The sequence below is a fragment of the Homo sapiens genome, chromosome 5 (assembly GCF_000001405.40).
Source record: "Homo sapiens chromosome 5, GRCh38.p14 Primary Assembly".
In the NCBI taxonomy this organism is placed as follows: Eukaryota; Metazoa; Chordata; class Mammalia; order Primates; family Hominidae; genus Homo; species Homo sapiens.
The window spans coordinates 104,930,613-105,002,701 of record NC_000005.10 but is presented as its reverse complement, the minus strand read 5'-3'; the positions used below and the strand labels follow the sequence as shown (position 1 = coordinate 105,002,701).

Here is a 72,089-nt window from a genome sequence, read left to right as displayed (position 1 = left end):
AATGCACAGCCAATATCATACTGAATGGGCAAAAACTGGAAGCATTCCCTTTTAAAACTGGCACAGTACAGGGATGCCCTCTCTCACCACTCCTATTCAACATAGTGTTGGAAGTTCTGGCTAGGGCAGTCAGGCAGGAGAAAGAAATAAAGGGTATTCAATTAGGAAAAGAAGAAGTCAAATTGTCCCTTTTTGCAGATGACATGATTGCATATCTAGAAAACCCCATCATCTCAGCCCAAAATCTCCTTAAGCTGATAAGCAACTTCACCAAAGCCTCAGGATACAAAATAAATGTGCAAAAATCACAAGCATTCTTATACACCAATAACAGACAAACAGAGAGCCAAATCATGAGGGAACTCCCATTCACAATTGCTTCAAAGAGAATAAAATACCTAGGAATCCAACTTACAAGGGATGTGAAGGACCTCTTCAAGGAGAACTACAAACCACTGCTCAATGAAATAAAAGAGGATACAAACAAATGGAAGAACATTCCATGCTCATGGATAAGAAGAATGAATATCATGAAAATGGCCATACTGCCCAAGGTAATTTATAGATTCAATGCCATTCCTATCAAGCTACCAACGACTTTCTTCACAGAATTGGAAAAAACTACTTTAAAGTTCGTATGGAACCAAAAAGGAGCCTGCATTGCCAAGTCAATCCTAAGCCAAAAGAACAAAGCTGGAGGCATCATGCTACCTGACTTCAAACTATACTACAAGGCTACAGTAACCAAAACAGCATGGTACTGGTACCAAAACAGAGATATAGACCAATGGAACAGAACAGAGGCGTCATAAATAATACCACATATCTACAACTATCTGATCTTTGACAAACCTGACAAAAACAAGAAATGGGGAAAGGATTCCCAATTCAACAAATGGTGCTGGGAAAACTGGCTAGCCATATGTAGAAAGCTGAAACTGGATCCCTTCCGTACACCTTATACAAAAATTAATTCAAGATAGATTAAAGACTTAAATGTTAGACCTAAAGCCATAAAAACCCTAGAAGAAAACCTAGGCAATACCATTCAGGACATAGGCATGGGCAAAGACTTAATGTGTAAAACACCAAAAGCAATGGCAACCAAAGCCAAAATTGGCAAATGGGATCTAATTAAACTAAAGAGCTTCTGCACAGCAAAAGAAACTACCATCAGAGTGAACAGGCAACCTACAGAATGGGAGGAAATTTTTGCAATCTACTCATCTGACCAAGGGCTAATATCCAGAATCTGCAAAGAGCTCAAACAAATTTCCAAGAAAAAAACAAACAACCCCATCAACAAGTGGGCGAAGGATATGAACAGACACTTCTCAAAAGAAGACATTTATGCAGCCAATGGACACATGAAAAAATGCTCATCATCACTGGCCATCAGAGAAATGCAAATCAAAACCATAATGAGATATCATCTCACACCAGTTAGAATGGTGATCATTAAAAAGTCAGGAAACAACAGGTGCTGGAGAGGATGTGGAGAAATAGGAACACTTTTACACTGTTGGTGGGACTGTAAACTAGTTCAACCATTGTGGAAGTCAGTGTGGCGATTCCTCAGGGATCTAGAACTAGAAATACCATTTGACCCAGCCATCCCATTACTGGGTATATACCCAAAGGATTATAAGTCATGCTGCTATAAAGACACATGCACACATATGTTTATTGCAGCACTATTCACAATAGCAAAGACTTGGAACCAACCCAAATGTCCAACAACGATAGACTGGATTAAGAAAATGTGGCACATATACACCATGGAATACTATGCCGCCATAAAAAATGATGAGTTCATGTCCTTTGTAGGGACATGGATGGAGCTGGAAACCATCATTCTCAGCAAACTATCGCAAGGACAAAAAACCAAACACTGCATGTTCTCACTCATAGGTGCTAATTGAACAATGAGAACACTTGGACCCAGGGTTGGGAACATCACACACTGGGGCCTGTTGTGGGGTGGGGGGAGGGGGGAGGGATAGCATTAGGAGATATACCTAATGTAAATGACAAGTTAATGGGTGCAGCGCACCAACATGACACATGTATACATATGTAACAAACCTGCACGTTGTGCACATATACCCTAGAACTTAAAGTATAATAAAAATATATATATAAAAAGATTAGATAAAATATTATTTTAAAATATTTCCCTCAATGTTATTCAATGCCATCAATCAGTTTTTAAAATACTTTCTCTCATAAAAATCCTAATAGTAAGTATTTTTGTACAATTTTCCAGTCTATCTTGATGATTTATGAAATCAGGACCATAAATATATCTAAAATTATTTTTTGGCAAAAATAACAAAAAGTAAAAGAAACAAACCTCAATCACCCATTACACTATTATGCAATTAAACTTTTCCTACATGTGAAACACGCACACGTACACACACACACACACACACACACACACACACACACACACACAGAGTGAATTTGTGCATTTTTTATTATGTAAAATTTAAGATATACTTGTTTATATGGGAGCTGTTTTTTTAAATAGACTTTTGAGACGATTAATTATAAAATAGAGTGTTTCTTCATGAAATCATATTAGAAAAGAATATAATTATAAATAGTATTTATCAACATGTGTGCTTATTAATCTTAATTACAAATATTTAACTGCATTTCATGACATTTGATAAAAAATAAGTTATAAAACTGAAAACCAAACTTCAGTATAATTTAAGAATTTGTTTATAAAAAAGGTATATTGTGATTGAAAAAAGCTTACCTTCTTTCTGAACTGAAGCAAGTTTAACTAAATTTAGCAGTATAATATGATGTTCTTTTTAACTTTTGTTATCTGGTGAGCATTTCCAATAAACCGTATGGCTATGAAATATTTGTTTCTTAGTCATCACTCATCATGCAAAACTGCTTTATCCTTTAAACTGAATTTATTCCCCATCTCAATCAAATAGTGTGTCAATTCACTAAATGGATAAATCAAACCATTACTGATTTAAAAGAGTATTGGCAAGGAACAGAAAATCACTACACAGTCCTTCAAGGAGAGACTACATTTAGGGACCTGTAGCATGTGAATGCCAACTGTTTGACTGAATTAACTGAAGAATTAAGTAAAAATTATTGAACTATATGTTCATCTAAAGTTAGTGTTGAAATTCTGCTTAGAATGGTCCGATTGAAATTTTGGATTTAATTTTGTCAATAAATTTTTATGTAATAAGATAGATTTATTAGCTTTATAACATTTGACTCATTATATTCCAGGAGTTCAAATAGAGAAATAAATGTGTTTATGATTTAGATTATAAAATTCTGGAAAAAATTTATCTCCTAAGTACTATATTTCATTCAAAACAATATGTGCTTAATATCTATTATACCATTACATATTTACAATGTAAACCTGTTCTCTGGTATTTGGAAGATTAGTAAAAACTTAAATTTTTTTCAACCAGTTTGAACTCACTTTTCTATTTCTAGAGAAAATAATCACATTCCTTTCCTTAGAGCTTTCATTTTACCTACGTTATTGCCTTTGTCTCTTTTTTCTCTCTTTTTTTAGTTCTTCTTAAAACTGGTTACAGCCAAATAAAGATTTGATTGTTTCCATTATAATTAAAATTAAACCTAATATCATAGAGAGATTAATGAATAATAGGACCATAAATATTTAGGAATTTTCCCATCACTCATTTCTTCTGTTCTTCACTTCCTTAAATAAATATCTTCTAGTGGCTCAAAACCCCTGATACACACACAATAATGTAACATTGAATAAGCATCAGTTGATGACCTCACTTGACTACACAGTTGGACTGATATAAAAAAAGTGTACCTGCAGCCACAGAGTTGAGTTATTATCTTGCTCAACTGTTTTGTCTACCAGGAGGCAGCTGTCCTGATGACTGATAATGAGACAGTTCCTAGTACATAAAAACTATGTATTCCTGCTGACACTTCACTTCTTCGGTAAAGACCAGATAGCCAAGAGAACTATGAATGTATAAACAAGAAGTTAGAGAAGAAAGTCAATCTATAAATGGAATAGCTTAGGTGTTAGAGGAGTCAATTTAACTCTTTGGCATAAATATGTATTATTTTCCTGTTATATATGCTTTTTTTAATTTGAAGAATGGTCTTACTGTTTTCAAAGCCATGATATTACAAATACAGTCATATGTCACTTAACAATAAAGATATGTTCTAAGAAATGTGTTGTCAGGTGATTTCATCTTTGTGTAAACATCATAGAGTGCTTGCACACAAACCTAGATGTCACAGCCTACTATCCTCCTAGGCTATATGGTATAGCCCATTGTTCCTAGTCTACAAACTTGTACAGCATGTTATTGTATTGAATACTGTAGGAGACTGTAACATGATAGTAAGGGTGTGTATATCTAAACACTTGTAAACATAGAAAACGTACAGTGAAATGTGTCATTCTAATCTTAGGAAATCACCATTGTTAATGTGGTCTGGAGCATTATGCAGGGCATAGCTGCACTGAAATTGGGAGATAGAAAATTGGGACAGATGACTACTCAATCTGTATGCAAAATTAGAAAAATTTAATGTAATAAGAGGAAGAGTCGCTGCCAATAACTCATACTCTAGCTTTCCTTAAGTTGACCGAATACGAAGAGTAATAAAAATAATAATTGCACTATAATACTGATCATAGTAATTAAAACAAAACAGCAATAGCAGCAACAACAAAAACAAAACATGCCCTGAATCTAATATTAAGAATGCTGATAAATGTGATTTAACATAGATTGTAAACTTGAAGTTATTTGGAGAGATGATGTGTGAAATGAGGGCTTAGGGGCAATGCTATTCTTACTCCTTTTTAAAAACCTGAATGATTTCATATCTTCAGGGCTGGACTAACTCCATAATTCAGGCCAAGTGGATTTCTCTAACAGCAGGTCAGTAAACAATGTTTCCAAGGGCAAGGCACCACTACCTCTATCCAAAGGGCATAAAATATGGATTAACCTATAATGTTACCAAATAATATCAGATGATCCTCCTGAGTGGAATATTGAAACATTTTCCAAATGTACAAATTATTCTCTTCATGAATTACATTTTTAAAAATTTATATTATTTCTTTATTCCTCCTGAGGTAACGCCAACATAAAAGCAGAATTAAGCTTCAAAAACAATGCAATACGCCAAAAGAGTTACAAATAGCATTCAAAGGAATCTTCTAACCACAAATATAAAACCAATGAACAGAACTAATTAAAGATAAGTACCCAGAATGGACCTCAAAACATGTTAATGATAATCACTTTATTAAGAAGCTACTAGTAAGTATATTTATGACTTTCCCTTATTTTTAACTCTAACAAAGCACTGATAATTTTAAAATAGAATAGCTTATAAGTTAATTAAATAAGAAAATACAAGTAAAAGAGAAGGACAAGAAGAAAAATTGTCTTAATACGCTGTGAGATTGACTACGGTTTTACCCTTGTGTTAGTGGAAAAAGTTATATATTTGCAAATTTTACAGCAAATTAAGTAAACCCTAGTCTATCTAAGGGTCTTTTAAATAATAATTGTATACGTAGCTGTAACAATAATTATCATAATGTGATTATTTCAATATTTACTATTCTATCTCAGTAAAATAATATATGGTCTAATACTTGTAAATGCCTTAGAAGGAATTGCAGAGGACATAGATAACCCACTTTTTAAACATACTTGGAGCAAGCTCTGTTCCTCAACTTGCAATGATGAGAGCCTAAAGAAGTTCTTCTTGCCTAAGTCTTCTGTTGCTTGACAGCAGTAGCATTCTAAGTGACTTTCAATGTTTATGAATAGAATCCTTTTTGTACTTTTGATAACTAACTAATAATGCATAATATACTATCTTACAATTACTTTAATAGTAGAGCTAATTTGTATAAAATAACCTGCTTGTTCGTTAAAAGACTTGTCAGAAAGTTGTAGTTGGAATTACTGCTATCATACTAAATGGACGCTAAAAGAGATGATTTGATGTACATGTGGAAGCGGGGTTACAAGAACAGATATGTGGGTGTTGAAAGTATTAAAAGTCAATTCATTGAACTGTTAAATATTAAAACTAATGTTAATTAAAAAACATTGGTGAGGAGAGGTAGGCCATATCCATTATTTTTTTTTTAATAGTAACCTCACAAATTGCCATCAGCCCAAACTTTTCGAACCTTTATGTATCTATCCATCAGTACACTTTTTGGGTAAATGGTGAGTCAACAGAATCACTCAGGACAATTATAAATGCAATAACACAATTCCCAAATCTCAGAGGCCTAAACAACAAGGATTAACATCTAGTTAATGCTACATGTCCATCATGAGTGGCTCTCACTTGAATATCATCTTGTTTTAGAGAACAGGCTGGCTGAGCAGCCTATCAGGGAAATCGCAGTATAGTAGTAGAAGTAAAAGGGACCTGGCAAGCCAAGAGTAACTATTAAAGGTTGTTTTAAGAATTGGCAGGCATCACTTCTGCTCACATTTCATTTACCAAAGAATGCATGTGATCACTTCTGAGATAAGCAAGGTGGGAATGTCACATCTTCCTACAAAGATGTGTGTGTGTGTGTGTGTGTGTGTGTGTGTGTGTGTGTCTCCAGGGTAATCGTGAGATATAAGTCATATGGTGAAGCCTAACATCAAAGGATCACAGATGTATATCCTCCTGCAAGAAGGAGAAATGAATGAATAGGATCATTTACAGTCTACCACAACCACACCCTTCTTACCCTGCTTCTAACACTCAGCCTTGCCACCTCTATTATCCCTAAGCAAAGGGGAAAGTACTCCCTAGTCATTAAATGATGCTGGAATAGCTAGCTAGCCATATGCAGAAGATTGAAATTGGACCCATAACTTTCACCATATACAAAAATTAACTCAAGGTGGATTAAAGATTTAAGTATAAGACAACAAACTATAAGAATCCCAGAAGAAAACCTAGGAAATACCATTCTGGACATTGGCCTTGGCAAAGAAGTTATGACCAGGTTCTTAAAAACAATTGCAACAAAAACAAAAATTAACAAGTAGGACATAGTTAAACTAAAGAGCTTCAGCACAGCAATAAATAAATTAATTAAAAAAGATCAAAAAAGTAAACAGCCTCCAGAATGGATAAAATATTCACAAGCTATGTATCCAATAAATGTCTAATATCCAGAATCTATAAGGAATTTAAACAATGCAACAAGAAAAAAGGCAAGTAACTCCATTAAAAAGTGGGCAAAAAACATGAACAGTTATTTCTCAAAAGAAGACATGCATGCAGCCCACAAGCATATGAAAAAATTCTCAACATCACTAATCATTAGAGAAATGCAAATGAAAACCACAATGAGATACCATCTCACACCAGCCAGATGGATATTATCAAAAATTCAAAAACTGACAGAGGCTGGTGAGGCTACAGAGGTGGGAATATAAATTAGTTCAGCCACTGTGGAAAGCGGTTTGGAGATTTCACCAAACTTAAAACAGAACTACCATTTGACCCAGCAATCCCATTACTGGGTATATATCCAAGAGAAAATAAATCATTCCACCAAAAAGATGCATAAACTTGTATCATCACAGCTATATTCACAGTGGCATAGACATGTACATAAATGCCCATCAATGGTGGATTGAATGAAAAAATTGTACATATACATGATGGAATACTATGCAGCCATAAAAAGAATGAAATTGTATCCTTTGCAGCAGCCTGGGTGCAGCTGGAGGCCATCATCCTAAGTGAATTGACACAGGAACAGAAAACCAAATACCACATGTTCTCACTTATAAGTAGGAGTTAAACATTGGGTACTCATGGACATAAAGTTGGGAACAATAGACACTGGGGACTACAAGAGGGGGAAGGAGGAAAGGAGGGAGATAAGCATCAAAAAACTAACTGTTGGGTACTGTGTGACTACTTAGGTGAAGGGATCATCTGTAGCCTAAACCTGAACATCACACACAATATACCCATGTAACAAACCTGCATATATACCCTTTGAATCTAAAATAGAAGTTGAAATTATTTTTATAAAAATCTAATACTTCATTTTTCTATTCACCTACGAATCTACTTCTTTTCTTCATGGTTCCAGTACCATTCACCAAAATTGTGCATATCAAGTACATCATTTCCTCTACAGTAATAAATCTAATGGTTAATTTCCACTCCTCATTTTCTTGAAACAATAATAACATTTGACAAAGCCAATAATTCTTTTGTCCTTTCCTTACTTTCCAGAATACAATATAACTTTTGTTTTTGTTCTACTTTTCTGGACACTTATTTTCAATCTGTTCTACTAGGTCCTCCTCATCTCATCCAGCCATTAATTTTGAAATTTCCCAGGGCTTAATACTCGGGATGCCTTTTTATGTATATGCCACCTCTGGATCAGTCTTGATTTTGGCAGGCATGCTCAAGTGTTCATTGAAGAGGACTATTTAGAGGCAGGGCTAAGGGGATTACCAATAGATAATGAAGCATGCAGATACCAGCACTAGCAGAAAAGCCTTCCTGGCCTGAAGGCAGGATATTGTGTGAATAGATTCCACAGAGTGCTGGAGCCATGGAAATGGTCAGTGGTGTGCTTAAGGTAGCTCATGCTGGTTAACAAAAGCTGACTGTTAAAATTTCAGGAATTTTGCAAGCTGGTAGATAAATCTAGCTATTATCAAAAATTGCAAAGGAATTATATTAAAAACAAAGGAACAAATATTAGTACTTTATAATTATTTTGCCACAACTTACTACTATCTATGCTATTATGATAATTTATGTCTGCATGGGTGAAATAATACTGTATAGAGAAATACAGCCACAACCAGAGCCATGGTGAGGTAGAGACAGAGCTAAGATGGTGAGATAATTATTACCCTAAACTTTCTCTCAAGTGTCTCTGTCCTACCAATTCTTCTCCATAACCAAATTCAACTGAAAGCCTCAAATGCGGTCCATAGGCTTTCGCCTCAGGGAGCACAAAGCGTAGGAGAGAAGATTGCAATATATCTAAAGAAACAAACAGAGAAGCTTGTTGGTGAGATCATCCTCTCTAGCCTCAAATATACTCTTCTTTAGAGACTCCCAAATTCATATTTTGGTTCTATATCATTCTCCTAAACTCCAGATACATATACCGATCTATTTGACATATACAGTTAGATGTCTAATAGAAGTCATGAAATTATTATATTCATAACTGAACTCTTGATCTTCCAGCCCCAGTCTACCTCCCATAGCCCCGTTCTCTACCCCAATCCCAGTCAATGAAATGTATCTTCCTCTTCCTTCTTTGGTCAAAACCCTTGGCGTCATTATTAACAACTGTCTTCTTTTTATACTACAGATCTATGCAAACAAATAATTTTATCCTTTATATTTTCAAAAATATATTAAGAATCTGACATTTGTGACCAAATCTATGGTTACAAACTACCATCACCCCTGTCCTAAACAATGGCAATAGCTTACTCTTCTTTCTTTTTCTTCACTAGCCCTCTTTTAGAGTAGTCTTAATTGAACAGCCAGAGTTAAAATATAAGTCAAATAATGTCACTCTATCTTTGGTAGGCAGAATTTGAAGATGGCCCCCAAGATTCCTAGCTCTTACCATATGCAGATCTTCTCCCAGTAACTCAATCAAAAACTAATCTAGGGGTTGCTTTGAAGGAGTTTGGCAGATGTGATTAAGGTCCCAAATCAGTTAAAATTAGATTATCAGGGGTGGGCCTGAATTAATTAGGTAAGCACTTAAAAGGGCCCAGGTTCTTCCTGTTAAAAGAAATTCGAAAAGTGAGAGGGATTTGATATGTGGGATATTATCCATTTTCGGCTTGGAAGATGAAGGAAGCCACATGGAAAGGAATGCAGGGAGCCTCTAACAGCTGGAAGCAGAGCCCAACTTACATCCAACAAGAGTATGGGACCTCAGTCTTACAACCACAGGGACTAAATTTGGGCAATAACCTGAAGAAGCTTATGAATGAATTCATTCCTAGAGCCTGGCCAAAGCCTTGATATTGGTCCTGTGATAACCTGAGCAGCAAACTCAGTCACACCATGCTTCAACTTCTGACCTACAGAATTGTGAAAAAATAAATGAATGATAAATAGGTGTCTCAAGCCTCTATGTGTGCAGTAATTTGTTAGGTAGCAAAAGAATACTAACATACTAACTTTTTTATTTCTTCTTACATTATTCAGAGTCAAACTCAGTCTTCCTAAAAACCTACAAGTTCCTTACTCACCTGTTCCTCCCATCCTTAAGGCTCTCATACCTAATCACCTCACCAGTCTTCCCCTTCCCCAAGTGCTTCCAACCAAAATTGACTTCTTGCCACTCTTTGATGTTCTATGAACATGCAAACTTGTTTTAAACATATACCTTTTTATTCACTTTTTATTGTCTGGAATATTCTTCCTGATACATTTGAATGCTTTATTTCTTTACTAACAGTAGGTCTTTTCTCAAGTGCAACCTCTCCAAGAGTCCTTCAGCAGCCTTTCTTGTGAAGTTATGACTCTTCCCACCTGCAACATTCCATATCCCCGTTCATTGCTCTATTTTTATAACATTGTCAACTATACAGTATTATGGTGATAATGTATTTACCGCTCATTGATTGGCTTTATGCACTAGAAAAATATTTCCCTGCTTCATCAGGGAAGGTATTAATTCCCTAAATGTAATTGTGTATTCTGAATTCCTAGGAAGTATGTGGCATATAGAAGGCTAAAGAGGTTATGGCAGTGCTAGCTGCACTGGGGATCTACCTTTTAGAATTTCAGTGCCAAATTTCCAAACGTCATCTATTGTTTGGGATCTGAGGTTCCTTAGGAAACCTTTAAAAATAAAGCTTATGAGTTATAATTATTGCTAATAAATAGAATTGATAAAAATGTAAATAAATTCAGAATTATGCAGATACAACTGTTTCTGTAGAGAATATGTCCAATTACTTAAAATATTTGAACTCTAATCAATGAACAACATCAGTTTAACAATTTCAAAGCACTAGGATTCACATATAATATGAGACTTGAAATTCATTACAACCAAAGCTAATTGTGGCATAAATTCTACCCTTTAGCACGTGCTTTACCACCTTGCTACCTCGCTTTATAGAGGTTTAAAAGCATACAGGGGATCTTTAGATGCATAAATCAATTGTTCAATTGTTTCTCACTTTTTCCAAATTCTTACACTTTTATTTATAGTAATTTTATATATGCACATATATGCATGTGTTTTTCTTAAAAATAATTTGACTTCTTTCCTTTATAATATCTTTGAGCTAAGTATATCTCATCCCTACACATAAAGTGCCCTCTTCAATTGAATTATTGAATAATTCTGTTTATACCAGCATTTCCTCAATAATACCACTTATGTAAATCTTTAAGAAAAATGCAAACTTCTAAAATATACATATGTAATTTATATATATATATGTAATTAATACTTGTAACAAAAATAAACAAACTGGCAGGGCGCGGTGGCTCAGGCCTCTAATCCCAGCACTTTGGGAGGCCAAGGTGGGTGGAACATGAGGTCAGGAGATCGATACCATCCTGGCCAAAATGATGAAACTCTGTTTCTACTAAAAATACAAAAATTAGCTGGGAGTGGTGGTCTACGCCTGTTGTCCCAGCTACTTGAGAGGCTGAGGCAGGAGAATCGCTTGAACCCGGGAGGCAGAGGTTGCAGTGAGCCAAGATCATGCCACTGCCCTCCAGCCTGGCGAGCAAGAGTCCGTCTCAAAAAAAAATAAACAAAAAATTTACTTTTATTCATGTAATAAATAAATACAGGGTAATGGGGTAATGTGATTTTTATTACTATAATCATCTAAATACTATTCACAGCTATGCAAAATATCCTTTAAAATGACCCTCTATTGATTTGGTATTTAATAACTGCTCCTACGTTAGTCTTACATGTTAAAGTGGCTAAATTGACATGTATTGCTCCTTCAACTTGTCCATGTTTTTAAAGCCCCTTGGATATGACAAATCAACATTAATCTGTACCTGCCTGATCTTTTATATAGATCTGTGATTCCATTTTTCATGCCTTGTCTCAAGTTTTTTTTATAACTTACAATACATGCTTGTGAGGAAACATTCAGAAGTGAAGATACATATTTTGATGCCTCTGTGTGGTTCAACCACATTTCTGCTAGCCCTAGCAATTTTCAACTGACTGGTAGAATGAAAATCTGATGATCACTTTATCATGCAGAATGTACTACAGGAGCCTGCCCTGGTTAGCTGAAAACACAAACTGAGAAGGTGTGCTGGCTACATTGTAATGGAGATAAGAAGGAAGATTCATTGATGCATAAAGAGCAAAGAATTGAAAATAAAAATATCCCTGATTCTATTTCTGGTTTTCCCACCAAATCCCTTATTCTCTCTATTAGCCTGCGAAAAGTGCCTAACATCTCTGTAAAATCAGGAGATTGGATTATCAGAACTTTTAAACTGACAAACTATATTTTTGTTTTGTTCAGTTGAAAACTGAGTAATTGTTTGTAAGGTAGCCTGGATTTCTAGCTTCTTTTGAAAGAAATGTCAGCAGGTGCCAAGAGTCCATGTTCCTATTCTTGCCACGTATGGCAACAGTGTTTGCTCTCAGAAAGGGCTCCTCTATCCTGTTACCACATCCTAATTCTCCTGAGTAAGAAACATAGAGCTCATTTTTGTTACTTACTTGCCTCTCTATCTGTTTGCAACACATAGTCTAAATGATATCTTTGGTCCCTTCATGTTCCAAAATGTTTTGACTTTATGATGATATATTTTTGTAATCCTACAGTGACCTCCTGTTTCAGCAAATCACACAGCTGGTATATATCACTCCCTAGGTTTAAACCTTTGTAGTAACTACTGGCAACTTCCTAAAGCAGAAGGATATACGTTATGAGAATCTGAATATATTTTATTGTGACTAGGTAAGAGGTAGTTTGGTATTGGTAATGAAGGGGGACTGACATGAGGTCCTGGATTAATAGACATAGTTGCTGATTGGTCCAGAGGATAAAGGAGAGAGTTATTACCCACAGTCTAATGCAGCCTAAACAAGATCCGAATGTAGACAGCATTCGAGAGAGGACGGGGGCATTCTATTGTGTTGGAGGCTCCAGCTCCTCAGCTGTGTGCGCCTCAAACCCACCTTGTATCTGTGAGGAATGTTAATGAGTCATGGGGTTAAACTCTTATGTGTTGCTTGATTGAAAACTTAGCATTAATGTTGGCTTTTTAAATGCTAATAAAAACTGTAATTTAGCCTCTGAGATTTATGTAAAATTACTGGCACCTTCCTTTCAGTTTTTGAAGAGAACGGAATTAAGGTTATCTAATTTAATATTTGATCTGTGTTTAGGGTCATGTAAATGAGGAAATTCCAAAGATGATAAAAATAGGAATTAAAACAGTGCTTCATAATTGAGAATATTCTTTCTCCCTTCAGTTAAAGCATATATTTGACTCAGGGGGCAGAAAAAAGTGACAGTCCCATTTCATAAGAAGAAACGAAATGTTATTTTGGTTACCAATATAAATGGTTTCCTCTAAATGCCTAAAATGATGCAACTAATGGTGTCTACCATTCATTTCCCACATAACTACCAGACTATTTGAAACATTTAATTCAGAAAATATCATTTCCTTAAATAAAATCTTATTCTCTATGTATTTAGAACAAAATCTAAAGTTCTTTATCATTAACTAAAACCCCATTGATATCTTCCAAAAGGGAAAGGGATGATGGTGGCTTTATGGTCATTTCAAGTATTAATAGAACAGCTGTGCATGGTGAAGGATGTTCCTTTGCACCATCAGAAAGTTCGCATCACTGGTTCCTGGGCATTAAATGTCAGCATATCCCCATTTCTTTCCATTCTGACAACCATACATGTCCAAGTGTCTTCTAAGTAGCATGCTACTGTACTCCCGTGTTTGTAAACAACTGGAGAGTAGGTGAGAACTGACCCCTGTCAGTCTCTCTGCTCCTATCTTCTGTATTCTCTGCCTTGTTTACTGGCTGTAGCATTTTATTTTCCATTCCTCAAAGTCTAAAGTGTTTTATGTGATGAGAGTTTTGCATTGCTTTTCACATGGAAGTCTCATTTTCATCCTTCAAGGCTAAGCTAAAATTTCCTTTCCTCAGAGTGGCTTTCACTGACCATTCTTTCTAAGTTTATTCAACTCATCCTCAGCCCTTCCTGTGACATCACTCTGTTGATTTCTTCCACTACTTTTAATGCAATAAAAAATGACATAGTAATGCAATAATAAAAAAAAAACTATCTATCTCCCTGCCTCAGGATAAAAGCTGCATGTGACCAGGAACGCCTTTTTTTCTTTCTAAAAATTATCACCTAAAAGGCAGAAAGTTATCTTTCTCCTCCTCTATGTCCTCTGTCTCTTCTCATAAACTTTATGTGTTCTTTATATTTTTATCTCTATTTGAAACAAAAGCCAGCGTCATCAGTAGAGAAAGATTTCCTGAAAAGCTTACACCCATTTTGAAGAAACAGTGTACTTTTATAGGGCACTTTATAAAGAAACAGATCCTTAAAACTGAAATTCAAGTGTGCTGTGGTTTAAACGTGTCATCTTGGAAACTCACGCTGAAATTTGATTCCCACTATGATTGCGTTTAAGGTGGGAGGTGATTGGATCATGAAGGCACTTCCCTCATAAATAGATAAATACATCTCATTGGAGTAAGTGAATTCTCACTCTTGCAGGAATGGATTCATTTTCACAAGAGTTAATTGCTATAAAGTAAGCCCAGCATTTCACATGTGTCTCTTTGCATACTTTCTGCTTTTGTGCCATGTTGTATTGCAGTGTGAAGCTCTCACCAGAAGAACAGATGCAGGCACTATGCTCTTGAACTTTCTAATCACCACAATTTTGAGCTAAATAAACCTCTTTATAGGACCTCAGATCCCAGAGGTCCAAATTTGTATTCCCGCAAACCTCGCCACCAAGGGTTAAAGTGGTCTCAGTCTCTAAGTAAACTTGAAAGTCAGTCTAGGTCATAAGGAAAGCAACTCTTAGCTGAGTCCTAGTGCTGAACTAGGCCTGGAGTCGGTGGACTTGGGGGGAAAATGACATACTAAGATACCAGCTGGGGCACCCAAGGAAGTGCTGGCATCAGCCCTTCTCTAACCCCAGGCTGCACATCTCAGGACTCCAAAAGCATACCCTTTTCTGCTCTTGAGGAGAGGAGAGGAGAGGGAAGAGTAGGAAGGACTTTGTCTTGCATCCTGAATACCAGCTCAGCCATAGCAAGATAGGGCACCTCTCAGAGTCATAAGGCCCCTGTTCCAGGACCTAGCTCCCAGATAACATTTCTAGACACACCCTAGGCCAGAAGGAAACCTACTGCCTTAGATAAAGGGCCCAGCACTTGCAGAATTTATCATGTGCTAACTAAAGAGCCCTTGGGCCCTGAATAACCAGCAATGATATCCAGGTACTACATCAGTGGCCTTAGAAGAGCCTGTAAGCTGTGCTGGCTTCAGGTGAGACTCAGCACATTACCAGCTGTGGTGGCTATGGCATAAAATTCCTTCTGCATAGGAAAAGTAGAGGAAAAAGTAAAGGAGACTTTGTCTTGCACCTTAGGTACCAGCACAGCCACAGGTAGGTAGAGCACTAAGTGGGCTCTTAACGTCCATGATCCAGGATTTGACTCACGGATGGCATTTCTGGCCCTGCCCTGGCCCAAAGGGGAGCCCACTGCCCTGAAGGGTGAGTCCCAGGCCAGGCAGCATTCACCACAAGTTGACTTAAAAGCCCCTGGGCTTTAAGGGAAAATCAGTGGTAGTCTGGCAGTACTCCTTGTGGCCTGGGGTGGTGGTGGTTCTAGGGTGAGACTCCCCTGGCTTTAGAAGGAGGAGAGAAAAGGGGGAAGCACTACCTCTTGTGGTTTGACTGCCAGTTCAGGCACAGTCCAATAAAATACCAGGTAGACTTCTAAGGTTTTTGACTCTAGTCCCTGACTCCCAGACGGCACCTGTGGAACCACCTAGGGCCTAGGGGAACTTGCTGCCCTGAAGGGAAAGACAGGCCTGGCTGGCTTTGCCACAGGCTAATTACAGAGCCCCAAGAACCTGAGTAAACATAGGCAGGAACCAGAGAGTGATGACAGCAGCCCTTGGGCAAGACCCAGTGCTGTGCTGGCTTCAGGTCTGACCCAGTGCAGTCATAGTGGTGGTAGCCACAGTGGTGCTTGTGTCAGTCACCCCCAGCTTCAGGTGGCTCAGAACAGAGAGAGAGACTCTATTTGTTTGGAAGAAAGTTAAGGGAAGAGAACAAGAGTCTCTGCCTGGTAATACAGAGAATTCTTCTGGATCTTGCTAACACCAGCACTCCATGAGTCTGTGAGAACCACAGTGTTACTGGCTTGCCATGTCCTCTAAAGCAGATATAGCTTAGATCACAACACCCAAGTCCTTTCAAATATCAGAAGACCCTCCCCAAAACAGATGACTACAAAAACGCCCAGACAGTGAACAGTACAATAAATACCTAACCCTTCAATATCCAGACACTCAAAAATATTTACTAGCTTTAACTCCATCCAGGAAAACATGACCTCACCAATTAACTAAATAAGCCACCAGGGACCAATCCTGGAGAAACAGAGATATGTGAACTTTCACAAAGAGAGAATTGAAAATAGCTGTGTTGAGGAAACTAAAAGAAATTCAAGATAGCACATAGAGAAACAATTCATAATTCCATTAGATAAATTTAACAAAGAAATTAAAATTATTTTTAAAAATAAAGTAGAAATTCTGGGCATGAAAAATGCAACTGACATACTGAAAAATGTATCAGAGTTTTTTTCATAGCAGAATGAATCAAGCAGATGAGAGAATCAGTGAGCTTGAAGACAGGCTGTTTGAAAATACACAGTCAGGATGGGTGCAGTGGCTCACGCCTGTAATCCCAGCACTTTGGGAGGCCAAGACAGGCAGATCACCTGAGGTCAGGAGTTCAAGACCAGCCTGACCAACATGGAGAAACACCATCTCTACTGAAAGTACAAAATTAGCCAGGAATGGTGGCTCATGCCTGCAATCCCAGCCAGTCAGGAGACTGAGGCAGGAGAATCACTTGAAACTAGGAGGTGCATGTTGCAGTGAGCTTGGATCATGCCATTGCATTCCAGCCTGGGCAACAAGAGCAAAACTTTGTCTCAAAAAAAAAAAAAAAAAAAAACAAAGAAGAAGAGGGAAAAGAAAAAGAAAAAGAAAATACACAGTCAGAGGAAACAAAAGAAAGAATAAAAAAGCATTCCTACAGGATCGAGACAAGAGCCCCAAAAGGGTACATCAAGAGTTATTGGTCTTAAAAAGGAGGTAGAGAAAGAGACAGTGATAGAAAGTTTATTTAAAGAGATAATAGTAGAGAACTTCCCAAACCTAGAGAAATATATCAATATCCAAGTATAATAAGGTTATAGAACATCAAGAAGGTTTAACCCAAAGAAAATTACCCCAAAACATTTAATAATCAGACTCCCAAAGATCAAAAGTAAAGCATTCTAAAAACGGCAAGAGAAAAGATATAAATAACACACAGTTGGTCTCTAATACATCTAGCAGCAGAATTTTCAGTGGAAACCTTACAGGCTAGGAGAGAGTGGCATGACATATTTAAAATGCTGAAGGAAAAAAACTTTTACTCTAGAATAGTATATCTGGTGAAAATATCCTTTAATCATAAAAGAGAAAAAAGGGCTTTTCCAGACAAACAAAAGCTGAGAGATTTTATCAACACCAGACCTGTCCTACAAGACATGCTAAAGAGAGTACTTCAATCAGAAAGAAAAGGTTGTTAATGAGCAATAAGAAATAATCTGAAGGTATAAAACTCACTGATAATAGTAAACACAGAATACGATAATGCTGTAACTGTGGTGTGTAAACTACTTGTATGCTAAGTAGAAAGAAGAAATGATGAACAAATAAAAAATAATAACTATAACAACTTCTCAAGACATAATCAGTACCATAAGATATAAATAGAAATAACGAAAAGTTTAAGAGTGGGGGATGAAGTTAAAGTGAAGAGTTTTTATTAGTTTTCTTTTTCTTGTTTGTTTATGCAAACAGTGCAAATTTGTTATCACGTTAAATAATTAATTATAAGATAGTATTTTCAAGTCTCATGGCAACCTTAAACCAAAAAACATACAATGAATACACACACACAAAAAAACAAACTAAATTGTATCACCTGAGAAAATAACCTTCACTAAAGGAAGACATGAAGGAAAGAAAGAAGGAAGAGAAGACTACAATACAATAAGAAAGTAAAACAAAAATAATGGCAGGAGTAAGTTCTTACTTACTAATAATAATATTGAATATAAATGGACTAAACTCTCCAGTCAAAATACATAGAGTGGTTGAATGGATTACAAAAAACAAGATCCATTGATCTGTTGCCTACAAGATACACAATTCACGTATAAAGACACATAGACTAAAAAAAAAAGGAGGGGGGGATGGAAAAAAATATTAAATGACAACAGAAACCAAAAAAGAGCAGCAGTAACTATACTTACATCAAACAAAATAGTTTTCAAGACGAAAGCTAAAAGAAGACACAAAGAAGGTCACTATATAATAATAAATGGGTCAGTTAAGCAAGGGGATATAACAATTTTAAATATATGTGCACCCAACAGTGAAGCACACAGATATATAAAGCAATCATTATTAGAGCTAAAGAGAGAGGTAGACTCCAATACCATAATAACTGGAAACTTCAACACCCCACTTTCAACATTGGACAGATCTTACAGACAGAAAATAAAGAACATCTCACTTAATCTGTACCATAGACCAAGTAGATCTGATAAATATTTACAGAATATTTAATCCAACAGCAACAGACAACACATTCTTTTCCTAGGCACATTGAACATTCTCAAGGATAGACCATAAGGGGTCACAAAACAAAGTCTGAAGACATTTAAAAAAACGAAGTAATATCAAGCATCTTTTCTGACAACAATGGAATAAAACTAGAAACTAATAACACGAGGAATTTTGGAAATTATGCAAACACATGAAAGTTAAACAATATGCTCCTGAATGACCAGTACATCAATGAAGAAATTAAGAAGGAAATTGAAAAGCTTATTGAAACAAATGATAATGGAAACACAACATACCAAAACCTATGGGATACAACAAAAGTAGTACTAAGAGGGACATTTATAGCTATAAGTGACTACACGAAAAAAGAAGAAAAACTTTAAATACACAATCTAACAGTGCATTATAAAGAACTATAAAAGCAAGAGCAAATCAAACTGAAAATCAGTAGAAAAAATAAATGATGATGATGAGAGTAGAAATAAATGAAATTGAAAGAAAAAACAATATGAAACATCAATAAAACAAAAAGTTGACTTTTTGAAGACAAAATTGACAAATATTTAGCAAGACTAAGAAAAAAGGGAGAAGATACAAATAAAATCAAAATGAAAATGGAGATGTTGCAACTGATGCTGCAGTAATTAAAAGGATCATTAGTGGCTACTGTGTGCAACTGTATGCCAATAAACTGGAAAATCTACAAGAATTGTACAAATTTCTAGACACATACAACTCCCAAGGTTGAACCAGGAAGGCTGGGCATGGTGGCTCACACCTGTAATCCTAGTGCTTTGGGAGGGCAAGGCAGGTGGATCACTTGAGGTCAGGAGTTTGAGACCAGTATGACCAACATGACAAAACCCCATATCTACTAAAAATACAAAAATTAGCCAGGTGTGGTGGCATGCACCTGTAGTCCCAGCTACTCAGGAGCCTGGGGCACAAAAATCACTTGAGCCCGGGAAGTGGAGGTTGCACTGAGTCTAGGTCACACCACTGCACTCCAGCCTGAGTGAAAAGAGCAAGACCCTGTCTCAAAAAAAAAAAAAAAAAAAAAAATTAAACCAGGAAGAAATCCAAAATCTGAACATACCAATAACAGGTAACGAGATTGAAACCTTAATAAAAAGTATCCCACTTAAGAAAAGCCCTGGACCCAAAACCTTCACTGCTGAATTCTATAAAACATTTGAAGTAGGACTAATACCAACCCTACACAAAGTATGCTGAAAAACAGGAGGAGAGAATACTTCCAAACTCATTCTATGAAGCTGGTGTTACCCTGATACTGAAACCAGACACAGATACATCAAAAATAAAAAATAAAACTAAAGGCCAAAATCTCTGAAGAATATTGATGCAAAAATCCTCAACAAAATACTAGCAGACCATATTCAAACAATAAATTAGAAAAATCATCCATCATGACCAAGCAGGATTTATCCACGGGATGCAAGGATGGTTTGACATGTGTAAATCAAGCAATGTGATCCATCATATCAGCAGAATGAAGGATAAACACTATGTGATAATCTGAATTAATGTTGAAAAACATTTGACAAAGTTCAACATCCCTTCATGATAAAAACCCTCAAAACTGGGGATAGAAGAATCATACCTCAACATAATAAAAACCATATATGACAGACCAGAAGCTAGTATCATAATGAATGGGGAAAAACTGAAATCTTTTCCTCTAAGATCTGGAACACAACAAGAATGCCCTGTCACCACTGTTATTCAACATAATACTGGAAGCCCTCACTAGAGCAATCAGATAAGAGAAAGACATAAGGGCATCCAAATTAGAAAGAAAAAAGTCAAATTGTCCTTATTTGCTAATGCTATAGTCTTATATTTGGAAAAACCTAAAGACTCCACCAAAAAACTATTAGAAATAATAAATTCAGTGAAATTGCAGAATACAAAATCACCATTCAAAAATCAATAGTATATCTCTATGCCAAGAGTGAACAATGCGAAAAAGAATTTTAAAAAGTAATCCAATTTAAAATAGCCAAACATAAAATTAAATGCTCAGGAATTAATTTAATCAGGAAGTGAAAAATCTGTATGATAAAAGCTGTAAAACACTGATGAAAGAAATTGAAGAAGACATCAAAAAATAGAAAAATATTCCATGTTTATAGATTAGAAGAATCAATATTGTTAAAATGTCCATTCTACCCAGAGCAATTTACAGACTCCATGCAATCTCTAGAAAAATGCCAATGACAATCTTCACAGAAACAGAAAAAAACAATCCTAATATTTATATGAAACCTCAAAAGGCCCAGAATAGCCAAAGCTCTCCTAAGCAAAAAGTCAACTAGGGGAATCCCATTACCTCACTTCAAATTATACTGCAGAGCCATAGTAACCAAAACATCATGGTACTGGCATAACAGACATATAGATCAATGGAACAGAATGGAGACCCAGAAACAAACCCACACACCTACAGTGAACTCATTTTCAACAAAGATGTCAAGAACATGACAGGGGAAAAGGCAGTGTTTTCAATAAGTGGTGCTAGGAGAACTGAATAACCATATGAAGAAGAATTAAATTAGACCCCATCTCTTGCCATATACAAAAAGCCAATCAAAATGAATTAAAGACTTAAATCTAAGACTTCAAACTATGAAACTAGTGCAATAAAATGTTGGGGGAAAGTCTCCAGGCCATTGGTCTGGGGCAAAAATTTTTCCAGCAACACCCCACAAGCATAGGAACCAAAACAAAAATGGACAAATAGAATTATATCAAGTTAAAAAGCCTCTACACAGCAAAGGATATAATCAATAAACTGAAAAGACAACTCACAGAATGGGAGAAAATATTTGCAAACTACCCATCTCACAAAGGATTTAATAAAGGTGCTCAACATCATTAATCATCAGAGATACGCAAACCAAAACTACAATGAGATATCATCTCACCCCATTTAAAATGACTTATATCCAAAAGACAGGAAATAACAAATGCTGGAGAGGATGCAGAGAAAAGGCAACCTTCGTACATTGATGGCAGGAATGTAAATTAGTACAACCACTAAGGAGAACAATTTGGAGGTCCCTGAAATAACTAAATTTGAGCTACCACATGGTCCAGGAATCCCACTGCTGGCTATACATCCAAAAGAAAAGAAGTAAGTATACAGAACAGATGTCTGCACTCCTACATTTGTTGCAGTACTATTTACAATGGCTAATATTTGGAAGCAACTTAAGTGTCCATCAGTAGATGAATGCCTGAAGAAATGTGGTACATATACACAGTGGAATACTATTCAGCTGTAAAAAAAGAATGAGATTCTGTCATTTGCAACAACATGGATGTAATTGGAGGTCGTTACGTTAAATGAAATGTTAAATGAAAATAAGCCATGGTTGTACAGAAAGATAACCATCGCATGTTCTCACTTATTTGTGGGATCTAAAAATCAGGAAAATTGAACTCATGGACATAGAGAGTAGAAGGATGGTTACCAGATGGTGGGAAGGACAGTTGAGGGATTGGAGGGGGAAGTGGGGATGGTTAATGGGTAAAAAAAATTAGTTAGAAAGAATAAATGAGACCCACTCTAATGTAATAGCACAACAGGGTGACTATGGTCAATAATAATTTAATTGTAATTTTAAAGTAACATAAAGAATGTGATTGGATTGTTTGTAACACAAAGGATAAATTTCTGAGGCGATGGATACCCCATTCTCCATGATATACTTATTTCACATTGCATGCCTGTGTCAAAACATCTCATGTACCCCATAAATATATACACCCGCTATGTACCCACAAAAATTAAAAATTAAAAAAAAAAAGATTTAATATCTACTCTCCTAGGTTTCAGACTTGCTTTGGGCTAGTTACTTCTTTCTTTCTGCTTCTCTCTCCTTTTGAAATGCAAGTGTTTACCATATGCCTGCCCCACCATTGTATTTTAGAAGTCAATAAACTTGTGTTTAGTTTTACAGGTCCACAGCTGGAAGGAGCTTTCCTTGATTCTCAAATGAGACTTTGGACTTTGGACTTTTGAGTCGGTGCTGAAACAAGTTAAGATTTTTTGGATTATTGGGATGGAGTGACTGTATTTTGCACATGAAAAGAACATGAGTTTTGGAAGGGTATGGGAGAAATTCTATGGCTTGGGTGTTTCCTATCTAAAACACATGTGAAAATATGTTTCCTCTTTTGGCAGTGTTGGGAGGTGGAGCCTAGTGGGAGGTGTTTGAATCATGGGGCACTGTCTTCATGAAAAGATGAATGCTGTCTCAGAGGAGTGGGTGGATTCTCACTCTTACAGGAATGAATTAGTTGCCACCAGTGCGAGTTGCTATAAAGTAAGCCCAGCCTCTCACTCATGTCCCTTTGCACAATCATGCTTGCCTTTCTGCTTCTGTGCCACATCATGACACATTGCATGGCCCTCATCAGAAGTCAAGCAGATCCCAGGACCATGCTCCTAGACTTTCTAGCCACTAGAATTGTGAATCTATTAAATCTCTTTTCTGCATAAATTACCCAGCCTCAGGTATTCTGTCATAGGAACACTAAATAGAAGACAAGGTGAGATTTATAATGTCATAATATCCTAGAGAAGTGACAGTCAGCTATCAGCTCTGAAAACACCTGGCTCACTTTCCTATAAACAAGTTCATCCAAATTTTGTAAGATTTGTGAGGTTATATTATTAGACTTCATTCACAAAACACTGTGTTCATATAACTTCTTTGAATGAAAATGATTACAAACACAGAGCAAGAGTCCAGTGCAATTACTTCAATACTAAGGCCTCCATGGGACAAAAAAGTAAATTAATTAATTAATTAAACTTTCTCTTACTAAAATGTCTAAGTCCTTCTGCTTTAATCATTTCCTCTTCCCCTCCTATGGAAATGTAGAAATTTCAGTAGTAACTTCTCAGCCATGTAACAGTTTTACACATTAAGGATTAGTTATATGTTGATGCTCTAAAATATACTGTTATGTAGTTAACCACAGGCTATTTTCTGGGGGATACTTTGAAGGTAAATAAAATATTAGTAGCTTAACTAATTCAGTTCTCTCTAGTGCTGACAGTTTGTTTCTGTGCCTTCCTGATACCCTTTGTGGCAGGTTGATAATCCCTAAAATGCTGAAGAATGGTGGGACTATGTTATTACTACCTTTCTAATATAAAGCCTAAAGAATAAAACAGAGAATAGTCCTCCAAAAACCACATTATAAGCAATATAAATTTTAAATCTATAATAGAAAAATTTATCTTCATTATTAAGAATCATTTTCTTAAAATCGATGTGTTTTGAAGTAGTGTTATCAGCTCATGATTCTTTGCTTTCACTCACCTTACTCATGGATATTTTTAAATTTTAATAAAACTATGCAGTTGCTAAAGCATTTTCCAAAATATTAGCTAAGTTAATTCTCACAACTGTAAAAGCAGGTATTAGTAAAGACATTTTCTCCATAATTCTTATTAGGGCAAGATCAGAATCAGCTTTGAAGCTACTTTGATGTCAAGTTCTTCTTGCTTTAACCCACTATGACAGATAATCCTTTAAATATAATTATATCCAAATGTTTAATCTAAGCCTAATATTGTCAAAATTCTTAACACTTCTTAATACATGAAATAAAATGGATAATAAATTAGGGTAAACCTTTTTCTTTTTGCCTGGGATGTCTCAGATTATGCCTGTCTGTACTCTTGTGCCAGAGATCTGATTGATAATATTCTCTACCCCAGCCTCTTTCACTCTCAAGTGTATTTTGGCTTGGACCATAATCTGTATGACATCTAATATGATACAGTGAGATATTTGCTAAAAAAAATGGAAAAGGGGACACTTAAAAAAGCAAATGCTGTAAGATGGAGTACAAGTAAGTTGTAGAAGAAACAGATCATTTACAGATTCTGACTGAGAAAGTTCAAGCGAAACCATACTTGGAAAGCCCTCGTTTACACAACAAGTGTACATCTGGCAGATAATCCATTCAGGTAGTGGTTGGAGCAGCACTGTAAGTCAATGTTTACTCAAGGCTGTATTGCTTTCAATCAGTGTATTAGAAAGCCTGCTCCCTTCAACTCTAACTGTTCCCTTCTCCCAGTCCTTTGTTCAAAACAAACTTACTTGTCAGAAAATTGAAGTCAAAGCCATGAGGGTCAGGTGAAGGGGATTTTACCACTGCTCAGAACTTCAGTGAAAATTCCAAAGACTGGGCTGGACTCCAGAAATCTGTTGTGGGATGATCACAGAATGGGCTGTCAGATCATCTTTGCTGCTCCTAAAGCAGAACGGATGGCAGTGCTTTGCAGTTGCATCTCAAGGATGAAGAGAAGATATGGAATAGGAAACAAGATAAAGACCATATGGAGATTTGCTCCCATTGTATAAGGAGCCCAGGGGCGCCCATTCTCTAGTGCTTTCACACAGCCACTGAGAATTAAGTGACAGTTTTCTAACCGTGATGTCCAACCCCTGACTTGGTTCACTGAAGTGAACCAAAGGAGGCATATTTCACACTGGCACATTGTTCTTTGCCAAAAGATGTAAATGAGCAAATTAAAATGGACAACTCTCAATAACTTCAGAAGCTGAGGAAATGATGTTAAGTAGTTAATTGATACCGAAGGCCTGAGGATAGCAAGAGCAAAGTTGTGATTAAAAGGAATGCTTCTAAAACATGCCACAGCAACTTGAGCCTTCACAGCCTCTATATGTTAAAAAAAAAATTTAAAAAGTCTGCACATATGAAAGCAAAGCTCAGAATAGGTCCTAGATAAAATTAGGATGCAGTTGAAATTGAAATTGTCTACTCCTTTCCTTACATTTTTCTTCCAGATTCTATCTTCTCTTTCTTTCAGGTAGTCCCAACCTTTTACCTGGGATGAACTTAGAGAGCCCTTAACTTGTATCTCCCATCATTTACACCACTCTAATAGCCATCAGCCCTATCTTTAAATGCAATACCCTCTGAATCATATAAACTCATAAGCCGTGAGATGGAACAATCAAGAAAATATACTGTAATTTTTTTTAGCTCACAATTACATCCCTGATTGAGTGCTTTGTGTTTCAAGTTGGTTACATTATTTGATCTCAAAATGAAACAACCCTGTGTTTATCATATTCCCAATTTATAGATGAAATAACTGATCCTCAGGGAGTTTTATTAACTTATTAAGTTCATGCAATAGTTGGCATGGCACACTGTCTTTTACATTTATCTTTCCTACTCCCTTTATCGAAGAAAGTTTATCATATGTCTAGCATTTTAGATCACTGAAAATACAAGTAAGAAACAAATCTAAAATTGTAATTTGCTTTAAATCAATAATTAACTCAATTTACTCTCTCTATTGTAATATTTGACTCTTGAAGAAAAAAATGCCCTCAAGAAAAATAAATGTAAATCAATTTCAATCATTATATCAAAATAGTAGGGGACATTGTGGAGGATCAGAATATTTGTAGTTTCTAAAAATCCCTGGATATTTTAATTTTCTTCTCTAATTACATGTTTTTGAAGGTTTTTTAATAATAGTAATACATTATAGAATTTATTTTCCTAAAAGGAGAGTGTTTATCCTAATTCTAAACAAATTTAATGTTTGATGGGCATTTATTTGAATTAAAATTCAAAGTATTTTAATCTGCTAGACCCTCATGGAAGAGGCACCTTTGCAGAGTTCCTGCCATACCCACTGCACTTCAAGCAAAAGCACAGTCACTCTTCCCATCACTCTACATAACACCTAAAAGAGTGTTGTGAAGAGGAAAAAAAGAAAAATTTCACAAAAAAGAGCCAAATGTCTATTAACTGAGTGAAAACATTAACTTTTAATTTCCCGCCCAGGCCACGCTCTTCATGCCTGTGTGTTTCCCGCACCCCTGGGAAGGCGAAGGGAAGGAGCTACATTGTCAAGTGTGGTCCAGCAAGTAAGCAGGTCCTGAGCACCAAACATATCACAGGCACTCACTGCTTGGGCCCACCAGTCAACAGGAGCCTGCTAGATACAGCCATGTGCCACTCCAACCTCCCTGAGGGCATGGCCTATGCACTATTTGGTATGTGTCCCCTACTCCCAACACCCAGAGTAATTTTCAAAAAAATCCCCATCAAATATTTCTAAAATAGTTCTAAAATAGTTTAAAACAAATTTAAAAGTCCCAACTGTTCATGTTAAATTCTTGATTATAAAGCAATAAACTCTCTTGGAAATAGAGGGAAATTAATTATTTTGTATCAGACAGTGAACTAGGATATCACAAAATAATTTTCTTTTGCACCTATTATTTTAAAATGCAAAACTTCAAAGAGTCTTTACCATGAAATGCTTCACACCTTGTCTTAATATCTGAGTTCTGAGCAAAGACTACTCCCATTGGAGAAGTCATTTGTGCTGTACTTCTTTTTTTAATGCTGTCACGGATGATCAGAGATAATAAAAAAAGTATTCACCACATTATATGCTCTCAATTTTGATAGAACTTTTCTATTTGAAAAGTATTGAGCATCTCTAAATTTAACTGCCATCCAGAAACTATACTTTTCAAAACCATCTTTGTTACCTGGTTGGAAAGGGTATATTCCTTGTTGTCTGCTTTTTATGTAACACTTGCACACAATCTTTGAATTTTACTCTGAGAATTGATTTTTTTATACCAAACCATTTATATCTCTGAGATAACACTGAGACCATATATATATATACACATGCACATATGTGTATTTATATATATATATATATATTTTTTTTTTAACCAAAGAAAAGCTAATAAATGTGAAATCCTCTCTCTACACTCAAGATATCAAGGTAAGGAGGATACGTTTGAAAAATTGCTCTAATACATCAGAAAATATAAAAATCAATAAGCTATAAAAGCTAAAAAGCTTCTTCAATTTTGTCCCCTTATTGCTCAGTGTAGGTGGCCAGGGCCTGGAGAACAATCCAGGGTTGCAAAAAAGCCATTATACATCTAGTTGTGTATTGCAGACAATATGTGCAGCTCCGCCAGGAAGGGGATAAGTATGCATTTGCCGAAGAATAGGGAGCTCTGAATAGCTTCTGGGTTCCTGCTTGTTTGATTGAGAGCTGGAAAGTGTCCTCGGGAAATCAGGCAGTGGAGACTGTGTCTTTTGGTCACTTTCGTGTGAAAATAAAACAGGGCTGAAGAACATTCCCCTCCTCCCTTTCTTCCTCTGCTATTTTTCAGGGATAGGATGTGCAGGGTGCTTTATGTCAGTGCACATTATTATCAGACTCTGAGAAGGGAAAAAAAACACAGTATTCCATGCTAAATAAAGCCTACACCCAAATCATATAGAACAAGAATAATCTTGCCTGAAAATCCTTATGCTTTTTCTAGAACAGGTGTAGGGCATGCAAGGGTTACCAGAATAATTCAGTGATGGATATGGCTAAAATAAGTTGGTTTTGGCCAGTGGTCTCCAGATATTTTTAATCACACATCACTATTATGACATTATTTTTGAGTGAGTGTTATCAATATTTATTTTTAAATAAATATATAATGTACTAATAAGTTATGTGTGTTGTACATCATATTTAACAAGTGTAAATGTAACAGATTAGATAAACCATGAATACCCATCACCACAAATCATCTTCAAGGATTCAGCCCATTTACCTGAAAGCAGTAAAGAAAGGGAAGTTTCATCTCCTCCTTGCCATTCCTTTCTCCTTAAATGGAGTTTAAATACGGTACATTATTAAGTACGATACAAGACCCTTGACATTCAGGAAGAATCATCCTAAGATTTTATGAAATCTTCAAATTCTAAATGTAAGTCCTGCATTTTTGTAGAATATGATCAATCGACCCTCAGCATTCATTCCCATCTCTTTCTAATATGCTTTCTTGTATTCCACAGGCTGGAAACCTATATTCCCAAAAGTCTCATAGCTAGAGTTCTGAATGCAAATTAGGTTTCAGCAATTTGATGTACTTCACAAGAATCAATGCCAATAGATAAAGCAGATGTTATTTCACTAATTATTTGGGCTATCTCCTTGCAATTATGGTTTCATGCTCAGACATGAAAACTTTTTCTGCAACAGATTTTCAGCATATCATCACGAACTCCACGGGCGTCAAGAAGCAATGGGTGTGGATGTAGAAGCAGCCCGGATTGCAACTGTGGTGGTGTATTCTTGAACTATATTGTTCTATTGGTGGTTTCTAGCTTTCTTGCCTTTCTGACCATGATACGAGTAGCTCCCTTGATGGGTTAGTTCTGAAGGTTCAGAGAGTCTCTCCTCAGGCCTACACAAGCTCACTACTGCTCACTTTATGTGATGTGGGCCTACACAAGCTCACTGCTGCTGTCTTTCTAACATGTCTATATGTTCTTCATTAACTCTATTAGATCACTTTCTGCTGAAAGAGATCAGTGTGCTTTCTGTTTCCTGAACTCAACCTTGGGAAAAATAAGCATAAAATATGTATACAACAAGTGAAGAACATCAAAGCAGCCCTGAGATGAATTTTCTAGGTAGACCATCAACTTCTTTGTCATCAAAAGCCTCAATTCAAGAGTGATTCAAATTAGTACTTTACTGAAATTACTGATCACTATTTGTCACATTACTTTAAGGCTGATTATGAATATTTGAAACTTCATGTTAAGTGCCTCAATACCAACAGACTACTGTACTTGTTTAATTTAAATTTGAAAGCTATCATAATTTCAATAAAGGAAACACAGTGTAAACAATAAGGAGTAAGACAAGCATATTCATATAAAACATTTAGTTGCTATTTTTTACTATTAAATTATATGACATAACACACCAGAAGTTGACAGTGAAAAAGTCACTTGGCCTGAAAATACATGAGTATGCCAAGGAAGGAAATGATGTGCTAAGTTGCTCTATTACCAAGGCTTACTGATTTCTACTCATTTTATATTTTATCCACTCCCTCTAATCTTCACCATGAAAAAAATAATAGTATATGTTTTTATAGAATACATTTGTAGTTACAGATTTCGGAATCATATAGAGTAAAATGTGGAATATTTCTATAAGTCTGGATAACTCTAAGTCTTGAAAGAATTCAACTATGTAAAAATCAATGATTTTAAAACAAACATTGAATACACTGATTGGTAAAAAGCTGTATAGTTAAATTTACCTATCTAATTTAGGTAGTTGAGTAGCCACATGTATATTTTGCTCTTGTTTACCATGAAAATTAGACATTTCCATTTTACATAAATTGAAATATAAGTGCACTTATGCTAAAGTGTTTTAGAAAGCAATTTAGATACTTAAAAGACAACTGTAACATATAAATACTAAATAATATGTTACAAAAACTGTGAGAATTTATAAAATATTTTGCATGGCAATGAGAGAATTAAATACTGTTTTAGCAGTTATATTTGGTATTTATGCTACCTCCAATTACAAGAAAGATAGGAGGAAGACATAAACCTGAAATAAAATAAGTGCACAATAATCTCTTATGGTTAAATATTTACTGAAATAAATTTGTAATTTCTTAATACTGTAGTATTAACTTTGTTCAAATAGCCCACAATTTAAAAAGAATAGCAAGTGTAAACTTTCATGCCAATCAGTGGAAAATTTGGAATTAAGCTCATTTTAAATTCTGATATGTTTATATACATGCATAATAATAGATATAAATACATGTCATGATTTCTGCTATATCTAGTAAAGTGTCTTAGATTGTTGCTGTCTTTTTAATTTAATTATCACATAATATCTGATACTTGTCTAATCATCCTTCTGCATTTTTAGAGGCTAATATTAATATAATTGTGAACAGACAAAACATATACATGTATACTGATGCACATTCACACACACATATACAGAAACTCCTACAGTCCAAAGCCTTCAAAAGAAGAGCCCATGCTGTACTAATATTTTCAGGCTAGAGAGTATGTCAAACAAATAATAATAAAACTTCACTCACAAAAAATTCTTTTTTAGTATTTCACTCTTCTTAAAAGCTCCACTTCTTTGAGAATTTATCTATTTTTCTCAATAAAGTTTCACCAACTCCTGATTTACTGCTCTTTTTGTTCACATTCCTTAACTTTCCTTGTTAACATTTCCTTAACTTAGCCTTTTCTTGACTTCTCTAATTCTCCTTTAGAACCAGTCAATCACTCAATACAGCCTTGGCAACCAAAGTCACCTCACCCCTTAGAAGGCAGAATGGAGAGGTCATTGTAAATACTAATGATGCAATTTTTTTTTTACCTTCCACACATATTAGATGTTCAATAATCACATCACATTTATTGGTTTTGTTAATAAAGACAATTCAAGTATTTTAAATACTATTTAATTCACTGGAAGTGGAAAAAAATGAGTGCTTAAAGTTAGTATGTAATGTTTACAGCCATTTGATAGTTTTATTTTTGCATAGATATTCCCTCCTGGGGATAAATCAGCATTATGTATTTCCACTGCATGCATATCTGCTGCTGGTGATTCTTATTTGGGACTTTGTAAGCCATGGAAATAAATAATCAAAGGTTTAAATAAGTACAGAATTAGTCTTGAGAGCCACGCTTTTAAGTTCATCAAAGAAAGCTATAATGCAAGAGGTGGTGATAGTATACGTTATTTTTAAAAAGTGATTAGATACATGTAATTAGTAGTATAAAATACACATTCCAAGATAAAATAAAATAAATGCATTAATTAGACATCTTTGTTTTAAGGTGGAACAATCTTAACGTGACAAATAATCTCTTGTCCTTATTTCAAAGTCACTGATGATATCCATTTTCACTATGCTTCACCTTTATAGAAATAAATTAATGACAGAGATGGTGAAATGAACAGTGAAATTTGTTTCAAGAGCCTGAATTCTCAACACAAAATCCACCAGGTCACTAAGTTTTTAACTCGAAAATAAATTCTTATATCAGAGTGCAAATATTTAAGTAAATATTAATTACTAAAGTTTGCATAAAAATCTTAATAGAAGTCATTATTTTTACCAGGATTTAAAGAGGTTTAAATAGATAGATACAATCTAAAAACACCTGCACCCACTTATATGAGGTGTTTTAAAGCTATGGTACTCCTTAAACTCTAAGTAGCAAGTCGTTGTTTTTCCTTTCATCATTTAGAAGAAAATGCTATGCAATCGCTTAACGTTAAACAAGGAAAACCTTCTAAAATTTCTCAATAACTTTGCTAATCCTGCATTTTATCCAGGACCCCAAAGGAAAATGCAAGCTCCTTTCTCAGTTGGTACAGCAAAATCGACGAAGCTAATATGGATTTTGATCAAGCAAATTAGCATTGAGATTCCAGTTCTACTATGTAATAAATGGCCTTAAACAAATTATTTTTCTGAGTACACATTTTCTCACTCAGATAAATGAAACTAATAATGTCTTAACGAGAAATTAGGAGGATTAAAAGAGAAGTATGAAAAGTATGAACAATAATCTAATACAGAATCAGTGGGTCTATATTTAAAATTGTCTTCTTCCTTCTGTAGTAAAAACATAAAGTTGGCCAGGCGCAGTGGCTCACGCCTGTAATCCCAGCACTTTGGGAGGCCAAGGCGGGCAGGTCACGAGGTCAGAGGGTCGAGACCATCCTGACTAACACAATGAAACCCCATCTCTACTAAAAATACAAAAAAAATAGCTGGGCGTGGTGGCGGGCGCCTGTAGTCCCAGCTACTCGGGAAGCTGAGGCAGGAGAATGGCGTGAACCCGGGAGGCGGAGCTTGCAGTGAGCCGAGATCGCGCCACTGCATTCCAGCCTGGGCGACAGAGCAAGACTCCGTCTCAAAAAAAAAAAAAATGTTAAAAATAGCTATCAGTATCTATTGCTAGTCTATATATGCAATTTGTTCAAGTGATTCTTTTCAAATTAAGAGGAAGAGGAAGTTTCTATTAATGTCAGGGCTTCTGTGCCCAGTAATTTCAACAAAAATAGAGGGTATGGTATCATCTAACTCTCCTGTGCTACCACACATTTTACTGTACTCTAATCTCTGTAGAATATTCACTGCATTCCCTCTCATGGACTACATTCTCTGATTCCTTGAAATCTAGAACCTAAAGATGGCATGATTGTGCTGTTTCTTCATAAAACTCAATCTAAAGGCTTAACTGATTGTAGTTACAATTCAGAAATTGTCATTTCTGGTGATAGAGGCTTCAACCTTATTTCAAGCACTTATATTCAACTTTTCGATGTCTGTTCTTGCTACTTCTCTTGTCCATCTTCAGATTTAATACCTTATTCCAACTTCTAACTACCAATTTTTTTATCAACCTCACTTACATTAACTCCCTAATTATCATATTTATTGATTCAAGAGAATGTTTGCTCATTACTTGTGATAGTCTATAGAATGTGTTAAGTTCCAGGGATTTTAGAATAAGTAAGACAAATGTAAGTATAAAGGCTTAATAAGCATTGCAGAAATGTAGGCCAACAGTTTGGTAAAGGAAGTCAGAGGTGTACTAATTCTAAGAATAATGGTTTCAAAGTTTGGTAAGGAACCAAAGTGACTTTCAGAGTTATTAAGTAATCCTCTGAATAAAAACAGGACACAAATACATTTTAAAAAAGGGATTGACAAGTAGTAGTTCAACTAAACCTAAAACTGAAAACAGTGATATTGAAGTTGTATCTTTATACCATCCCCTAAATTATTGCAATTTTTTTCCAAAAGTTTTTATTTTCTTACTGCAATAAGATAGATAACAAATTGCAATATTTAACCAGAGTTAGGGACTGGCTGATGAGTACAGCAGAAGGAAACAAAAACCATAATTATGAGACCATTAATGAGCTAGTAGGCCAACTCATCACCAGTCTGAGTGGGGAATTAGAATAAGGTGACTATGTTTCCTTGGAGAAAATTGTAGAGAAAAGCATAGCATATCTTGATAGATTGTAAACTAAACAAGGGAGAGATATTTATTAGTATTGAATGTTTTGGTCTAGAAGTGCTGTTTCATAGTTTAAAATATTAAAAATGAAATTATTTTAGTAATAGTAAAGTCTAAGATATGGCTATGCATAAGGGTTGATGATATGCAGCAAGACTGATCTCTAATAATCGCATTCTAACTTCACTAATTTACTAGATCACTACTTGTCTTTCACATGAATATTAATTCCCTAACTTTCATATCTTGTCCACATTAAGTATGATATCATTTTACATAATGTTGGCCCTTTCAAGGTTAGCACAATTACCTATGTTTTCCTCTTCCACCATTAGGTATTTAATCAGCCAACATTTACTATCACTATGACAGTCACTGGTAGGAGAAAGATGAATATATAGAATCATCCCTCAATGATGTCATGACCTAGTGTGGAATGGAATTAGTTACTGATCTCTCTGGGTCTCAATTATCTCATTTAAAAGAATAGGATTATTGTAAGGATTATATGAGCTGATAAATGAAAAGCACTTGGCACAGTGGTTGGCACGCTGGAGAATGTGATAGTAGTTAAAATTAATATTACTGGCATGAGACTTGCAGGGGCCCATGTGCAGAATCAGCTAAGCAGATGGTATGTTCAGAAAATGGCAAAAAGCCTGATATGGCTACAATATAAGGCAAACCTACTATGAAGTGCATCTTAATATCAGTGCAACAAAAATAACTGATAAAATAAATATGACTTGATACACATATTTCTAAGCATTACAAAGCCAAGCCAAAATTACTTTTGGCTTTTGAATTTATTAGTCATGACTCTCTTCCTATGAAATCCAGGTAAATAAAAGCTGACTTGTGTGTGTGGTGGGGGCGGGGAGAGATTTAGGAAAGAAATATATGGTTCAGGGAAGAAAGAATAGGTATTCGAAGACAATCTCTCTTCCTTTCTTGGTACACGTATAAGCTTATTTTGGAGATTCTGTCCACCTGATGATGCAGAGGTCAATTTCCCCAAACGCAGCCCCTAAAGATAGCCCATCACTATCATTTATCTGCATAGAATGATGAAAAGTCCTGATTCTCAAGAGAAAAAGATCAAACTTTTCAAATTGACTTTTCTGTCTATTCTTAATTTGGATACAACTTACCTGTCACCACTCCCCAATTCCTTTTCTGGAAGACTCACATGCCCAAATAAAACCTGATTTCTTGGATTTTCTTCTTCTGTGCTGCACTCTCTGGAATGCTTACCACTTTTTTCCTTAATCCGTCAAGCCTTTTCATTATTCCATAAAATTCAACTGAACTCAAATTTCACATAAGTCTTTCATTGAACCCTCAAGTCCACTCTACTCTTGTAATTAAAATAATTCTAATAATGTAACATTAGTCTTTCCAATACTCATACTGTCCACAGTCTTCTACTGTTTAATATTTTTGTGAACAGATTATATCCCAAATCAAGATAATAAATTCCTCTAAGTCAGAAGATCCATTTTATATCACTTATACTTCTTAACATTTCTGGTACCTGCTTGATAAGCAGTAATTATTTAGTAAACTTAAAGGTAATTTTAAGGCTAAACAGTTGAGAGCACAAGCGTACAGTTTCGTTCTATGAGAAAAAATCCCAAGAAATACAATTTTGACTCTGTCCTTTCTCTGAAGCTTCATATACTTTATAGAGGATGTTACACTACATCATGACACTTCTATAAAAACAGATCACAATTTATAGCTACACAGTGTCTTATTCCTGTATCTGGCTTTAGGAGAATATAAGCATTGACAGTAAATGACTGACAAAACTTGATTAAGAGAGTTATATAATTTAAATGACTATGGTACATCCTGGCAATTATTTTAGAAATAACTGAGACATTCAATGAGCATCACCATTGAACTTTGTATTGCTTTTCTTTATTTGTGGAAATGACGTAAGTATGAAAGTGGTATTTTTGTTTTTACTCTAAAATAGCCTCTTAATGTGAGAACTTAAAACTTTATAACAATTTGAATTATTAGTTCACCAGAGCTAAAAGGCAAATTTCTCCCTTTAATGCATATTCAATATACATTAACAGTAATATATTTGCTAGAAAGCTGAAGCAAATGTCATTCTTTCCTATTTGCATATATTAATACTACAAGAATAAAATCGGAATTATTTTGTCTTATCTTAGTCATTTGTCATGTCATATATTCAGAGACATTAATTTTTAAAGAAAATTTAAAATTGCATTATTTCTTATTAGTTTGTATTTCTATTTAATAAGAATAATAAAAGTGATTAAGTATAATTTATCTATAAAAAGGTCTACACACACACTCACAGGGTCAACTCTAAGTTATCCATGTTAATAGAAGTGTCTGAATATCTAAAATAATTTGTTTGGCTTTGGAATACACTCTAGCAGAGAAAATTTTATTTACTAATTATGGTGTGTTGACACTAACATTAAAATGAGTTGATATTTCCTAAGTACATAACCATGAAATATATTGCATGTCATAATAAATAATTCACATTGTGGAAAAAAGTCATTTTATTGGCAGTAGTTTTTTTTTACTCACATTTACATATGCACGTCAATAAAAATGTGTGCTCAGAACATTTAACGAATCCATAAAACTTGAATTTTTTTGTCTAAATCATAATAACAGTGTTAACTTTTTTTAATTTTGAGAATGGATTATATATAAGTAACTTAATCTTTAGATAGCTTGTTTATTACAGCAAAACAAGGAAATAAAGAAGATACTAATGTAAGCGGCCAATTAATATTAAATAAAATATTTTGCAATGCTAAGGAGAAAACCTGGGGGGTTACACATTTTTTAATATAAATTCAGATTATTTTCCTATTTTTATTCTAAAGAGACAATGAACTTTTTTTCTCACAGTATTCAAGGCAAAACATTTGAAATGATTTTCTTTAGGTAAAGCTAGAAATGCTGCAAAATAGATTATTCTCTAAATATACTTTTCTTTTTCAGTATTTGTAGCTGACAGCCATAATCTAATATTGGCCCGAGTAAAAGTACTTTACAAGATTTATAATTATGCAATGAGATCAGAGCAGAATACCTGGGTTTGTTATAATAATTTTTGCCCTTCCCACATTATTTGCTTCGGACAGCAATGGTTTTTCTTAGTTGAGCAAAATCTGTATAGACAGTATTAATAGGATTGGCATTTTTTCAATGAACAATAATTTTTAAAGCTGTTTTTATATTTACTGCTTTTCCAATATCAAATATAATAGCCACACAGTATTTTGCATATTTTGCTGAGATCTTATGGAGGTTACTAATATCCAAAGCAGACCACCACCAGTTAAGTAAGAATGATTACATAGCTAATTCAGGAATAAGTATTAATTAATTTTCTGCTTAAAAGATCATGCCTCCACACAAATTAAATGTATAAATTAAATATTCAATTACCTTTTTAAAGCTATATGTCACTAAGTTAAGCCTTGTAGCTAAATTATTCACGTCTTAAACAGTTACTTTTCTGTCATAGAGATACATCTCTGAGTTCCAGCCCAGAATCATGGGCAATGAGCCAGGCTTGAGTTGAATGGTTTTGATGTAAATGATGCTCAGGGTGACCCAGAGGCACAGTGCAGAGCTGAGCAGTCAAACACCTGCTCATGTCCAAGTTTTTATATACTTGATTACAATTTCAGAGTCTCAAAACAGAAGTCAAGAAATGAAATGCCTCCCCAAACAGAGAAACCTTGCCATTAGAAACTCTTTACATCTTTCCTGTTTGTTTGCCATTTGCATGTAAAAATCCTATGAGTAGAATACAGTAAACAGTTTATTTCACTTAAGTTTGCCATGAAACGGAAGTGTAATATTTGATGACAAAGCTTGTAGTATTATCTTCAACACCAAAGAAGTTATATTTGATTAGAAAAGTTAATTATATGCATAAAGAGAGCGGAGACACTAACAGCTAATTACTTACAAAGGGAAATTAAATCTAATTTTCTAACTGACAGTTGCTATCTGGCAATATTTTTATTAAACAAAACAAATTCCAATTTACTATATTGGGAACTCTAAAATTTTAAGGGGGACAATCAAATGTGTATAAATTAGGTTAAAATCCAATGAGCCACCGAGGGTGGCAACAGGTCAGCACATTTTTCAATGAATATTTTTGGTTTTGTTTTTGTTGTCATTGTTAACTGTTAGCAGTGAAACAAAATCATAATGAAGACTTGCAAGCCTCCTTAGGAACTGATTCTCTTTGCTACTTTGGCATTTGTTCACCTAGATTATTATACAGAACTAGGTAAGTGAGAAACTTACCTAGGAGATGGAAGCCTTGTATACAATTATAGCTGCTTCCTACTGATGATCCTATCTGCCTCTGTATTTGATTGTCACTGTTGACCCACAACTTGTTCATTTGTTTCATAATGAAGCAAGCCTTAAAAATATGCCGAAAAGCATCCTCCAAATTAGGAAAATGTTATCGTGACTCTGACCAAGAATGGAACAGAGAGCTTACAATAAGAACAAACACATGAAGAAAAAAAATAGCATTTTAAGAATTCCCCAACTGTTTTAAGATACTTGGATATAAAGGTTGAAAAGCTCCACTCAAAAGTAGTTGTCTCAGTGAAGGTGTGAACTCCAGGCAAGAGGTGTTAATAGTCAAGAGGGTGGAAAGATTACATTATGATTCTGAAAAAGCATACTTTGTAGTATACGAACACTGGCTTATTTTTTAAATAAAAATGTTGGCATTAAACACATTTATCTGAAGATGATTCTCTTCCCTTTTGTTTAGGGTATGATCATTGCCAGCTAAACAATGGCCTGAAGTCTGGGCATTGTCTTTGCTGCAATTATCCAATTGCAGGTGGCCTGCTTAAAGTGCCCAATTCATTTTTGGCACAAGGCAATGAGCCACAGGTAGGAGTGGCTACCAATTTAGAAGCGTTTCACAGTGATCATCACACATACTCATATGAACAAATGTAAAATTTTGCATTTAACATAAATCATAAGTGTAGATGTTGTCCTACTAGTGGAATTTGTTATAAAATCCTAGCAAACACAATATAGAATGTGTCTTTGTCTCTCATTTGTCTCAGAGAAGGCTCTGACAATTGAACTCACCTGACATTAGCATAGTAAAAGTTGTGACAGGAATAAAATTAAACAAAATAACATGAAATTAGAAAACACATTATTTCATGGCTATTATTAAAAAGACAAAACATAACAGATGCTGGCAAGGCTACGGAGAAAAGGGAACACTTATACTCTGTTGGTGGGAATGTAAATTATCTCAGCCACTGCGGAAAGCAGTTTGGAGATTTCACAAAGAACCAAAAACAGAACTGCCATTCATCCCAGAAATCCAATACTAGGTATATACCCAAAGGGAAATATATCGTTCTCCCCAAAAAGACACGTGTACTCATATGTTCATCACAGCACTGTTTACAATAGCAAAGACATGGAATCAACATAAGTTCCTAACAATGGTGAACTGGATAAAGAAAATGTGGTACATATTCACCATGGAATACTGGCCATAAAAAAGAATAAAATCATGTCCTTTGCAGCAACATGAATGCAGCTGGAGGCCATTATCCTGAGCAAGTTAATGCAGGAACAGAAAACCAAATACTACATGTTCTCACTTATAAGTAGGAGCTAAACATTGGGTACACATGGTCACAAAGATGGCAGCAACAGATACTGGGGGCTCCTCAAGGTGGGAGAGGGCAAAAGGGTAAGGACTGAAAAACTATCTATTGGGTACTGTGCTCACTGTCCAGGTGATGGGATTATTGGTACCCCAAACCTTAACATCACACAACATACCCACATAACAAACTTGCACATGTACCGTCAGAATCTAAATTAAAAGTTGAAATTAATTAAAATAGAAACATATTATTTCAGGTTGGTGAGCATAACAACTTATCAAATGTGAAGCTGCAGACAATCAAAATAATGCTGCGCACATCTGGGTTGCAGAACATCACAGTACTTATGGAAGGTATTAGTTTTGACTGGGGAAATACATTTTAAAGTAACAATGAATTAACTTTAAATTTTGTACCAAATAGAAAAACAAACTTTATATTAAACAGTGTGATGATAATTTATTCATGATCATGTTTGTAAGGAAAACCTTATGGAAATATATTAAGTGTTGTCACAATTTTTTAGTATTACCAGGAGGCTTTGTTAAATACATAACATTCTGGCTTTGCAGTCCATAGAAAGTGTCTTTAATCCACTTACTCTTTTTTTTTTAACATAAACACTATAGTAGGAGAACAGAAGATGTAATACATAATAATTGGGAGAGTAAAATATCATGCTGGATGTATTGGCATGCCTGTAATCCCAGCTATTCAGTAGGCTGAGGGAGGAGGATTACTTGAAGCCAGCAGTTTGAGCCCAGCCTGGGCAAAATGGTGAGACCTTGTCTCAAAAAATTTCTTTTTAAACTTTCGAGGCCCAGTGGCATGTGCCTGTAGTTCCAGCTACTCAAGAGGCTGAGGTGGGAAGATCACTTGAGTCCAGGAGTTCGAGGCTGCAGTGAGCTATGATTGCCCTTGCTATGACTATGGCATAGCATTTGACTATGCTATGACTATGACTATCACCATCCTATGACTGCACTCCAGCCTGGAGAGCCTCTGTATCTAACTTTTTTTTAAAAAATCATGAAATCAGAGATTTTAAAACAACTCAGATAACTTGACAAATTTTCTTTCCCTCTATAATTATTACACGTATCATACTTTCTTATGCAAGCAGAGTTTAAAACATTTAATTTTCCCCAAATGATTAAACCACAAAGCCTTCACTTCAGAACATTATTGCGAGACATTCAATAGAAAATTGCCTAATACAGAATTGATCAGATAGTTGCCTCGATAAGTTAAAATTAACCCTTATTTTTTTCTATTGTTACTATAAATATTTGAGTTAATCTCCAATTATTTTTATTGGTGGTTTCACACAGACTAATGATTCACTCACTGTTAATTAAACAAGCCTCATTTCCTTCAAAACTTTACTTTTCTGGTTCCCTTGAACTTTATATAAATTATATCAGGAAACAAATTAGTTTTCAAAAAGGGTCAAGCTTCTCGCTCTATAGAAATGCATGGAACTCAAATTACTAGACATAAGCCTGTCTAAAATTCCAACAATAGAATTTTAATACAAATTATTAGAGCTCAGGCAAATGGAAATAAGTCATAGAACATGAAATGTTTCACAGGGTCTTAAGAAATCTACCCTTAGATTTGTACTCAACTTGTTTCAAGGCACAGGTCAAGTGTCCAGGAAATGTTTTCAATACTGTCATCACAGGTTCAAGAAAGAGCATTGCCTCAATGTTTCTCATCTATGATCTGTACTCCTCATGCTCCCTCCCAACCCACAGTTCTCTAAAGAGAAGAACATCTTCACAATTCACCACTCTTCTCTTCTTCCAGACACAACTTTGAGAAGGCAGATTCATTTTCATGTTTTTAGAATGTAATAATTTTAGAGTGGAAATTATTTTTAGCCCTCATGAGACAAAAATGATAATATTAATAGTAACACACAATTCTAATACAGAACTTTTCATGTTCCAGGTACTGTTCTAATCATGTTACATAAATTTATTTATTTTACAAAATATTTATTGAAGTATTATTTTTCTTAGTGATTGTTCTAAGACTCATAATATATACCTTAACTTATTAGACTCTTCTTCATATTTATATTAGTCTAATTTAAGTAAGATATAAAAATTTTATTTCTATTTGGGTCCATCCCTTCCACTTTCTGTACTATTATTCATACTCATGTCTACGTATTACCAACCAATTAAATTATTATAATTATTGACATATAATACTATGTATTTTAAAGTAGGTAGAAAAGAAATTAGAGTACATATATATTTATGCAGTTTTTCTGTTGTTAGCATTTCAATTTACCGTTTTTGGCTTTTTCTTATTCCACGGACTTGAGTTATCATTTGGTGTCATTTCCTGCATGGATTCGTTGCCAATATAGGTTCATTCTTATTCCCCTGTTGTGTGTTTTTATTATCAAATACATTAAATTTCAATACAGTATAGATTCAGCAATATAATTATATAGATATTATATAAGAATTTTTAAAATCAGTTAAGAAAATAAGGAAAAAGACGTTTGTGATTATACTGGTTTTTACCATTATCTACACATTTCTTTTTTTACAAGGAATTCTGTGTTTTTCTTACGGATTTCAATTATTGTTTGGTGTCACTTACTTTCAGTCTGTAAAATTTCCTTTAGTATTTGTTGTAAGGCAGATGTCTAGTTCATTTTGTGTTGCTATACCAGAATACTACAGACCAGATAATTTATAAAGAATAGAAATTCATTTGGCTTATGACTCCGGAGGCTGAGAAGTCCAAGAGCTTGACACCAAAATTTGGTGAGGGCCTTTGTGCTGTATCATCTCATGGCAAAAGGCAGAAAGTGAAGAGAGTGCTGGAGAGCAAAAGGTTGTTGAACTTGCTTTTATAGCAACCTATTCTCACAGTAAGGAACTCACTCCTGTGATGATGACATTGATCCATTCGTAGGGGCACAGCCCTTATGGAATAATCACCTTTTAATAGCCATGATGATAGTAATACATTTCAAAATAAGTTTGGGAGGAAACATTCAAACCATTGCAGCAAGTCTCCTATTAATGAATTCTCTCCGTTTTTGTTTATTGGGAATATCTTTAGTTAGCTTTCATTTGTCATAGATGGTTTTGCTGGACATAGGATTCTTGGTTGAATTTCTCTATTTGTTTCAGCACTTAGAATATGGCATTCCACAACCTTCTAGTTCCCATTATTTCAGATGAAATCTTAGTTGTTAATTTCATTTTGGTTCCTTTGTATGTGTTAAGTATTTTCCTCTTACTGCCTTCAAAGTTTTCTGTCTTTTAACATTTTATCTATGATGTGTTGAGTTTGGATCTCTTTGTGTTTATTCTTCTTGAGGTACACTAAGCTTCTCAAATGTGTACATAAATTTTTTCACAAAATTATTTTTAACCCTTATTTCTTCAGACATCTTTTCTGCTTCCCACTCCTTTTGATATTCTCATTACATGTATATTGGTGTGCCCAGTGGTGCCCCACATGTCTGTGAGATTGCTTATTTTTATCCCTGCCTCTTTCTTGCTGTTGCTTAGAATATATCAATTTCTTGTAATCGACTTTAAAATAAATTCTATTGTTCAACTCAAACATACTGCTGGTCCACTTTCATCAGGTTTTTATTCTGGTCATTGTAGTTTTCACCTCCAAAATTCCCTATATATACATTTTTAAAATCCTGTTCCTTTGTTTGTGGTTCCTTTAATTTAATTTAATTTAATTTTTTATTATACTTTAAGTTCTGGGATACATGTGCAGAGCGTGCAGGTTTGTTACATAGGTATACATGTGCCATGGTGGTTTGCTGCACCCATCAACCCATTATCTACATTAGGTATTTCTCCTAATGCTATCCCTCGCCTTATCCCCAACCCCCGAGAGGCCCCCTTATCCCTCCCCTTACCCCTAACCCCCTTCCTGTGTCCATGTGTTCTCATTGTTCTACTCCCACTTATGAGTGAAAACATGCAGTGTTTGGTTTTCTGTTCCTGCGTTAGTTTGCTGAGAATGATGATTTCCAGTTTCATCCATGTCTCTGCAAAGGACATGAACTGATTCCCTTTTTAAAAAACTTCAACGTTTATTTTAGGTCCAGGGATTACTTGTGTAGGTTTCTTACATGGGTATATTGCATTACACTGAGGTTTGGGCTATGAATGATCCCATCACCTAGATAGTGAGCATAATACCCAATAAGTAGTTTTGTAACTACTACTTTCATTCTTTCCTTCTAGTAATCTCCAGTATCTATTGTTTCCATCTTTGTGTCCATGTGTGCCCAATGTTCAGTTTCCACTTGTAAGTGAGAACATGCAGTATTTGGTTTTCTGTTCTTGAGTTATGTAATTTGTGTAGGATAATATCATCCAGTGGCATCCATGTTGCTGCAAAGGACACAATTTCATCATTTTTTATGGTTGCATAGTATTCCATGATGTATATGTTCCACATTTTCTTTATCCAATCCACTGTTGGTGGCACTTATATTGATTTCATGTCTTTACTATTGTAAATAATGCTGCAATGAACATCCAAGTGCATGTGTCTTTTTGATAGAATGATTTATTTTTCTTTGGTGTGGTTCCTATTGATGAAACATTCTTATTATACCTTTCTTTAATTTTTCTAAACATGGTTTCTTTTAGGTCTTTAAACTTATTTATATAGCTACTTTGAAGTGTTTGTCAGCCAGTTTCAACATCTGGCAAAGTTAGTTTCTACTACCCACTTGTAAAATTTTTCAATGTATTGGTCACATTTTCCCAGTTTCTCTGCATGCCTTAGAATGTTTTTTGAAACTTGGACATTTTAGAAAATATATTGTAGCATCTCTGGGTGTGGAACTCTCCCCTTATCTTGAGGCTTGTGTTTTTGTTTATTTGTTCTTTGCTTATATTTACTTAGAACAATTTTCTAATGTCTGTTTCCTCTGTAGTGTACAATCTCTAATGGCCCTACTCAGATATTTCTCCCTTCCCACTTATTAATGAAAGGTTGTGTTCAGGCCACCTTAGGTAGTTATATTTTCACCTTTACTCTTGCATATGTGCGTAGCTTGCAGACTGTTTTCACAGTTTATGCAGTTTAGGAAAAGTGTCTCAAGATTGTTTCTCCAGTCATTCTTGAGGGTGTGCAGTCTTGCATGTGTGAACAGTCTTCCAAATCACCAGTAATTAGTGTGATTTTATTGTTCAGCCAGTGTTTGGTGAGCAGTTGGCAAGTGTTCAAGCCCCTCAAGCTAATAAGAATTCTGTTTGGTTGTTAGATCTGTGTGTGACTTTAGATATACTTTCCAGTCTTCCTATTGTGGGGACTCTGATTGCTCCTGAGTATGTGCAGCTGAGCACATAAGCACAACTTTCAGACCCCCAAGAAATAGTGTGATACCAAAAAGGCTATTGTTGGCTGTGTCTTTCTCTTGTTCTTTCTAGCTTCTCAGGTATTTTGCTTGTTGTCACAGTGACAATAGCACTACCAGTCCTCTCTTAATTGATCACTAATGTGTCCATTTTTGGACATCATTAAGCATGAACTTATCATTACCTTCCAAGTGAAGTCAGTTCTTTCAGACAGAACTGTGGATTACTGTATTTTTATGGCCTGCCTCTCCCCTTGGCAGAACTTCTATTGCACTGCACCAAAGCTGTTGGAAGTGGAAGCAGTGGTCAGATTTTCCTGGAGTGACAGCGCTGCTCTAAGAATGGACACTTGGGTTGGGAGGTAGATGATATTAGCCTCTGCTCTTCTTGGCTTTATCCTTCTTGTATGGAACTTAGACCCTACAAGACAGCTGGGTTGGTGGTGATTGGAGCCCCAGTGTTCTTGAACTCTCATTCCTGGAGTGGAGCCTTTATCCTAGGAATGAGAGTTGGGTGAGGAAGAAAGGCCTGACTTCTCAGTCGTGCCTGCCTGTAACCACACTTCTATGATACAGGACTGGGAAGGACAAAAGATACTAGTGGCTTGGCTCTCCCAGAATATAATCATATCCCTAGGCCAGGAGCTGGTATGAGAGAGATCCTCTATCTTGTCTTTGCGGTCACTCCTTCCCAGAGTAAAATCTTTGTCACACAGTTGGGGAGAGGACATGTGGGAGCAGGTCATAGCTTACATGTTGGGGACTCTAGCTATTCTTAATGAATTTAGTAAACTTTCTTGAATAAATATTTCTCCATTTTCTATATGCCCTTACAATAATTTTCAGAGACTTACTTGTTTTAAATAATTTTCACCACTGAAATGGTTGTTTCACTGTGGAAAAAATCCATCGATTTCCCTATCCTGCCACTCTAGAAGCCCCAGCAAGCAATACTTTCCACATTTATTTGAGATTGATACAGTTATTATTTCAAATTTTAGTTGAAGAAACAAAGTTGAGAGAGAATACGTAATTTGCTTGTCACTGTGTTTCTTAATTTAGTATAATTCTCAAGCCTATGGTATTAAATTCAATAAGTACTTAGGGGGAAAATAGATGAATGAACAAATGTTTCTGAACATTTTTTAGAAACGCTTTAAGTCCACTAATTAGAATCAAATATCTTTAAGTATTTTTACCAAAAGAAAAAAAAACAGATGAAATATATGCCAATGTCATGAGTTGAGTCATGATACTATAATTATAAGCCAGAGATTAGTGAGCAGATATGGGTTCTTTTGGTCCTCTTTTAGAATATAGTCTTTCACTGAAGACATTAAAATTGAATCTGGTTTGGGTTTATTGAAATTATTACTTTAATGTCCTCTGTGTAATGAAACTAGGAGTGACACATATTGAGAGCATTGACCATTAAGCATTTATGTGGCACACATCGTTCGTGTATGAATACATTGAATGACCTGGGCTTTGGGTGGATTTCAGTGGTTGCACCAGATATGCTTCCTGGATCCAGTCACCCCCTCATCTCTAATCTCTGCCAGATAACCTTTTCTTTGGGCATGAGGCAAAGTGCTGTCTGTCTGCCAAAACCACTGATGTTGATCAATGAATGGCTGCTCTCTCCAGGATACATAATGTCAATCATGTTGCTTCTGTGGGATCATTCAGGAAGGCACTCATGTTGTGGGGGAAAATCAAATGTGTATAGAAATTCAGTTAAGTTCACTTAAATGAGTTCCATTAATGTCAGTCCTCATGTACTTAAAATTTAATAAGAAGAATGACTTTATATTGTACTTTAAGGAGAATTCCCTACTGAGGAGAAAAAGGGTTTTGTTTGGCTTTTTACAATTCAGATTTGCAGGCTTTCTGATAAAAATTCATGATTTATTTTCTCTCTTCCCTACTTTCAGCTTTTAAAAGCAATTATGTATTGAAGAACAAAGGCAATAACATTGGAAATGTTTAGTTGATTTGTTTGAGGAATCTTAAAACGGCTGTAGGCCAAAGTATCATCTGTCTTACTGTAGCTGCCAGATTTAATGGATGCAATGATTGAATCCATCATGATGGACTGCTGGAAAGAGTATGAGGCACCTGGGCTTGCCTTCCACTGCTGCCACTTAAAAGATTTATGACTTTGAGTATCTGTCTTATCATCTTTGATTAGCAGGTATTTTTCTTTATAATGCATACAATAGTGTCTACTCCACATTATTTTTCTAAACGTTGACTAATATAACTATTACAAAAAATTTTTTATAGTAATATGAATTAAATACAGCATACACACACATACATATACCCAAATATTTTGTTTATATATAATGGGGCAGTGATTTGATTAAGTGAACATACTATGTTGCTAATTCTTAAATACAATTTTACATATATATATAATAGATATCATTTCTCATTGTGTTTTATATATGTATGTGTATTTGTATATAATGCATTATATGTTTATAGATATACATTATATATATGTGTCAATTTTGTAAGACAAATTGTTAGGGAATTTTTTTATCGCATAAATGTTTCTGGGATCATGAATATACATATATAAAAAATAAAAAACCTTTCTGTAGCTTTTATTATATATAAAAATGAACCCAAACCTGCTTTAAAATTCTAATGTAAAATTTTTAGAAGACAACATAGGAGAAAGCCTTGTAATTTATATTAGATATCAGTTTCTAATGTATGATACTAAAAACAAAATATATAAAATAAGTTGATTTATTTGTCTACATCAAAACTAAAATAAGTTGGGTGCAGTGGCTCATGCCTGTAATCCAAAGTGTTAACTTTGGAAGGCCAAGGCGGTAGGAATGTTTGAGCCCATCAACATGTGAATAGACAAACTCTAGCAAATTCAAATACTGAAGTACTATTTATCAAGAAAAAACTGATAGATAAGTGATATTTTTTATAATATGGAAGAATATCAAAGCAATATTGAGTGAAAGGAGTCAGACTGAGTATTTACTGTATGTTTCCATTTATATAGAATTATAAGTTATATACACTAATATATAATGACAAGAAACAGGTCAGTGATTATCTGGAGGATGATTTGAATGGAAGGGAATTATTACAAAGTGGCACAAGAAAACGTGCGGTTGATGGATATGTAAATTATCTTGATAGTGGTGATGGTTTCATGTGTGTGTATATATGTCAAACTTATCAAATTGTACATTTTAAATATGCATAGTTAATTTTATGACAATTGTACCTCAATCTTTTTTTAAGTTAATCGTCATTTTGAATTTTAAACATCATATGTATCTTCTGATTTATTAATTTCTGACTATACTGTGATTGAAAATATGTTATAAAGTTAGAATTTTGAAAGGTGAAAATTACATTAGTGGTATGACAAGTTAAATATAAATCTCCAAAATAAAAGTTGAAGGTATGTTGGCCACGTGTGGTGACTCACACCTGTAATCACAGCACTTTGGGAGGCCGAGGTGGGCAGACCACTTGAGGTCAGGGGTTCGAGACCAGCCTGGCCAACATGCTGAAACTTGTCTCTATTAAAAATACAAAAATTAGCCAGGCATGGTGGCAGATGCCTATCCAGCTCCTTGGGAGGCTGATGCAGGACAAACACTTGAACTCGGGAGGCAGAGGTTGCAATGATCTGAGATTACGCCACTGCACTCCAGCCTCAAAAAACACACAAAAAAAGAAAATATGTCACATTGATATCAGGTATCCAAGAATAAAACTTTGGCATAGCCTGTTAGTTATTCCCTAAACCCTGGCTACTTTGCACTGAACAATATTTTGGCTTAACCAAGTATTGTTTCACTTAGAGAAAATTTCCAGAAGCATATGAATTGTCTTGTTTCTTAAAAGCCTTTAAGCCTCTCAAAACGGTTTAGCCATGTAAAACTGTGAGTGATTGTATTTGGACAGCATTTTCATATTTTATATATACTGAATTTAGTTATGGGAAGTTCAAATATAGATTTAAATTATGACTCTAAGTTGATTCCACTTAATTGCCTGGTTAACAAATTTTAGTTTCTATGTTATATATGCATATATAAAGATGACAAAAGTCCACATATTTTAGAGTGTCATTGAAGAATGCAACTTTTTTCTCTTACCCAGGAAGATATGTAATATAATATAATTTAATATAATTGGGCTAAATATTGCAATTTTTACCCCACCATGGAGAATAAATCTATATGTAGCTTTTATGAATTTCTTGGAATGTATGGAAAATGTGTTTTCTCCTTCCCCTCCATTTTTTATACCTCCTTTATGAAGTAACATGATAACTTAATTTTGTGATTTGGATGGTATCTCTACTACTCTCTCTCTCCAAGAAAATGGGTGAGTGATGGAATTAGAAACTAGTTAACCAGGCTATGCAGATGTAAGAAAATGGTCTTTGTATTTCCAAGGTCTAGGTTTCAAAGAGGCAGCCAAACTCTAGAATAGAGAAAGTAAGGAAGTGCAACCATTGCAGGTCAGAAGTTTAAAAGTGGAAGTGAAGTATCTGGAGCTGTATTAATGATGTAACAAAAAGCTGAACTCAGGAGAATGCCAGTTGTGCAGTCTAACAGTGACCCTGGAAGAGGCAAATCTAATGAATTGAAAAAGGGATTACTTTAAGGAAATCCTTAAATAGAGCTTGCCAGAAATGATCTATCTGAGTAGAGCATTTGGAGATTAGCCGGCAAGTCAGGTGGATTATCAGTGCTCCTGTGCTAATTCACCAGTCAGAGTATTGGTTTATCTGCATTTTTAAGAAGCTATCTTCCAATTAATAGATGATTTACAAAAACACTGCCCTCTACACTCTGAAGCCTGAGATACCCAGAGAAACCAATAGTGTAGAAAAACAAAAAAAGTTAAAGAATATTGGCTGAAGGTTACTTTCACCAACAAAAGAAGTTTAAGTACCAGTACTACCAACATGCTCTTGGGTAAATTAATGCAGCCTCAGCTGTAAAAAGAGCAGAGAGTGCCCTCTGTTAAATATAAGTTAAATTCTATTGATAATACATTTCAAAAAAAGAGAAGGCAATTAAATAATCCTCAAGCTAAAAATAAGATCATTTTTGTTTGAATGAAAAGAAAAAGAAATCTGCACTGGTTTAGTTTACCAAGAAACACAATTATTAACCTTGGTTTTCTGCTTTTTGTATTATCATGAATGATGCAATGATGGACACTGAAGGGGGTACATGAAAGGAAATCATGGGGGCAGCTCCAGTGGGAGGCTCCCACCTGAGAAGAACTAAAACAGCATGTGAATCCTGCACCGGCAATGGAGGTATCCAGATTCTATCATTAGTATTGACTAGGAGGTTGGCATGACCCACAGAAAGCAAGGAAAAACAGGGTGGTGCATCACCTCACCTGAGAGTCACACGGGGCAAAGGGAGCCCCCAAACACAGCCAAAGGAGGCGGTGAGTGAGTGTGCTACCCAGCTTGTGAAACCGTGCTTTTTCCACGGATCTGTGCAACCTGTGGATCAGAAGATCCCACTCATGAGCCCACACCCTCAGGGCCTTGAGTCTCAACCACAGAGCCATGCAGATTCTCAACAGCCACTCAGCTGGAGTCTGCCTAAGACTGTGGAGTTCCAGGGGGAGGGGTGGCCATCATCACTGTGGCTGCTGCCTAAGCCAACTGAGCTCCCTGGGGGAGGGGTGGCAGCCATCATCACTGCAGTTGCCTGCTGCCTAAGAAAACCGAGATCCCCACGAGAGGGATGGCAGCCATCACTGCAGCTGCTAGCTGCCTCAGACACTGAACTCCCAGAGGGGAAAGGCAACAGCCATCTCTACAGCTCCAGGCAGCTGTTTTGCCCCTGCTTGAGCCTGGGACACTGGATGGCTTAGTCCCAAGAGGCATTCCCCACAGCGCAGCACACTAGCTGTGGCAGATCCTGGCCAGGCTGCCTCTTAGGCAGAACCCTGACCCATTCCCTCTCACTGGGTGGGATGTTCCCTAGGCCTGCTGGAACTCCAGCAACTCCAGCCAGGGGCTTAGGGACAGAACTCTGATCTCCCTGGGCCTAAGCCCCTAAAGGGAGGGGTGGGCATGGTCTCTTCAGACCAACAGACTTAGTCTTTCCCCCTGCTAGCTCTGAGGAATCTGGGCAGCCCAGGTGAGTTGATTTTCCCCCAGCACAGGACACACCTTCCATCAACAGAGAGCCAAAGTTCTTTGTTAAATGGGTCCTGGATCCCATGCCCCTGACTGGGTGAGACCCCCCCAACAGGACTTACCAGACACCTTATACAGGAATGTTCCTACTGGCATCAGGTTGGTGCCCCTCAAGGACAGAGACCCAGAGGAAGGAGCAAGCACCCATCTTTGGTGTTCTCCAGTCTCCTAGGGTGAAATCTCCAGGTGTGGGAGGGACCGAGATGAATAGGGCCTGAAATGAACCCCCAGCAAACTGCAGCAGCCCTACAGGAGAGGGACCTGACTGTTGAAAGAAAAACAAACAGAAAGCAACAACAACAGCATCAACAAAAAGTCCCCACAAAAACCTCATCCAAAGGTCAGCATCCTCAAAGATCAAAACTAGACAAAGTCATGGAGATGAGAAAGAATCAACGAAAAAATGCTGAAAATTCAAAAGGCCAGAGTGCCTCTTTTCCTCTAAATGATCACAACACCTCACCAGCAAGGGCACAGAACTGGATAGAGGATGAGATGGAAAAATTGACAGAAGTAGGCCTCAGAAAGTGGGTAATAACAAACTTGGCTGAGCTAAAGGAGCATGCTCTAACCCAATGCAAAGAAGCTAAGAAACATGATAAAAGGTTACAGGAGCTGCTAACTAAAATGTCTCATTTAAAGGGGAACATAAATGACCTGATGGTGCTGAAAAACACAGCACAAGAAATTTTGATGCAAACGCAAGTATCAATAGCTGAATTGATCAAGCAGAAGAAAGAATATCAGAGCTCGAAGACTATCTTGCTGAAATAAGGCAGGCTGACAATATTAGAGAAAAAAGAATGAAAAGGAACTAACAAAACCTCCAAGAACTATGGGAGTATGGAAAAAGATCAAACCTATGACTGATTGGGGTGCCGGAAAGTGACAGAAGAATGGAAGCAAGTTGGAAAACACACTTCTAGATATCATCCAGTGGAACTTCCCCAACCTAGAAAGACAGGCCAACATTCAAACTCAGGAAATCCAGAGAACCCCAGTAAGATACTCCGTGAGAAGATCAACCCCAAGACACATAATCCTCAGATTCTCCAAGGTTAAAATGAAGGAAAAAATGTTAAGGGAAGCCAAAGAGAAAGGCCAGGTCACCTTCAAAGGGAAGCCCAACAGACTAACAGCAGATCTCTCAGTAGAAACTCTATGAGCCAGAAGAGAGTGGGGGCCAATATTCAACATTCTTAAAGAAAAGAATTTCTGGCCCGGCATGGTGGCTCACGCCTGTAATCCCAGCACTTTGAGAGGCCAAGATGGGTGGATCATTTGAGGTCAGGAATTCGAGACTAACCTGGTCAACATGGTGAAACCCCATCTCTACTAAAAATACAAAAATTAGCTGGGTGTGGTAGTGTGCGACTCTAATCCCAGCTACTCAGGAGGCTGAGGCAGGAGAATTGCCTGAACCTAGGAGGCAGAGGTTGCAGTGAGCCAGGATCATGCCACTGCACTCCAGCCTGGGCAACAGAGCAAGACTCTGTCTCAGAAAAAAAAAAAAAAAAAAAGAAAAAAAAAAAAAGAAAAGAGAAAAGAAAAGAAAAGAATTTCCAACCCAGAGTTTCATATCTGGATAAACTAAGCTTCATAAATGAAGGAGAAATAAAATCCTTTTCAGACAAGCAAATGCTGAGGGAATTCATCACCACCAGGCATGCCTTGGAAGAGCTCCTAAAGGAAGCACTAAATACAGAAAGGAAAAACTGCAAAAACACAATGAACTGCAAAGACCAATGACACTGTGAAGAAACTGCATCAACTAGTGTGCAAAATAACCAGCCAGCATCATGACGTCAGGATCGAATTCACACATGAAAATATTAACCTTAAATGTAATGGGCTAAGTGCCCCAATCAGAAGGAAATCACAAGATTGAATCCACCAAAAAATATGTAATACTAATTAGTTACTGTGAATTTAGTCATTCACTTATCAAATTTTTAATAACCAAATGTACCCGATGCTGTGTTAGACTTTTTAAATTCCTAAGTTATACAAGCTAACTGTTCCCAAGAAACTTATACTTGGGGTGCAAGGGGTGGGGGATGAAGTGAACAACAACAAATAAATAATTAACACAAGATACCAAGAGATGCATATGTAACTATTCATCACTAACTTTTTAAGAATACAGGTATTTTTCTTAAGTCATAGAAATATATGGTGCTTATGATGGATAATAGACATTTTACAAATTTCAATTATTTTACTGGCCACCGGTATAAATCCTCTGACTCCTTGATCCCACTAATTATATTGATCTCAATATTTCATCAAGGTGCTTTTGATTGAAATACTGAGATCAGACTTGTCAGTAAAGGTCAGTGTAATGAATATTAGACCCGTAACTTCATGACAAACTTTAAAATAAATACAAATCATTTTTTAAATCATTAATTTCTCAAACAGTTTTATTACTGATTATGAGTGGAACAGAACTGAACCTGAGATACAATAGTTAAAAGTGAGATAAATCCTTGCTGTGCTAATCTTTAATGAAGAAGACACATAATAAACAACTGAACAAACTCTATTACATGACATAATAACAAGTTATGTGAAGCAGTTAAGCTTCATATACTCAAAACTAAGAGTAAGAGATGAAGAGTGATAGGTGGATATTTTTGACAGGTGGTCAAAAAATTCTTTCTCTGAAGTCTTCATTAAACAGAGACCAGAAAGAACTGAGGACACAAAAAGGAAATATTTGGTGGAAGAATATCAAAGGCAACTAATTTAGGAGCATGCTTGAAATACTTGAGAAAAAAAGAAGGTCAGAATGGCTGCAACAGAAAATGCGACTAAGAGGAAAATACTTTTCCAGGAAACAATAAATGTAGGGTTCTATGCCACAGAAAAGACTTGGGTAAATTTTTAAAGAGACCAAATTCTGGCCAGGCATGGTGGCTCATGCCTGTAATCCCAGCACTTTGGGAGGCCGAGGCGGGCAGATCACAAGGTCAGGAGATCGAGACCCTCCTGACTAACACGGTGAAACCCCGTCTCTACTAAAAATACAAAAAAATTAGCCAGGTGTGGTGGCGGGCACTTGTAGTCCCAGCTACTTGAGAGTCTGAGGCAGGAGAATGGCTTGAACCTGGGAGGCAGATCTTGCAGTGAGCAGAGATCACGCCACTGCACTCCAGCCTGGGCAACAGAGCGAGACTCTGTCTCAAAAAAAGAGACCAGATTCTATTGCCCAAATAGTATGACATGGTGCAGTTTTAAAAAAATATTACTGTACCTCTGGTGTAGAAAATAGCACACAGAAGCAGAAGCAGGAAAGGAAGCAGAGAAAGCAAAGTAGCCCAGGTGAAAGATGATCAAAGTAAAAATGTGGGCAAGTAATTAGATTTGAAAGTAGAGTCAAATGCAATTTGTAAATGGTGTAGATGTGAGATATAAAGGAAGGGAGGACTCAAATATATCTCCAAGCTTCTTGGCCGATAGAATTAAAAAATTGTGGAGATACTTACTAAGATGAAGAATAATAGGGGCATGGGGTGGAGGTGAGGGATGATGACAAAGTTGGGAGAACAAAACCAAGACTTTAATTTTGGACATCTCTATATACTCTTCACAGGTCAGCCCATGTGAATTGTTTCTATTCACCACTATTCATCAGGGCTTCTCCTGAGTCAGGTTGCAATGAGGGAAAAGTCCATTTGCAACTAATGCCAATATATTTCTTTAATCCGTTATGAATTAGCACTAGGTTATTTTCTCTCCTATGAGTTAGTTGTAAATAATGCAACCCTTCACCTGCCATGTGCCCAAACGTGAGATGAAGGGTAAGCACTGGTGCAACAGAAGCAAGTAATAGGGGAATCTGGTACAACTGTTGATATAATTTGTTTTACTTGAGCCCACATTGAAATGTATTACTTTCATACAACAATTAATTGAAACTATACTCACCTGACCTTATGAGCATGTGTTTCTGACAACAGCTGGGTCATTATAGAAAATATCAGTTATGTAATGACATGTCATCGTCATTTGGTGTTCCATTGTCAGGAGCTGACTCTCTACGAAAGCCCAAGGCTCCGTAGCACGTCAGGAGCTTCCTCCCCTACCCTCCTAATGAAACATGGTTTTCAGCTAAGAAGACATTTGCTCTCCACAATGGTAAGGGTTTTGTCTGCAAGTTGCAACTTTCTTATCAACCAGGTATACCTCCAGCACCACTGATATCTCACCTCCAACTGACTAAGCAGTATGCTCTGTAGCAAAAATCTTTTCAAGCTCTGAAGTAGGAGTTGCATTCCCAAGTGTTGTAAAAGCTATGTGCAAAGTCCAGAAAGACCACAAAGCACCCCGCCTCTTGCTTTGTGGTATCAGATGCAAGATAGAACTACTCACTCTTTATCTCAGAGAAGTTATCATTTCTGGAGTTTATTTTTGGCATACAACTTCTGACAGACATGTGGATTTAAAATTATATATATATATATGTATAATGGAAAAGATATAAATATATAAATATATATAATGGAAAAGTTATATATATAAACTTCCATTATATATTTATATATCTATTATATATATTCCTATACACACACACACACACACACACACACACACACACACACACACACAGAGACTGTATTTATTGGAAAACAGTTTTCATATTCAAAATGTATAACATGATATTATGTGCATATACATGGTATAATGATTACCACAATCAAATTAATTACCATCTGATCTCACAGTTTCACTTCTGGGTATACATCTGAAGAAAATGAAATCAGTATCTTGAAGAGAAGAGATATCTGCACCCTCATTTTTACTGCAACATTATGCACAATAGTCAAAATATAGAAACAATCTAAGTATCCACTAATGAATGAAAGGAAAGAGAAAATTTTATATTTGCACCAACACACACACAAACACACATCACAGTGGAATATTATTTAGCCATAAAAAAAGAAAGAAATCCTGCCATTTGCAACAACATGAATGGACCCGGAGGTCACTGTGCTAAGTAAAAAAAGCCAGGCACATAAAGACAAATACTGTATGTTCTTACTTACCTGTGAACTCTAAAAAAGGCAAACTCATAGAGACAGACAGTAGAACGGTGGTTACCTAGCATGGAGAGGAAGAGGGAATGGGAGATATTGGTTAAAGGGTAATCACATTCAGTTATAAGATGAATAAGTTCTAGGGATATAATGTACAACATGGTGACTATACTCAATAATATTGTATTACTTGCTTTAAATTTGATAAGACTATGCAGCCCTAAAAAGAATGAGACCATTTCCTTTGCAGGGACATGGATGAAGCTGGAGGCCATATCTTTAGCAAGCTAAAGCAAGAACAGAAAACCAAATACTGCATGCTCTCACTTATAAGTGGGAGCTAAATAATGAGAAAACATGGACATGTAGAGGGGAACAATACACACTGGGGCCTTTTGGAGGGTGGACAGTGGGAGGAGGGAGAGGATCAGGAAAAATAACTAATGGGTACTAGGCATAATACCTGGATTATGATATAATCTGTACAACAAACCCGCATGACAAAAGTGTACCTATGTAACACTTGTGCACTTGTACCCCTGAACTTCAAATAAAAGTTAAAAATAAATAATAAATAAATAAAAATTTGATAAGAAAACAGATTTTTTTAAGATGTGTGGCCTTTCCATGTTGCTAGAATAATTGCTATTTTAATACATTCCTTTAATTCTCCTAGTTTGATGGTAGAATTTTTTCAATATTCTTCTAACTCATTTTTTCTATTAACATATCATTAAGCATAATGTTAGTTGTAAATTTTTTGGTAATGGGCTTCCTAAAAAAATTATTATCACTTTGCTGACAAGTTTTATCACATTGCTTATTGGATTTCAACTAATGCATTTTTTGCATCTATTTAAATAATCATGTGATTTTCTCCTGCAGTCTTTATTTTTATTAAATTTCTAATTTTAATATACTCTTAATTCCTAGGACAAACCAACGTTAATCCTTAATGATTGTTCTTAAATGGGTATCTTTTATACTAATATTTTATTTGTTTTCTTGTCTATGTTCATAAGAAAGATTGGCCACCATTTTTTTAATGAACATCATGCTGGCTTCATAAAATCAGTGAAAATTCTTTTGAAAATGTATATTTTTTAATAGCTAAAGAAACATTTACAACATCGATAATCTTGAATGTTGGAAATAACTCACAAATAGAGCCATTTGAGGCAGATGTTTTTGTGGCAAAGTTGTTTTTAAAAAATGTGAATTATTTACTGATCAGATAATGATTACTCAGATTTTAATATCTAATATTTTGCATATAGTTAGTTTTAGGAAGTTTATTTTTCTAGAAATTTACCTTTTTCATCTAAATTTTCAAATGACTGCATAAAATTATTCGGAAATTCTCTAGTCTTTTTCACACCTGACAAATTTATTGTGGTGTTGTTTGTTTATAATTCCTGATATTGTTGAGTCCAACCTTTCATTTTTCTTTTTGTATCCTTCTTCTATTATGTGTGTTCTACTTAATTGTTTTCTATTTCGTTTTTCTTCCTATTTTTGCTTTACTTTTCTCTTTGCTCTTAACACATTTTCTTTTCTGACTTCTTGAGAGGTAGGCATACGTTGTCTATTTGTCTTTTTTCTTTTTTAATATGTACTATACATTTTAACATTTTCTACTATAAAGTTAGATATTTTCTCTATGCACTGTCTTAACTGAATTTTATGAATTTTGATATGCCAATTTTCCTTAACATTTCATACAAACATTTTCTAATTTCCATTATGCTTTCCTTTTGTACCCATGAGTTATTTAGAAGTATATTACTTAATTTCCAGTATGTGAATTTTCTAGTTATCATTTTTTATAGATCTCTTTCTTAAATCCCACAATGGTCAGAATATATTCTAATTGATTTAAATATTTTTTAACTTTGTTGAGAGTTGATTTATTACATAAGACATGATTACTTTTGTTAAAAATATAATATGCACTTTAAAAGATTGTTGTTGGGTACAATGTGTTCTGCCTGTCAATTCTGGCGAATTTACTAATCATTTAGGTCAATATTCCTATTTGCTAAAATTTTTGGTTTAATTTTTCTATTGATTACTGAGATGGTTATATTTTAACCTCAAATATACATATACACACACACACACACACACACACACACACACACACACATAGATTTATGAATTCTGATTTTTATTTTGTCAATTTTCCTTTTACATATTTTGAAATAGTGATAATAGGTACATATACATTTAGTTTTCATGTATCTTTTTGATGGATTGTTCTTTTCATCATAAATCCCACTTTATCTTTAGTAGTTATTCTAATTTTAAAGTTAATTTTGCTGCTCTTTATTTTTTTTTTCTTTCTTTTGGTCATGGTTTCTTGGAATACCTTCTACATCTTTTCTCTTTCTATTCAAGTTGCTTTTAAAACAGTGTTCATAAAACTATTTGCCTTTCAAAAGGATCATCATATATTTAACCTTTAATGCAATTGCTGATATATTTGGGTTTATATTTGCCTTATTTTCATTACACTTGTTTTATGGTTTTCTTCTTCTTTCTTTTCTTTATTTAAGTACTGAAGCATTTTAAAAATTATTCAATTTTTCTTTTCTATTAGCCTGTTATATATTATGAGTTTTTAATAGCTACTTTGAATATTAAACTATGCATCCTTCACTTATAGTTAAATATAAATTCATGCTTCTAATTGCTCTTAAGCAATACAGATCCTGAGAATTTTGTTATCCTAAGTGAAGGTCCTTAGATAAGCAGTCTTACCATCACTGTGAGCTGGTTAGAAATACAAATTCTCAGGCACCACCTCAGAGCCAATGTATCAAAATCCGAATTTTTAACATTACAGCAAGCGATTGAGTTGCTCCTAAATTTTGAGAAATATTCTCCTTCCTGCTTTTAACTTTATTACTATCTGCCTTTATTACCTACCGTTGCATTATTGATCCTACTATATGGATTTCTTTTTTTCTTTTTCTTTTTTTTTTTTTTGAGATGGAGTCTCGCTCTGTCACCCAGGCTGGAGTGCAGTGGTGCAATCTCAGCTCACTGCAACCTCTGCCTCTTGGGTTCAAGTGATTCTCCCACCTCAGCCTCTCAAGTAGCAGGGATTACAGGCATGCACCAAAGTGCCCAGCTAATTTTTGTATTTTTAGTAGAGATGGGGTTTCACCATGTTGGCCACACTGGTCTCAAACTCCTAATCTCATGTGATCTGCCTGCCTCAGCCTCCCAAAGTGCTGGGATTACAAGTGTGAGCCACCACACCTGGCATATAGATTTCAACTCTGGTGAAATTACTCATCTTTTCATCTACTTATTTAATTCACAACTATTTAAATGCTAGCATCTGATATCTCTAATATGTAGAGCCTGGGGATAAATTTTCTTTTCCTGTGTTGCTTTTTTTTTCTCTCACTTTGCTTAATATTCTTTCTGTCAAGTGTTTGTTTTGATTATTGAATGCCAGCATTATGTGTGGATAATTGTAGGTGCTCTGGATTATGTCATCTTCCTGTAGAGATGATTATCTTCTTCTCTAGCAGGCACTATAATCATAAATCTCCTCAACTTGTTCAGGGACTTTGCTTTTCCAAGGGCTGCTTTAAAGTTTGCGTAAGGCTTGGTTTACCTTTCATTCATCTCCACTTCTGAAATTCCAACAAAGAGCCTGAGGAATCTTGCTGGACTCCTGATTGACTCCTGAATTCCATTGCTTTGTCTCATCCACACCATGAAACTGATTAAAACTCCATGCAGCTTCTCAGACTGTTCTGTCATTAATGTTTGGAGAGTAAAATGGAAGCTGAATTCAGCCTTCTTTGTCCTTTCCTCATTTCTGGAACCTCAGTATCTCAAATTCTAGATGCGTCAAATTCAGGGAGACTCAAATTCCAAGTTTTGTCTCTCTATCCCTTTCTGATTTCCTAAAATGCTAATTGATTATTAGTGTTTCAGCAGCCATTCTCTCTGGGGGCTTATTGGGCATATTGTGTACTCTTGACTGAAGGCAAGAATCAGCAAATACCAAAAGAAAAACAATACGCAGTTGATTGGACTTACATTATTGTGTTTCCCTTTTCTCCAGCATGTTTCCTCTAGTCTTACCTGTCTAAGCAGCTCTCCAAGTCCCTCAACTGGGTTACTATTATTGTAGTTGTTTAACGCAGATTTTAAGTTGTTCTTTGTTGGAATATTGGTGTTTCATAAGTCACTTCCTCATAAAGCAGAAGTTAGCCTAACATTAAGAAAAACTACCAAATCCTATAGCCTATATAGTTATTAATGTTCTGATAAAGATATTTTATCAGAATTTTGCCTTACACTTTCACTTAACCAGAGGTTCAAATGTTAATAATTGAACTGTCCACACATAGTAAGATTCAATATGACACCACTTACCACCAGCAATGTGGCCCTTAATACCTTCATAGAGGTATGCAATCCAACTCTAATATTCCATCTTAAAGATGGAGGAGACTCCAAGTTAGCAAGAGTGAGAGAAAAACAAAATAAAATAATAAAAACAAATATATTCATAAGTGAGCTAGCTTCAGCTTCCAAATAAAATGCAGCCCCTTACCAAATAAGGTAAGAACTCTTACAGATAGACTATGTGAAACTATCACATCTTGGAAAGAGAAGGGAGAGTTCTTTGCTTGCTCCATCCCTTCTTTTATCTCCCATTGTTCCAACATCATCCAGTAGAGAATTAACACTGCTTTTCTGGGTTGTGATACTGACACTGTCTGGCACCATTCAGAATGTCTTGCCTGGGTCTGACCAAGCTATGGTGTTTTCCCACAGATGGAGTCTAAAATCACTGTGGTAAAGTCAAGAATTCATACCTTGGGAAACTGAGACCGCAAGTTAGGTGAAGTATCTGAGTTTCTCCTTTGAACAAGAGGTTGAGACCCAGGGAACAGGAGACTGATAACTTCTGGGAAGCTGCATGGACTGGATCTGGTAGAGGGCACAGCTGAAAGTACATATCTGGAATTAATCAGTACATTGATGATAATTAAATGGACTCTTAACCTGCCCTGGCCATAAACTCCCACTTTTAAACTAAGATCTGGCAACTGGAGCAGTAGCTTCTTTCTCTCTCTCCCTTTCTTTCTCTTTCTTCTTTCTTTCTTTCTTTCGTTCTTTCTTCGTTCCTTCCTTTTCCTTTCTCTCTTTTTCTTTCTTTCTTTCTTCTTTCTTCCTCCTTTCTTTCTCTTTCTTTTTTTTCTTTCTTTCATCTTTCTATCTTTTCTTCTTTCTTTCCTTCTTCCCTCCCTTCCTTCCTTCCCTCCTTCCTTCTTTCCTCCTTTTCTTTTTTCTCTCTCTCTTTCTTTTTTTATTTCCCTCCTCTCTACCACTCCCTCTTTCTTTTCCTCCCTCCCTCTCTCCCTCCCTTCCTTCTTTTCCTCTCTTTCTCCCTTTATTATTTTGTTCCTCTATCTTTTTTTCTTTTTCTTCTTTCCTTCCTTCTTTTTCTTTTCTCCTATCCTCTCCTTGACAGTTTATCTATCTGGCCTCTTTATCTTACTGTAACTGACTCTTCATATCATTCAGATCCCAGCATATGTCATCTTCCCTAACATCTTTATAATATCTCTTTCCCCCACTTGCCAACCTGGCACTTTTATCCCTTTACTGTACATTGTTTTCTTCATGGCTTTTGTCACTATCTGGGAATTATTAAATATATGTAGGGTGTGTGTGTGTGTGTGTGTGTGTGTGTGTGTGTGTTTGTGTGTGTGTGTTAACTTTTTATTTTCTTTCTCTCCTAGCATCAGGCAAGATGCGTGATGGCAAGAATTTTGTCTGTCTTTTTAATGCTTCTATTTCTACATCCAAGGACAGAGCCTGAACATATTAGAATAGTAGAAGCTATGACATTATTTATGAAGGAAACATACAGAATCTACCTGGTTATCATTGAAATAGCTATGATTTCAATCCAATGAAGAGGAATAACCTGAGAATAATTCAGAAAAAATAAGCAAATAGATTAGTTAAATCAAATAAAGTGTTGACACAATTTAGGAAGGGATAAGATATTTGCAAACAGAAATGAGATCTGAAAATCAAGTAATAGTTAAATTCAATTTACAGATGTGGCCCAAGACCCAACACCTTTGTTATTATATAGTCTTCATTTTAGTGACTCTAGAAGAGTTAAATCCCCACTCAAATTCCTTCTTTCCAGCCCAGATCTCTGGTTGATACACAACTCAGCTAAGGAACACTGTAATGACATTTTTTGAGATATTATCATCAAATTTTTTGATTTTGTAATTATCTCTTTAGTGATTTAGGAAGTTTAGAATTAAATAGAGTGATGAAACAAATCAAATGCATAAAACTTTGGTATTCATATTTGTATTTAAAGTTTATCAACACATTTTATATACTTATTACATTTGGACTTAATTGTTTCATATAATTTCTCATAGAAAATTGTGATTCCATTTTAGAATTTTTAATTAAGTAATTGCTTTAGTCACTGAGTTGAAGTTTTAAAGATAACTTTACACTAAATTTGCGAAAGAATCACAGTTAAATATTTTTAAGCTTAATTTATTAGAATCTATGAGCTATTTAAGTTCTTGACAGAGTTTATTAGGTTAGTCAAACAATTAAAGGACCTAAAAAGACACAAATTATTAAAATAATCAATGCTGATAAAATTATATGTAAATCACAAATTACTAAACTCTACTTAACAGTGATAATTAAATTATACTAAATTATTGGAGATATTACTAAGATTTGTGGGTTGAATTTAAATGTTGAATCTGTTTTTTATTATATTAATTCAACAAATTAAGGATCAATTTTAAAAGTCAAGTTTTTAGGAATGAGTTGTTCTGTTTACAAAGACCACCATCAGTTATACCATGAAAATTATTTTAAAAGCACATATTAATTTTCAAGAAACATTTTTTGAATAAATCAATGAATGAATAATTTGTATTTTAGTACTTTGAGGATAGTGACCTTTACTTAACCAATCTGCAGAATCATCTATGGTGTTTGTTAACAACACAGATTGTAGAAGTTCCTTTATTTGGATTAACTAATTGAGTATATCTAGGTGGAACCCAGAAATCTCTCCTTTTTATTAATGTCTCATTTGATTCTGACAATTAGCAAATTTGTGATACACTGCCCTAATGTGCATTCCTGTACTGAATTTGCTTCCCATCCAGTCTGGGTCTGAAGTTTTTTTTATTAAGTTCCAAGTCTTGTGCTACCAACCTTCCTGACACAACTATTTCCTTGAATGGACACACACCCATGCTACTTGAGGCTCTCTCTTGCTAGCTGAGATTTCTTATTGTCCTTGATAGCAGATCTAATCTGACTTTCTGTCCTAGCATAAGAATCCTGGGTAATATGTTCAGATACATCAGCAGGCTGCTTACTAAGCTCACTTCATAATAGTTCTTTTTAATATATGACAGCTGATTGGTGTCAGAAATAGGCATGAAAATGGTAAATTTGGATGGCAACTTATAGTAGAGTTTGACTTCTTTTATGTCCTTCTCAGAGAAGTTCAGATAACATGAATGTTTATTTGAATATGTTCAAATTACAGTAAGGGTCTTGAGTTAATTTATTTCTTATACTCGTCTAAAAATAATTCAGTTTTTCCTTTTTGTAATAAAATCAAATACTTCATTCAATTGAAAATGCAGAAAATAACTTTCCAGGTTGGTGATCTGTTCCTAGGATGTGCTATTTGAGCATTAATAATTCTTTTTATAATTCATGGATCCTCATTTTGCTGTGAAATGATACCCTTTCCTGTGTAAAATCACAGGTAAACATGCTTATTCAATAATCACCAGCCAGAGTTTACTCAGACAATGCAAGATTGGTTCTTAAAGTTATTGAAATCTATGCCATTTTCTGCTGTCACTTTGTATTCAAAATACTTCATCTGAATCAGAACTGTGATTATTGAGGACTGTCTCTAATATCCTGCTGTCTGTCAGCAAAATTATTAAGTCTGAGTTGAATTTTTAAAATCCAGTGGCTTTTTTCTCAAAAAATAAAATGCATAAACCTATCATCTAAGATAAATGGGTTATCTAGTACCAGTGGATAAAAAAAAGAAAGTCTGCTATCCATGAAATCTTATATCCAGGAAAGAGTGTCAGCACTCAATGTCCCAAATCACTCTAAATTGAATTCACCCTCATATTTCTCCTCACTTTCACCTTTTTTTGCAATATTGAAAGTACAATTCAGTTACTTTTATACTAGATGTAAGAATATCTTTTGCTAATCATGTCATCTCCTAATTGAGGACAGAAAGATCAAGAAAGAAGTGCCTTATAGGATCACCGTAGCTGCAAATTTGCAGCACGGTAATTGCCCAGCATGTGCTAACCAACTGTTCATCTCATCTAGGCACACTCAGTCAGCAAGTAAGGAAGCAAAGAGGAGGAAAATAATCAATGGCAATCACATCTGTATTTTTATTCCCTTCAAATGCCATTGTCATCTCATTTATGGGAGAAAAACAAAAAGTCATTTAGAAAGTTATCAAAATAAAAAGGAGAAAAGGTGAAATTTAGAGACAGGAAATATTAATGCAAATTGAGGAGAAGGTTTAATTTCTTCAACACTGAATGAGTTTACTTTTGTAACAAGAAAGGGTAACAGTATGTTGCTGTAGTGAGGGTGGCTATTGCAATAGAAATCTGAAAGTATTGCATGATGAATTGAATCATGCTGTGTACATCAGCAGGAGATAAGCAGAGAAGCTGGATTAGGGATTTTGTAATATACAGTTAGTCTGGTCATTACTATATTAGATTTTGAACATAACCAAGAAAATAAGTACGGTTAACTGTTTAATATTTTCTATACTAAATAAGGCTGACCATAATAATCATTAACTATCTAATATAGTTTTTTAGTGCACAGATTTAGAAGTGCCATTGTTTATACCAATGCTAAACTAAGCTCCAAGCCTCTCTTATTCCATGTCATGCCATATTCATTTGCATGTATACATATATATGTATATTTTCAGGCATGAACTTAATTTAAATAAAGACATGCATTCAAAGAGATCTGAAATTAACATCCCCATTAAATGCCTCAAACATATATTCAAATTATAAAATTTGATTTTATGTGTTTATATCACTCAGGCATAAAGAGGTAAATTCACATGAATGCGTTAGATGATTGGATTTATTTTCTTGTTTCAGGTTAAATAGAAATGTCTTATTTAAAACATTTTGGAAAGGGATGATTATTTGCTTCAGAGTTTTATTTGTTTTTTTTAGTTTTTTTTGTTAATAATGATGATAAATATCAGATCTTATGTTGTTTACATTTTGGGGAATGTTAATGAATGTTAACATGTACTTTACGGCAATAACCTTAGAATCACTCTTCTTAATCATCATATTTCTTGTTCCTAATTTCTGGTATAATGTTAGGAGACGGAGAGGGAAGAATGAACAGCAGCACATCCAGAGAAAACCTGAGCCAACTTTTAAGCATAATCTTAGTGTGGTTACATCTTACTTTCTGTCTTTAATTTAAATTACCATGTTATTTGGCTCCTCAGATAAGCACCATGCTTAAGTCTATCAGTATAGATGATGTTCCATATACGAAGTTTCCAGGTGTCCTAGACCATACACAGTTATCTGCAGGCCTACTGGATAACTACTTCTGTAAAGTGAAAATTACTTTTTAACTAACATTTTCATAATTGATCACAACTCATGACTGATTATAATCTAGAGTGTTTACCTCTTAGATAGTAAATCCCCGGCCAATGAGGTGTCAGCCAGTTAGGTAATAATCTCTTTTACATTACTGAAATTATCGCATGGATTCTACCCTGTCTCTTTTTGGTAAAATTCTGTAGATGAGAGTCTCTAATTTTCTTCTTTAAAGCGAGAAAGGCACCTGTGGTTTAGACTTACTCCTGATTTTGTCCAAAACACCTGTACCATTTCATCATAGGTACCCTCTTCTACTGAAGTGAGCAATACAAGTTTTCCCCCCTTGTAAAGATCTATTTCTGTCTCTAGCATTTTGCACCTATGAGTTCTGGATCCTTGGAAGACATAGGATTTTATTTTTCATAAAATGTTGATTTTAAAATAGTTCTAGATTTATTTTTAAAGTTAAGATAGTAATGAGTCTTCATATGTCCCACAGCCAGTTTCTCCCATTATTATCATCTAATTATTAAGGTACATTTGTCACAATTAATGAACAAATATTGTTACATTATTATTGACAAGAGTTCATAATGTATTCATTTTTTACTTTTTATCTAATATATTTTTTCTATTCCAGAATCCCACTCAAGGTTACCACATTCTATTCAGTCCTTATGGCTTCTTGGCTTCCTCTTTCTGTAACAGTTTCTTAGGCTTCTCTTGTTTTCAATTACCTTGACAATTTTGCAGGGCACTGGTCAGTTTGTAGAATGTTCTTTAACTGAGACATTTAATGTTTTTATCATAATTAGACTGTGGTTATGAATTTTTTTAAGAAAGAACATTGAGGTAAGGTGAAATTTTTATCACATTATATCAAGGGTACATACTATCAGCATGGTTTAACATTGCTGCTATTAATGCTACTCAGTGGCTGAGATGTGTTTGTCAGGACTCTTGTTGTAAAGTTATTTTTGTTTAGCTTCTTTTCATATGGTACTCTTTGGAAGGAAGTCACTGGGTGAAGCTTACTTAAAGTGTGAGGATTTATGTTCTGTCTCCTTGAAGGCAAAATATCTACATAAATTATTTCAGATTTTTTTTTTCTTTTTGAGACGGGGTCTCACTCTGTTGCCTAGCCTGGAGTGCTGTTTTTGCAATCACTGCTCACTCCAGCCTTGACCTCCCTGAGCTCAGGTGATCCTCCCACTTCAGCCTCCTGAATAGCTGGGACTACAAGCATGAACCACCATGCCCAGCTAGTTTTTGTATTTTTTATTCATAGTAGAGATAGGGTTTTGCTATGTTTCCCAGCCTGATCTCAAACTCCTGAACTCAAGCAATCTGCTCGCCTTGGCCTCTCAAAGTGCTGAGATTATAGGCATGAGCCACCTTGCCTGGCCAGGATTCTTCTACATGAGGGATTTGTCTCTTCACCTCCATTTATATATTTATTCAATCATTCACTCATTTTTATTACAATTAAACTCATTTATTTTAATATTTGGGTTACAGTCCTATATTAATTTTATTTATTTATTTATTTATTTTTGTTCAAATTGTTCCAGTATGGGCATTTGAGAGCACTTTCAATTGCCTTCTTCGTTATTTGACACATCCTCAACATTGCGGCGTTTTTGTTTATTTGTTTGAATACAGTTTCTGGCATTATAACACTTAATTCTAGGCCGATCTAGAATATTTCCTGCCCCGGTTCCCAAATCAGCTATTTCTCTAGCAATCCCTAGCGGCTTTTTAGGAGAAACAAAGATCTGAATGTGCTCATTTATACTGGGCGTTATTGATTCTAGGCTCTCTCAGATGAAAAGGAAGAAAATATATGTGTACATCCTAAATCCGTGTATATACACGTGTCTGTAAATATTTCTATGTAGCCATCTATATCTGTATTAAGCTAAACATCTATAAACATTCTATGTAACTATGTCTATCTTGAAAGAACTCTAATTCATTACCACATGGATTATTTTAACTTCCTTCTCTTTCTTATCTATAGCCTCTCACTTCAACTGTGAGAAACCTAACTGCCAATATCTACCACTCCTTTACTTGTTTATTTTCTGTCTATAAATACAATGGTTTCATAAATTGTAACCCATACTCTGTTGTGGAGGAACTTCATAAACTATAGTACAGTGCTTATGTAAAATTTATTTGCTTTTAGGATTAAAGATTTCACTCATTTCCAAAGTTACCAAGTCATCACCTTTTATCCCACCCCCTTTTGTGAGGTTGTTTCATACATATGTAATACAATTATATTCCTTTTTCACATTTTGCATTATATCCTCACATCTGACCTCCAAAATTATTTTTTCTAAGTTGCCTCTATTAAGTTTCACTGTTAGTGTTGTAAAGTTCTATGGGTTTTAACAATTGAATGATGTATATCTACCATTACAGTAATATATAGAATAGTTTCTCTACTCTAAAAATGTTCCCTTTTACCTATTTAACTCTCCTTCCCCTCTGTCGTATCTTTGGCAACCACCATTCTGTTTAATGGCTCTATAGTTTTGCTTTCTACGGAATGTCATGTAAGTGGAATAATGCACTACATAGCCTTTTGAGACTTTTCTTTCACTTAGCACTATGAATTTAAGATTCATTCATGTCATTGTGTGGCTTAATAGCTCATACTTTTTGCAAATGAATATTTTTTCATTACAGGAATGCACCACAGTTTAGTTATAGATCCACCTATGGGAGTCATCTTAGTTGCCTCCGGTATGGGGCAAATATAAATACGTTGTTATAAACATTCAGCTTCCAATGTTTGTGGGAACATAACTTTTTAATCAGTTGGGTAAATATCTAGGAATGCAATTGTTGGGTTATATGGGAAGGCTATGTTTAGCTTTGTTGAGAAACTGCCAAAATATCTTCCAAAGTGCCTGTACAATTTTGCCTTCCCACAAGCAATGAATTAGGGTCCCTGTTACTCTACAGCCTTACCGGCAATTGATATTGTCAGGAGTTTGTTTTTATTTTTGTTTCTGTTTTGTTTTGGTTTTATCGTCATTCTAATAAGCTTGCGGTAGTATCTTATTATTTTAATTTGCATTTTCATATTAGCATCTTTTCATATGCTTATTTGCCATCTGTCTATCTGTTGTGGTGAGGTGTCTGTTCAGAACTTTTACTCCTTCTTTTAATTGGGTTGTTCATTTTCCTTTTGTTGATGTTTAAGCGTTGTTTTTACATTTTCAATACAAGTCCTTTATCAGATGTGTGTTTGGAAATGATTTCTCCTGGTCTTTGGCTTGCCTATTGATTCTCTTAACAGTGTCTTTGGCAGAAGAGAAGTTTTCAATTTTAATAAATTCCAGCTAAGTTTTTTTGTGGTATTGTATGTAAAATGTCATTGCCAAATGTGAGATCACCTAAATTTTCTCCTTCTTCTTTCCTAAAAGCTATACAGTTTTGCATTTCATATATGGGTTTACTTTTAGTTCATTTTAGTGCAAATATTTAAGGTATGTGTCTAGGCTCATTTTTTGCATATGGAAATCTCACTGTTTCAACATCATTTGTTTAAAGACTATTTTTTCTCTATTGAATTGCTTTTGTGCCTTTGCAAAAATCAGTTGACGATATCTGTGCAGGTCTATTTTTGGACTATCTGTTCTATTCAATTGCCAATACCATGCTGACTTGATTACTTTAGCTTTAGAAGAATTCTTGACCAAGATTAGTGTTAGTCCTCCAAATTTATTCTTCTTTAGTATTACGTTGACTATTCAATGATTTTGCCTTTTCTTATAAATTTTAGAATTTGTCAATATCTATAAAATCGTTGTCTGGGATTTTTACTTGGATTATGTTAAATGTATAGATAAAGATGAAAAGAAGACTGGGCTCATGCCTGTAATCCCAGCACTTTGGGAGGCTGAGGTAGGAAGATCACGTGAGCCCAGGAGTTTGAGACCAGCTTGGGCAACATGAGACTTCATCCCTATAAAAAAAATAAAAATAAAAAATAAAAATACTAGTTTCAGAGGTGGAGGTGCATGCCTATAGTTCTATCTACTCAGGAGGCTGAGGTGGGAAGATTGCTTGACCCCAGGAGTGCAAGACTGCAGTGAACTAAAGCAGGGATCTCCAACCCCAGGGCCAGGATGGGTACCAGTCTGTGGCTTGTCAGGAACCAGGCCGCACAGCAGGAGGTGGGAACAGCAAGCACTAAGGCCTGAGCTCCACCTCCTGTCAGATCAGCTGCTGCATTAGATTCCCAAAGGAGCAGGAACCCTGTTGTGAACTGTGCATGCTAGGGATCTAGGTTGCCTGCTCCTCATGAGAATCGAACTAATGCCTGATGATCTAAGGTGGAACAGTTTCATTGAAAGCATCCCCCATCCCCTGAGCTAAAGAAAAGAATTAACAAGATTGCCTTCCACTCTATGAACAAGGATGATCTCTTAGCTTATTCAGATTTTCTTTTTATTTTTTCTGTTCATTTATTTATTTATTTTGGAGACAGATTCTTGCTCTGCCACCCAGGCTGGAGAGCAGTGGCATAATCTTGGCTCACTGCAACCTCCGCCTCCTGGGTTCAAGCAATTCTCCTGCCTCAGCCTCCCAAAGTGCTGGGATTACAGGTGTGAGCCGCTGCGCCTGGCCTTCTTTTAATTTTGTCATAAGTGTTTTTAAAGTTTTCTACATAGAGATCTTGTACTTCGTTTTCCTTATATTTATAGCTAAGTATTTCTTCATCTTTGATGCTATTAAAAATTATATATATTTTTTAATTTTTCATTCCAATTATTCATTGCTGGTTTATAGTAAAACAGTGGACTTTTTATATTGACCTGTATCCCCAAACATGCTATACTGTCTTATCAATTCTAGATTTTCTTTCTGTAGATTCTTTTCTACACAAACACTCACAGAACCTGTGAAAAAAGATAGCTTTATTTCACCTATCCAATCTGTGTAGATTTTATCTATTTTTTCCTTGTTTTACTACACTAACCAGGACATCTGGTTGATGTTAACTAGGATTAGATAGTGTGTCTTTAGTGGCATGACATTTTTAATCATTTAAGTACAGCTTTTTCCAAAATAACTATTAATTTGGAAATAAATCCTTATGTATTATAAAAAATTGTGTCTATATTCAAATTAGGGTTAAAGTCAAAGAAATTTTAAATATTGATCTTTTACTGTGCTAAGAAATGAAATAAGATTATGGTCTTTATCATTTATTTTATATAGCCTACTTACAAGTATTAGAATAAATGTCTTTTTTTTAAATTTTACTATTGTAAAATTACACCCATTCACTTATGCTAAGGCAGAGATAGATTTCTGATAGCTATGTGATTTAAATCTTATTTGTTAAAAATACCCCTTATGAGTTATATCCAGTGAAATTTGTCCTTATGTGCTGTATTTATGCTGGCATAAGCTGTGGTATATTTTTATGAAGTTTAAAATAATTTCATCTTCTTAGTTTTCTTTTCCTACATGAATTATAAAATAGAAATAAAAAAGTAGAAAAGGAAAGATTTACTGGGGAAAAAATGCAATTCAAGTATGATTGCTCTAAATATACAAATTTTCTTTGACCAGTAAATGTTGGCAACATAATTTTTTTAACATTATACTCTAAAAGAAATCAATTCTTGCAATTTAAAAATAAGGTTATTTCTATGAATTTTAAAAATTAAACTGTTTTCTGTGTTTTTGTCTCCTCTGTGTTGTCAGTCTTTAATGACAAAAACAGTCTTATTTTGTAACATCTCTGCTTTTATGAGCCTCTTTTCTGTTTGTAAGCAGCTGTTTTCTGGGGTGTTAGATGGACAACTTGGTATTATGAAGAGGATAAGACAAAATATTTCTAGGAAATTCACTCCACATAACTCAAAACATTCTGAGATTGAATTTTTAACAAATCTCAGCAACTATTCCAATTATCTCAACTCTGAGCTAATAAGAAAAGCTATAGGATCCTGTTTTTCAGCCTGTGATCAGTTGATGGTATCGTGTCACCCACAGAAAAAAATATTTTAAGTGAAATGTTTAATATTGACAATTTACCAAAGAGGTGCATTTGTCCATTTTTATATTGCCTCTCCTTTGTGAAGCAAGTTATATTTTCAGTGCCCATACTTGCCACTATGCCGTTCTATAAACACAAAAATGAGTAAGGATATGCTTCTAGCCATCCAAGGATGTCACGTATGCCAAG

At 35.2% G+C, this 72,089-nt stretch overlaps 2 annotated features.

Annotated features, from left to right (window-relative positions):
• Positions 50,201-50,700: an enhancer, noted in NCBI's record as "H3K4me1 hESC enhancer chr5:104287703-104288202 (GRCh37/hg19 assembly coordinates)". NCBI's record gives its function as "activates a minimal SCP1, AML or CMV promoter by ChIP-STARR-seq in naive H9 embryonic stem cells {active_cell/tissue: H9 hESC(naive)}" and the evidence as "EXISTENCE:reporter gene assay evidence [ECO:0000049][PMID:30033119]".
• Positions 50,701-51,202: an enhancer, noted in NCBI's record as "H3K4me1 hESC enhancer chr5:104287201-104287702 (GRCh37/hg19 assembly coordinates)". NCBI's record gives its function as "activates a minimal SCP1, AML or CMV promoter by ChIP-STARR-seq in naive H9 embryonic stem cells {active_cell/tissue: H9 hESC(naive)}" and the evidence as "EXISTENCE:reporter gene assay evidence [ECO:0000049][PMID:30033119]".